This window comes from Chrysemys picta, chromosome 3 (genome assembly GCF_011386835.1).
Source record: "Chrysemys picta bellii isolate R12L10 chromosome 3, ASM1138683v2, whole genome shotgun sequence".
Classification (NCBI taxonomy): domain Eukaryota; kingdom Metazoa; phylum Chordata; order Testudines; family Emydidae; genus Chrysemys; species Chrysemys picta.
This window is the reverse complement of record NC_088793.1, coordinates 4,144,917-4,211,063: the sequence shown is the minus strand read 5'-3', so window position 1 is coordinate 4,211,063 and position 66,147 is coordinate 4,144,917. Positions and strand designations below refer to the sequence as shown.

The window sequence follows — 66,147 nt, the reverse complement described above, 5'->3', positions numbered from 1 at the left end:
ATGCTCAGGTTTCTGTGATGCACATACTTGGTAAAAGCTTTCTCGATTTCATCACTTTCACAAGCCGAGTTCATCAGATCGTCTCTGATAATCATATTTACTTTATTAGTAGGAAACAAACTGTCATTGTCAAAAGCCTCAGGCAGCCCCTCCACAAAATTGATAAAGGGATATTTACAAAGCAGTTCTTTATACAGAGGTTGCCAACAACTGTAACACCACACAATATTCTCAGGCATAACAGACAGTGTGTGTTTGGCATTATCCAACACGTTTTTTATAAAGTAACTTTTCCCGCAGTTGCTAGGCCCCGCGAGAATTGCAGAAAAGGGGTGTTTCCACCTCGTATCCATTTTTTTTTCAAAAGCCGTAGGGCAGGGTTTTAAAACCTTCTCCTAGGACCCTCTTGTTGTAAACCACTTTGTGTGTCTTTTTAAGGGTTTTTGTCTCTATTTGCCACTGGTTTTTGTTTCTTACGATAGAGGGCTGCTGCACCTCTATCTTTTTTGAGGTGTTTTCTTGCAGACCCGTGCAATAGTCCAAGACTAGGTCTTTCAAACTGTCGAAGTTGATTTTTTCGCAGTTTGCTACGTTTAGGGTAATACCTTTGACTTTCATACAGGCCTTTCCACCCGACAGCTTATACCCATAGGTTTTTGGGCCTGCCGACACAAACTCGGTGATGTGTTGATCTGGCGGAATTTCGCTCGTGAGGTCCCCTAAATAATCCCCCAGAGGGGGATTCCAGTCACCCTCCCTTTTCACAAAGATCACCGAGTCAGTGTCGTGGTACAGGCACCGCTCTTGCAAACCGTCTAGGAGACTGTATAATTCTAAGCGGGCATAAGCAGTGGTGAAACAGGCTATGAAAACATTGGTGTTGCCAGAAACAGAGTACCGTTCTTTTGCGTGCTTCCACGACACGCACGCTGTTTCATCATCGATAAACTCGCAGGATGAAACCTCATAATTGGGGGAGAACAGGTACTGCAAAAGTTCGTTAGGGTCTCTCACGATGCTGGTGTTGGGTAGGTTGGATCTTTGGCCGAATTTACCCCACAGAGAATTTAAAAACAGTTTAGCGATTTGGCGTTTAGCAGGGTTTGATCTGATTTCGTGTTGGTGTAAATGCACGCCTTCTTTCTGGTAGAAATCGCTAATGTACTTATTTTGTTTTTCCTCGTCTGTGCACCAACTGGGATACCCTGAAGCCTCTTGTTTCTGACGGAGGTGTAATTTTATGTACTCTGAAAAGAGTTTATCAGATTTTTCATTAAAATGCCAGATTTCATAGATCTTAGCCACCGCGTACCCCTTCGCTATGGCCGCGTTCAATTCCACCGTGCACCAAGTCCCCAGGATGGCCCGCTCCTCGTCAGTATGGGTGCATGTCTCCCGCTGCTCGGTTTCCGCACAGGTTCGGCATAGCGGGAACATAAGCTTGCCACCCACTCTGACGGGTAACAATGGGAAAAAGAGGCCTCGTGGGGGGTACACTTTAACTTTTGCAATTCCAAAATAATTTGCAAGGGGCCCAAATTTGTCATAGACTATATCGGGGTGTCCGAGAGGGTATTCTTTGGTTTTGTTTACAAAAGGGTACAGGCTGGTAAAATCATAATAGTGAATTTCTTCCCCGGGGTTAGGCTTGTAATATAGGCGGATAGCGTTTGTCCTCCCCCCAAAGAGAGCATCCCTAGGCACGAGAGGCTGGGGTAACCGGGCTCGGTTTAAAAAGTCTGCAAGCTCCCTGTCGGTTTCTTTCATCACCTCCCACTCGTGCTCCCAAAGAGTCCTCACTACAAAACCAAGGCGTTTCAAATAGTCGGTCTTGAGCTGCGTCTTGTAATAAAGAAACCCAAAAGATGTCCCCGTCATAGGATTTTGTGCTTTTCCACAATAACAGGTGACACAGCCATGGAAAAAACAACCGTTAAACTCAAAGGCTGTGCGTACCCCATCAACATTGGCATAGCCGTCTAAAAAGTAGGGGCCTACCTGTAGTTCCCCACCCTGTAAAGCGTGCCGTATTTGTATATTTTCTTTGTGAGAGATATAGAACAGCCACTGAATAGATGGGGTCGAATATCTCTTTTTCTGCCTGTGATAGTTGTCTGGAGGGAGAAGAGCTACCGTGTTAGGCTCCAAAAACATAAACCTGTACATAGCCATGCAGACAGATGCCAGTGTTATGTACCGGAATGGATCTAGACACAGTTTTATCTCAGTGAATTTACCAGGTTCTTTCTCTACTACATCTCCCTTCTCCGTCATTTTCATAATCTCTTTCCTGTATAGGATACAGGCCTGTCTCAAAATTTTTACATCCTGCTGACAGTAATATGCGAGCTCTTTTTGCAAGTCAAACACCTCAGAGCTGTGGTCCCGATACCAGTCGAGAAACTCTGCTTTTTCTTTGGGCATCATGCTTTCTAAACCATAGTGCTCCATACCGGGCATAGGCCCCACGTAATTTTGATTTTCTAACGTGTTAAAAAAGTGTGGAAAATACCCTTTGCACCCTTCAAACCCCATCGCCTGCGGTAGCTTGCTAAGCTTCATGGGCAAGAAGTTTAAAGAGTCTATAAAACGAATGCCCAGGGCCTTAACTTCCACGCACATTAGTTTACTACCCTGAGTGATCAGTTCTAGGCCCATCTTTTCCTTGAGTAACTGTTTAACAATAAAGTATGCATCATAACCTTTAGAATTGTGTGCTAGGAATGTGTAGTCCCGAAACGCTTTGCCAATAAAGGTCTTCACAAACACATAAAGACACTTATCGCCCTTAAATTCCCAGGATTTTTCTGGCTTTAGGGACATAGCAAAAATGTAATTGGGAGTGTGCACCCCGGTCTCCTGCGTGCATTCAAAATCATAAAAAATATACTTTTCTGAAGATTCAGGCTTTCTAAGGCTGTCCATAAAACAGAGGTGGCCGTCTACATCACCAACAATCAACTCCTGACACTGCTTACAACGTCTCCCTTTACACCTATGCCGCTTGTCCACGTAAGACTGACACTTATCACACAAAGTTTTGGACAGGCATTCAACTTGGTTTTTTGATGCACAGTCGATATGTCTGTCTAAACACTCTTTGGACCGGCAATACAGTCTACAGCTAGGACACCGCTGCTGCACTCCCACGCTGTCTGAGCACGTTACGCTCAAGCAGAGGTGGCAACGATACCTGCAAGAGTGGTCGTGGCTGTACACCATGTGGCAAAACTCACAATAATTTTTCGCTCCGAACAACTTTTTTACATCCAAAACCCCATAGTAATGCTCATCGTGCAACAGGATAAAATAAGTCTTGGGGCACACTGTGCCCCCCGTTTTAAAAAACCCCCAGCCGCCTTTCGCCGTATACAACACCACCTGTATGTTAACTCCTAAATGCTGTTCAAACTTTGCTACGTCGCTGAGCATAACCTTTTTTTGATCTGACCACCCCAGTTTCTCATGTAACTTTCTCGCCCCCGCTAACAATTCCGCGTCCGTAGGTTTACGATCGGACATGACGGCCAAGAGCCCACCCGCAAAACACAAATTGGTACCGGTGTAAGTCAGGTCTACTAAACACTGTCTCTTTTTATGAATAATTTGACTATTAAGGATAGTATTTAAAACTCTACGAGCGCCCCCACCCCTGTTTTTTACAACTGTCACAAGGAGGCAAAACGTCCCATCGAGATGCAACTCTCTATTGCTCTGTAGCAGCTTTGAGGTCTGATTTAAAAAATCCTCAGCAGTCAGCTCATTTCTAGTTCTTTTGACCGAAAACAAAGAATTAGTTAAATTACGGCTCTCTAAACGTAACTGAACATAATCATCAGGGCCTACCCTACCGTTAATGTCATCGAGCACTAACTGTATTCCCCTGTGTATGGCTTCAACAACCTGCTGAGCTGAATTTATTCCCTCAGGATTGACAAAATGAAATTCCTCACAATACACCGACCCCCCAAATCTGGATACTTCACGTTGCCAACTTCTCACTCTCTCCATATACACCTCAGCATTTTCGGGGTTACTTGGGGGTTCCTCTACGGGATCATTAGCGGCATCTTCTACATCAGATGCTATTTGAGCGTCAAACTCTGAGGCGCCTCCATGAAAGTCATTGGGAGTAGAACAGGCCCCATCTAAAGAGCCCTCTGGGGAATTTGCTAAACCAGAGTCTAATTCCACCTCCCCATTTTCAGACAAGCCAGTTTGAGAGCCTCCAGTAGGGGGCATCTCTTTTTGTTTTTGTTTTTTTTTTCCTCATTACCTCTTTAGCCCTTTTTAAAAATTTTACAACAACCCGGGCCTGGAACTTTTTGGCAGCCATCTGTTTATCCCCCAAACGCTGTCCCCCCTTTTGTTTACACATAAACTGATGTGTACCCTGGAAGGTGTCCCTTTTACCCAGGCCCCTTTTTGCGACTAGTCCTGCCTGCTCAGAGCCACCCTTTCCATCCCTTATGTTTTTCAGCATGGCTCTGAACCAAGCATCATATTTTTTCCATTTCTTTCTAGAATCCCGTTCTTTTAGCCTACCCGAGGATATATCCTCCACCACTTTTTTGAGGAAAGCCTCAAGCCCTTCCCAACTACTAAAATATGGGGGAGCTGGGACAAGCTTATGGTTTTGGGAGAATGGTTTGTCAGTTCTTGGTTTTTTATTCACAACCCCTAGAGCGCATGCTCCGGGTTTGTGAATGTGGGCATTTTTGCTCATAGTTTCCTCAGGGCTTGGTGTGGTGGTGACCGCTGAGGAACTGGAGTGCTGGTTGTGTGATTGCAATACCTCAGCATCGCAGAAGCTTTTAGTCCATGGTTTTTTAAACGCAGCCCCTAGAGCGCATGCTCCGGGTTTGCGCACGTTCAGAACCCCTAGAGTGCGTGCTCTGGGTTTGTGAATGTGTGTGTTTTCGCTCACAGTTTCCTCAGGGCTTGGTGTGGTGGTGGCCACTGAGGAACTGGAGTTGTGGTGGCGTGGTTGTTTTTTACCAGAGTCTTTTGTTTTGTCCTTGGGTTTGACGTATATGAGGTTTGGACCGCCCGGATGTTTCAGCTGCGCTCTTGCGCTGTTTTGCGTTGTTAAAGGTCTCAAAGCAGATTTCTGGTTTGTTGGCAGTTCTGGAGGAGATGTCCTTGTATCTCTGACTACAGCATTGTCAGAAAAGTTGCCCAGGCCTATAACAGGGGAAAAACAACATTTTACAGAAACTGAACTTTAGCACCTCTCTCACCCACACCTATGTATTTTACTTAAAATAAAAAAAAACCCTCATAGAACAGCCAAACCAATAAGCAAAATATATTTACAGGGCTTCATCCATCCATCAGTCACTGATGCTGGTGAATTTTCCTTTTCAGCTGTCTCTTTCCTTTTTCTTTTCAGCTTGTTTTCCCTCTGGTCTAAGGATCTCTCATGTTTTGACTGTACTGTGGAGCAAACAGCAACATTATTATAAAACACATGAAACCGTCTTGTAAACATACATTACACTTACTTCATTAAAGTGTTTTTCTATTTAAAAAGTCATAGCTTTACAACAAAATAATCCATTTCAGGCTGTACAACAAACAGGTTTTTTAAATACATCTCATTTTGCAAAATAAAAACCAAAACGGCTTTTAAAAATCCATTTTGCAGAAAAACTCTTGTTAGTTTAAAAGCCACATGGTTTGTTCTGACCCCAGCCATGTGCCTTTGGGTTAGTTAGTAGCATTCACCCCCCACAGGGCCTTAAACCCATCACATTATACACAGTAAAAAAAAAAAAAAAAAAAAAACACCTATCATAGAATCATAGAATATCAGAGTTGGAAGGGACCTCAAGAGGTCATCTAGTCCAACCCCCTGCTCAAAGCAGGACCAATTCCCAGCTAAATCATCCCAGCCAGGGCTTTGTCAAGCCGGGCCTTAAAAACCTCCAGGGAAGGAGACTCCACCACCTCCCTAGGGAACGCATTCCAGTGCTTCACCACCCTCCTAGTGAAATAGTTTTTCCTGATATCCAACCTGGACCTCCCCCACTGCAACTTGAGACCATTGCTCCTTGTTCTATGCCAAGTACTTTAAAAAACCTCTGCCTTGCACACACCAGCAGCTTTATAAAACACACCAAACCAAGTTTGCAGCCATACACTTTTTTCAAAAACCCCACAGGCATTTAGAAGCCACATGGTTTGTTCTGACCCCAGCCATGTGCCTTTGGTTTAGTTAGTAGCATTCACCCCCACAGGGCCTTAAACCCATCACATTATACACAGTAAAAAAAAGTTCCCTTTCACTATGGGATAAAGTGTTGCAGGCACATGGTTGTTCTGTTCCCCCTCATGTGTGCTTAAGCCTTCAGGTTCAAGAACAAGTAAAAAATGTTAGTTAGTGTTACCATCAAATGCCTATGCAGCCTGTGGAATACTTTTGTTAATTCAACAGTATTAAGCACAACTATAGTTAAAATGGTTTTTTTTGTTTGTTTTTTTTACCTTGGCCTGGTGGTAAAATGCAGTTTAAAGTTCCTGGTTCCATGCTACACAGATCACACTGCAATAAAGATAGGCACCATTATTTACTAAAACAGCCTGGGCAAAAAGTGGCCTTCTATAATATATAGTTTCAGAGTTAAAGCCAGCAAGTCTTACCTCTTTTTGCAGTCCAGCAGCTATCCAAGTTGAAAAAGGACAAAGTGCTGCATACCTGAGGTTTTTATCCCCTCTTAGCCGATTGTTAAACAAAACTTCAACATAGTTTGCTAAGAGGTTAATGTAATGACCCCACCCATAGCATTCCCTTCTGTAATTTGGGAGTGAAACCAGTTGTGTTTTGTGTGTGTGTGTGTGTGTGTGTGTGTGTGTGTGTGTGTGTGTGTGTGTGTGTGTGTGTGTGTGTGTGTGTGTGTGTGTGTGTGTGTGTGTGTGTGTGTGTGTGTGTGTGTGTGTGTGTGTGTGTGTGTGTGTGTGTGTGTGTGTGTGTGTGTGTGTGTTTAAAACCCATTCTGTTTAACAGACTAAGGATGGCTCAGTGGTTTAAGCATTGGCTTGCTAAGCCCAGGGCTGTGAGTTCAAGCCTTAAGAGAACCACTTAGGGCTCTGGTTCTCAATATTCTCAAATCAATATTTGGCCCTGCTAGTAAAGGCAGTTCTATGAGATAAGTATATTTTCATATTAACTTTATTATACTCAGACACATGTCTGAACTAGCCTTGGTTGTTTTATTGTAAGCACATTTTTAGGATTTTTTCCCCTTCCCCACCACAACATACATTTCAGCTTTTTGCTACACACAAAACACAAGAGCTAATTCTCACAAACAATTTATTTTTTTTATTTAAAAAACATACAGCTTCTTAAAAACAAAACCAAAATGCTTTATTAAAACTTTTTAGCGCACTTAAAGGCCAAAAGCCTTCTAACAAAACACAAATAGTCACAAGCCCCCCTTTTAAAAAAAAATTACAGCTACCAAGTTTTATATCGCATGTTTGTCCCCTCACCATTCTCTAACTTAATCCTTTTAGATTTCTTACAAATAGTTTTTTTCTTAAGCAGGGTTCTGTAACTCTTTGTGTGGACTAGACGGTCAATATAACGCTCTAAGCAGGCATCTTCCGGTTTGGTCATTTTCCTTAGAACACGGTCAGGGTCTGCACTAAATTGCACAGCATTTATCAAGGTCACCCCTTGCGCTAAATGTTCTTGGGTTAGGCACAAACATTGCATACCATAGCCTATGGCAACAACAGTGTTTAATAGGATTTCCAAACACAGCTCAGCACACAGGCCCCAGAGCTTGCTGTTTATATCCACTGAAGTCCAAGTCACACAATCATGGTGCCTTTGGCCTGGCGCATCTATGACACAGTCGTCACAATCTTCAAAAAGCTTTTCCCTAAGGCAGTGCTTAAGGACAGCATAAACAGCAACGCGTACAATAGTCCTCATGACTTTTTTACGCTCACGATGTGGCACTGGCTCAGTTAGTTCTATGCCAAGCCGCCTCCTAAACTCCTCATAGCCGTCATCCTCAGAGTCCTCTTCAACAACTCGTATTGGCGTTGAGCAAAAACATGGTGGGCCCAGTTCATCTTCGCTGCTTGATGCATCGCTGTCCGGGTCCTCTAGAAAGGCACCGTTGAGCTGTTAAAAAATTTCAAAAAAGAAAACGTGTAAGCACCCCCGCTGCTTGTTTTTTATTTACGCAACCCCGGTTCCTAACCCATCGACCGCCGCTTCTTAAGCATTCATTTACCTGAGCGCCGTCTTTTCCGTTCGCTTTGTCCACTGGTGACTCCCCCGAGCCACAATCGCCTTCCACCTCTGAGGGAATGGACAAAGAAAGGCCGTCACGCTCACCGGTCTGCCTCACGAGGGTTTCGGGGTCGGGTTCCGGCGTATCCATCAATGGCTGGGCCAAAGGGCTCCCCTCGGTCGCTCCCTCCTCCTCCTCGGAACTGTCGCTGATGTAGCGCTTTCTCCGAATAGTGTGTGGGTGCCTCAGCTTCCCCGATGCAGTTCTTAAGTATCTAGGTGGTGGGAGAAGGGGGTGTGATTGTTGCAGAGCCCTAGAGGGCAGATGTGATGCTGTCTGGACAGTAAATGGCCAACACTCGGTCTCCTGGCAACTAATGACCTGGGCCCCTGCTCTACAAAGGTGCCAACTGAAGGTGTTGGAGAACAAAGAAATCAGGTGACCTCCTGGCCCAGGAAAGGAACAAAGGGAGAGGAGGGGCTGGAAATTTTCAGTTTGGGGCTGGGTGGGGATGTGGAATGAGGTGCAGATGTGGTTGTCTGGCTCACTGCCCCCCAAAATGGACCCAGCTGAGGGGTCCTGTTCTCTGTACCTACAAGCTCTGTTTTAGGCCGTGTTCCTGTCATCTAATAAACCTCTGTTTTATTGGCTGGCTAAGAGTCACGTCTGACTGCGAAGTGGGGGTGCAGGACCCTCTGGCTTCGCCAGGACCCAGCCAGGGCGGACGCGCTGTGGGAAGCGCACGGAGGGGCAGAGGATGCTGAATGCTCCAAGGTCAGACCCAGGAAGGTGAAGCCGTGTGAGCTTCTTGCCCTGAAGACAGTCTGCTCACAGAGAGGAGACTTCACCAGAGTCCTGACTGGCTTCCTAGGGAGCAGTTCCAGAGCATCGCCCGGGGACGCCGTGACAGGTGCCACCTCCGGGCGGTTTGGGGGATTAACTCTGGGAGGCTGACGTCCCTTCCTGTGGTTGCACGCCATCTCTGTCTCTCAGTGTGCAGCCCTTCTCTTGCTCCAGGAGCTTCTGTTGGCTCTTTGTGACTCGGCCCTCTGGCCAGGTCACTAAGTGGTTTTCCCTTCTGGAATGGAGACTCTGCTCCTCAAGAGGCATCAGGCATTTCTCACGCCCGCTGCCCTGACCCTGTCACTCCTCCAGTGACCCAGGCAGTCTTCTAGCTTACTGCCCCAGACAGCACCACGCAGCAGGGGTTGGTAGGGGACCCAGGCTGGTTCTCTGCTCTGTGGTCCAGTCCAGGGCCCTTTACTGAGCAGTCTGCAGCTACCCTAACCTTACTGTCTCCTAGCGCCACCCGAGTAGCAGCTAATGGCAGAATTCCATGATCTGGTCCACAGACCGGGCGGCTATTTTTTTTCCACCCCCCCACTTTGGCGGTTCGGGCAGCGTCAGTCCGAGTGGGTTTTTTTGTTGTTTTTTGCTTGGGGCAGCAAACATGGTAGAGCCGGCCCTGATTGCGTTATGGCCTATCCGAGATCAATCACACGCTGCTGGCTCTCTGCTGCCACACTCCTTTGGTTGTACGTGGGCTCCCTCTGCTGGCTATCGGCCCTCAGTGCAGGCTAAGCTGTGTGCCGGCCGGCTTGATATCCATCAATCTGTCTGCCTGTTTCCAGGGCACTGCTCTGTCTGAACAGTTCTGGCAGTAATTGCACAACCCCTGTCTGCCATTCTCTCTTTATTTCCCTACTTCCCCTTCTCTAGCTGGCTGGTTCCTGCTGTTCCAGGACAGCCTGTACCTCTAGGTGCCGTGAATCCCCTTTTTGTAGCATTATTTGCTGCTTACTTGTTCATCTTCTTGGTCAGGCAGTGGGCGCACTGGACACTCGTGGGATAGGATGGCCAGGTGCCCTGTCCAGTGGAAAAGAGCACCCCCCAGTGTCCGGTCAGATCTACTGATCAGACCCCCAATGTCCGGTTACTGCCCCCCAACCCAGGCTGCTGCCATTTCAGCTAAGGGGGAATTTCCCCCTGCTGCAGCCGTGCACGGGCTGATCCCATGTCAACATAGTGAGAAAGGCTGGAGGGGGCTCTGACATTCTATGCGGCCCGGCCACCTTGATTGGAACCCCTCTGCTCCCATTGAAACGCACGTTCCTCAGCTGCTAATGAAGAAGTGCGCTGCAGGGGCCGCGGGCTAGCCCTTCTGAAGGCCTGATTGAAGTGAATGCTTGAAACGATTCCTCCCAGACCCCAGTGGATGTTTGTCCATCTCTCAGCATTGCCACACAAATCTCCACATTGTACCTCTTTACTCAAGAGAGGCTAAGAACTGGGATAGCCGGGGGGCTGCAGGTCAGGAGTGAGGGGCATGGACAGGGCTGTGTGGGGAGCCCATGGCTGGGACAACAGGGGGCTGCAGGTCAGGATTGAGGGGCACTAGCATCCTGGCTGGAAACAGCCAGAGGGCCAGGCAGGCTGCGGGGCAGGGAGCCCACCAGGACTGTGGAAGCAGGCGCTGGAGGTTAAAACAAGCCCACTGATGACTTCCATTTAGTTTTGCTGTGAGCTCTGCTGTTTGCTAGACAGAGGCAGCAGCCGCCCTGCATAATGCCAGATGAGCTCATCTGGGCTGAACAATGAGGCGCCCGTGCGTCTGGAAGGGCAGGTGCGATTTGCCTGCACAGCCCTCCCCAGGTGGGGAAACCTCCAGCCTCCCCAGGGCTGGTTCAGCTTTTAAAAGCTCGACGCATTTCTTGGCCCTCCAGCTGCTGCCCAGTTCTCCTCTCTCTCACCTGCCCCTCCCCCATCTGAAATAAATATTTAAAGACATCACAAGGAAAGAACGTTTCCTGCCTCCATCAATAAAGCAGACTCCCCCCCCCTCATTTCCAGCACTGACAGCACCCCCCCCCCGTCCCCTGGCTGCTTCCTCACGTCTCGCTGCTTTGGGGCCTGCTGTTCCCATCTAGTAATGCAGGGGAAGCCACCTGGGAACCCCCGGGCCAGGCCCCTGCAATCCCATCCCACCCCAGCTGGCTCTCAGGTGGGGCTGCCCCCAAAAGCGACATCCTCGGGGCATGTTCTGGAACTGGGAGTGACACTAACTGACCCCACTCGGGGCAAATGGAGTTTCCCCCCCAAAGGTGGGTGGGGTGCGTGGACAGGGAGGCAGTGATTTGCAGCCAGATGGCAAGTGGGATCAGAGACCCGCCTGTGCTCTGGGTACAGCCCGCGAGCCTTGAACGCAGCGGGCCTGATCCTGATCCCACGTACACAGACTTTACCCCCATGTAAACTCACTTCAGTGGGGCTACTCCTCGTTTACACCAGCTGGAGATCAGAATCAGGCCCAATGCACCTATTGTGGGATTGAGAAGGAAAGAAAGACAGACAGAGAGAGAGAGAAACCCCCATGCAATCCAGGTTATGGCTAGAGAGATTAGTAGGAAAGAAAGCGTCAAATATACAGAATCCAGCCCCAGAGTAAACACTGGCCCCCACTTTTGAAAGGAAAGAACCAACCAGTGCATTCAGATTTGGACTCACTGCACTTTCTCCCTGCCCGGGTGGATGCGCCCACCAGCGGGGCACAGGCAGCCCTGCTCCAAGCACAGATGAGCTCTGGGATGATGATAAGGAAGGAGCTGGCGCCCAGCTGTTGGGGTGGAGCTGGGCATCTCTCTTGGAGTGGTCCAGTGGCTACCGCTCCTGGATGCTGCTACAGGCACCGGAGCCTGCACCTCGCCAAGCAGCAAAGCAAAGTGGGCCCTCCCAAGGGGTGAGGGCGAGCCAGCACGTGGGAGTCAGACAGGACAGACAGACAAAGAGGGAGCCTGCAGCTGGACACACCCAGTGACGGGTAGCCACTCTGCATGGGGGGATCGCGGCGCTTTCAGCCCCAGCCCGGGCTTTTAGGAGACACGGAATAGAAAGACGGCAAACGGTGCCAATGGGTTTTGTAAAACCCCCTCGCGCCACTTCCTCCCCATGGGATTGTCCTGCTAACCCAATGCCAGGCACAACCCACCTGGGATCCCAGGGTTCAAACCCACCAAAGCAACAGACCCTCCGCTGGCCTCCCTCCCTGAGCTCCTCACTGCTTCGCTCCCAGGGGATAATTTGCCTTCCTTTGCTACTTACCCCCAACGCCCAGCGCCTGGGCTGTCGCTCCCAGTGCTACTCACTTAATGCTGTTAAAGGCTTCTACCAGGAAGCCCAACATGCCAGGATCTTGCCATGACATCACCCCCAAACCAGCTGATCTGCCGAGCCAATGGCCTTTCCTGATTGGGCAGCCTCTTGTCAGGGGAGCAGGGATTGGCTGAGTAACTCCTGGCAGGCCAGGTACCCAAAGGAGGATGTCACACAAAGAAGCTAGTTTTAACTCGGGCTCTAGGGTGAAAGGGGCTGGGGGAAAGCAAAGCTGGAGAGATCCGGGGCAGCTTTGGAGAATCTGGCCCTGCCCCCTATTAATGGACATTAGAGCGGTGCCCAAACGCACCAGCCAGGATCATGCTCTGTGACGGGGTGTCCACACCACACAGGACTGGAAGGGGTTAAGGTGCCCAGGCAGGCCTATTAACGCCATAGGCTACACCTGGAGGAAGAGCCAGGGAGCAGGGAATTGATGGCAAGCAGGTTCAGCTGGGCAGGAATAGGCGGGGCCCATAAAGCCAGGAAGCTGGCAACAGACAGGGGCTGCTGCTGGGAAAGGGCAGCCCCTCCCTGGGCAGAGGGGGACGTGTTTGGAGGCTGCAGAGATGCAGAGGCTGCAGTCCCTCCCTGGGAGGAGGAAGGAGTATTTGGAGCTTTCAGAGTAGCAGCCGTGTTAGTCTGTATCCGCAAAAAGAACAGGAGTACTTGTGGCGCCTTAGAGACTAACAAATTTATTAGAGCATAAGCTTTCGTGGACTACAGCCCACTTCTTCGGATGCATATAGAGTGGAATAAATATTGAGGCGATAGCTAGTGGTGTTCTGTTATTTTCTTTGTTGGGCCTGTCTTGTAGGAGGTGACTTCTGGGTACTCGTCTGGCTCTGTCAATCTGTTTTTTCACTTCAGCAGGTGGGTATTGTAGTTTTAAGAATGCTTGATAGAGATCTTGTAGGTGCTTGTCTCTATCTGAGGGATTGGAGCAAATGCGGTTATATCTTAGAGCTTGGCTGTAGACAATGGATCGTGTGGTGTGTCCTGGATGGAAGCTGGAGGTATGTAGGTAAGTGTAGCGGTCAGTAGGTTTTCCAGTATAGAGTGGTATTTATGTGACCATCGCTTATTAGCACAGTAGTATCCAAGAAATGGACCGCTTGTGTGGATTGATCTAGGCTGAGGTTGATGAAATCATGGTGAAAGCTCCTATTGTCTAGCCTAAAGAAAACCCTTGAGTCATCAGCTTACCTATAAACAAATCTAGTGTTCTCCCTTCAACCATTGTAATTTCTTTACAAAAATCCCTACTCACCCTCCAGTCAGGGTTCTGATGCTTAGATCCAAACTGTGCATCAGTTCCACTGGAACTCCATCTTCTCCTGACTGATCGTGCTGGGGGCTCTGCCTGTCTCCAGCATTCAGGACCCTCAGCTACCACCATCATCTGGGAACCCCGACCAGTTCAAGCCTCATGGAGTGGGTGAGATCCCCTAGGGTTACCATCTTTTAGTTTTTAAAAAAGAGGACACTCCATGAGGCCCCGGCCCCGCCCCTTCCCCGCCCTCAGCCCCGCCCCAACTCAGCCCCCTCCCCTGAACGCTCCGCCCCCTGCTCCTCCCCCTCCCCTGCTTCCCACGAATCGAATGTTCGTGGGAAGCCTGAAACAGGGAGGGAGCAGGTAGGCTGGGGCGGGCTGTGGCGCGGCTCAGTCCGGCCCTCCTGGCCGAGCAGCTCCCTTCGGCGGCCGACTGGCCGGCCCAGGCCAAGAGGCTCTGGCCCCGGCGTCTCCTGCCCAGCTTGGCTCAGCCCCGCGCCCCCGTGCCCCCGGCTCGGCCCCGCGCCCCCGTGCCCCCGGCTCGGCCCCGCGCCCCCGGCTCGGCCCCGCGCCCCCGGCCCCCGGCTCGGCCCCGCGCCTGGCTCCGCGCCTCCGGCCCCCGGCCCCACGCGCCCGGCTCCTGGAACCCGGCACCCAGCCCCACGACCCCGGAGCCGCCCGGCCCCACGACCCCGAACCTCGGACCCCAGCCCGGCACCGCATCCCCGGCTCGGCACCGCGCCCCCCGGCTCCTGGCCCGGCCCCGCGCTCCCGGCCTGGCCCTGTGCCCCAGGAGCCCGGCCCGGCACCGTGCCCCCCGGCCTGGCACCGCACCAGCCCCGGCCCCGGCACCACACCCCCGGCTCCTGCCGAGCACCGCCGGCCCTGGCCCGGCCCCGCACCGCTGACCCGAGCCTCAGAGGCCCCGGCCGAAAAACACTGAGCCCACCCTCGCTCCCTCCCGATTTTCCCGGACATATCAGGCTTTTGGGGATTTCCCCCCGGACGGGGATTTGAGCCCCCAAAAAACGGACATGTCCGGGAAAATCCTGACGTATGGTAACCCTAAGACCCCCCTCTTTCTCTCTCTCTGTTTTCCTTTCTACCTTAGGTATTAACCTTTAATCATGTATGTTATGTTGGTTTAGCCCTCCTTGTGTAGTTATCACTATTATTCAATAAATAACTTTTATGGCTAAAAGTTGGTTACTTCCCTCTCTCTTGCTGAACTTTACTCTCTTGTGTTTTTAGCTTCCCCCATTCACTCTACAGCAACGCTTCTTTTACCTCAGCTAAAGATCCCTGTGTGACGTTGTGCAGTCTATATGGTTTTATAAAAACATGATAATAAGTGAATATAATGTAACTGGGATAGTTTTATAATGATTTGATAATAAGTGAATATAATGTAACTGGGATAGTTTTATAATGATTTGATAATAAGTGAATATAATGCAACTGGGATATGCTTCGTGCAAAAGGTCTCTTGTAAGGTATCATTACAAAGCTCATAATCTACTGAGTGTGATCATCCTATTTGTAGAAATGTACCACTCTTGTATCTAAAATTAGAAATATAAAACATAACTCTGAGGGCCTATTGTAATCATGTAAAGTATGGGCCATTAATGATGGTTTGGAATCTTGACGACTCCCATTAACAAGGACCATTGTCTGCAAATGGCTGTGTTTACCTTTTAGTCTTCCTGTATATGTGTGTGCTGGCAAGTGGGCAATGAAGTCTTGCAGTGACATGTGATCATGTCACCTGAACTGGAATCCATCTTTAATCTGGTGCTTTTCCAGTGAGGGAGGGTGGAAACCCAGAGGGACAAAGGGTTCCTGCCTTATGCAAAAGATATATAAAGGGGTGGAAGAGAACAGAGGGGAGAGGAGCCATCATGAAGAATCCCCTAGCTATCACCTGAGCTGCAACAAGAGCTGTACCAGGAGAAAGAATTGTGCCCAGGCCTGGAAGAAGTCCAGTCTGAGAAAAAGCTTACTGAAGCATCTCTGAGGGTGAGATTATCTGTATTCAGTTTGATTAGACATTGATTTGCACATTTTATTTTATTTTGCTTGGTGACTTACTTTGTTCTGTCTGTTACTACTTGGAACCACTTAAATCCTATTTTCTGTATTTAATAAAATAACTTTTTATTTAGTAATTTACTCGGAGTATGTATTAATACCTGGGGGAGCAAACAACTGTGCATATCTCTCTATCAGTGTTATAGAGGGCGAACAATTTATGAGTTTGCCCTGCATCAGCCTTATGCAGGGTAAAAGGGATTTATCTGGGTTTAGACCCCATTGGGAGTTGGGCATCTGAGTGCTAAAGACAAGCACACTACTGTGAGCTGTTTTCAGGTAAACTTGCAGCTCTGGGACAAGTGATTCAGACCCTGGGTCTGTGTTGGAGCAGACGGGAGTGTCTGGCTCAGCAAGACAGGGTGCTGGAGTCCTGAGCTGGCAGGGAAAACAGGAGCAGGGGTAGTCTTGGTATATTAGGTGGCAGCTCCCAAGGGGGTTTCTGTGATCCAACCCGTCACACCCTGCAACGCCCAAAATACTGTGGGGTTTGCTCATCGAGTAGGTTACTGCCAGTGCAATTGTGTTGTGAGATTGGGGATAGGGACGTGCTGAATCTGGGACACATAAGGGTAACAGCTTGAAAGTGCTGCTTGACCCAGTCCATGGAGCCCAGGGGCATATAAGGGGGGACAGCTTGAAAGTGCTGCTTCCTCCAGCCCAGTGAGTCCAGAGACATATAAGGGGTCAGCTTGACAGTGCTGATTGACCCGTCCGCTCAGACTTGCTTTGTTAATGTAGGTGTGGGGTGTGGGTGTGTTCATCCGGTTCTGGGGCTGGAGAAACCCAGCCCTGGGGAACCTAGGTCCTGCAGGATAGCTCCATTGGGAGGGGACTTGCAGAAGGGAGAAGTAGAGCGCCATATAAAAACACAAATGACACAAACAATACACTGATAGAATTACAGAATCCCCTTCCCCAGAAGAGTAACCCGAATAAATGAGCATACCCCAAAGTAATGGGCACATCTGGTAACAAGACCCAATCCACCCAGTCCTAATTGCAATCCATTCATAGTCTGCCATGTCAAGCAATGATCCCCAGCCCTACATCTCCAGGGGACTGTGTATGGACATGCACTGCTGTCCTCTGTTGAGCAAAGCACATCAGACCAGATTAAGTATCTATTAGATTTTATTGTTTCCTCTGAATAGCGGAGGAGCTGCTCCTTTCCCTCCTCAAGGGCTGCATTTCTGGAGCTCAGGGTCATGGGCCCCATTTCCAACTGCCACAGGTAAGTGGGTGGCTAACGAGTGTGATGCCGCCTGTGTATCCATCCATGGAGCATTATGAATGGATCTGCAGAGCAGTGGGTTCGAGAGGAACTTGATTAATGGCAGGAAAATGCCAAACAGTCTAAAACCAATAAAACTGATAAACCCTGGGATGAAATGTAGCAAAAGCCATTCCTATCCGCTCCGTGTTTCTGTCGGGATATTCAGAGGACCAGAAAATGTAAGTGGGTGACTTAAATTATCTGCAGTTAATTTAACTCCATAGTTAATCCATGGACCACAAATCTTCAATTTCGGGAAGAAACTCTTCCACTCAAGAGAGAAAGGCGAATGACACGGGTGGAACTGAGACTGGATTGATTATAGCCTGATCAGGTGTATGTGTGACTTGGGTTTGAGGGCAACAGTCCTGCGGTTCGTTCTCATCATAAAAAATACCAGGCAGTTCGGCAAGATGATCTGTCCCCTGTGCAGGTCTAGAGTCGCCAAGGGTGCTGCAGAGCAGAGCAGAGCGGGATGCAGCAGCAGAGCTCAGCGGAGAGGGGCAGAGCAGAGGGCAGTTGCACGTCAGAACTGAGAGTTGTGTGTTCAAGACCATCACCCTGCAGGTGCATTGTTTGGACTGGACTAGCAGGGGCGTGGCAGGCCACGGAGGATGGGTGACGCCTTGACACAGAGCTGTGTTGATGGTGCCCGCTGGATGCTAGGGAGATGGTGGAATTTGTGGGCCCCTTCTGTTAGTGGGCATGCTGGCAGGGTTGGATTCGATAGTATGGAAAACGGAAGTAGTATAAGGACCCTACCATCAATCAAACCGTAAGACCTCCCCTTGGCCCCTTAAACCCCACCCCTTGACTCCTTAAGCCCCGACCACCTGTCACCTGAAGTCCCACCCATGGGGGGTATTACTTCTGGGTTCAAGGCAGACACATGACCGGAAGCAAAGTGTGTCATGTGACCCCTCTAAGAACTCATCCCACTTCCCTCTACCAATCAGGAGGGGTGTCAGCCACATAGGACTGCTCCAAGAGCAGATTTGACCAATCGGGGGTGTCCCGGGGTGGGATGACCCATCCGGAAGTGGATAATGTGACCTCTCTAAGAACTCCTCCCACCGCCCTCTACCAATCGCGATGGGTTTCGGTCGCACAGGACCTCCCTGAGAGCAGATTTGACCAATTGGGGGTGTTCCAGGGCGGGGTGACCCGCCCAGAAGAGGGTCGTGTGACCCCTTTAAAAACTCCTCCCAGCACACTCTGCCAATCAGAGTGCAGTACCATCACCCCATAAGTCCCAGCGCCGGGGCAGAAGAGGCCATCTTTTACCAAGAACGCGTGCTTTAGAAATCGTGGAAACATGGAGTCCTTCACCATCCCCGTGAGAACTTCGGACTTTGTTTTAGCCCCGAGGCCCTTTGACCATCCACAGAGAAAGCGCTACATCAGCGACAGTTCCGAGGAGGAGGAGGGAGCGACCGAGCGGGGCCCTTTGGCCCAGCCGTTGATGGATACGCCGGAAACCGAAACCCAACTGCTTGTGAGACACCCCGATGAGTGTGGTGGCCTCTTGTCGTCCACCCCCATGGAGGAGGAAGGCGAACACAGCTCGGGGGAGTCACCGGAGGACAAGGTGAATGGAAAAGACGTCGCTCAGGTAAATGAATTATTAAGAAGTGACAGTTGATGATGGGGTGTAATGGGGTTAGGAACCAGCGGGTTGTGTAAATCTAAAAACAAGCAGTGGGGTGCTTACTTTCTTTTCTGAAATCTCTCAACAGCTCGACGATGGCTTTCTAGAGGCCTTTGAGAACTTACACATCGGTAGCCCCGTGGGAGTAAATAGACATAAGCAAAAACAGCTGATGCACGATTTGAGACACAGATATCAAGACGCAAATCTGGAAAAGGACAAAATGGAAGAATGAACCAGCTCAGACTTCCTTATGGAGTCCATTTTTACAGGCGGCTGTAAAAGGTCGTGTTAAACCAGGCGATTAATAAAACGTATTTATTGAAATGTGTCAATATGAATGTGTCCCCTTCCATATTTGTGTTAGTAAAAGACGGTACCAGTAAAAGTCATGTCTAGGCAGCTCTGTTAAAGAAAATCTATTACACCCCCAGGGAAGTTGGGAGCTTGAGCGCTATTTCTGAGATGGCCGCTGCTAAATCGTCAGAGGCCAAACATAGTATAGCCCTCCTTTGCTGCGGGGACGATTTGCTAAGTAATTTTAAAAGGACCAGGTTTCTCTTTACACAGCTAGACATGTTTTCGGTCAGCAACCCCAGCTGTTACAAAGGGGCCTGCCAATAGTTCATCTCTTTTTATACCCGGCTGTTGTTCTTTTCAAAGTATAAACCACCAGCCAGTCTGGAGGGAAAACACCAGTTCTTACTCTATAAGCTTCTGGTGTGGAAGCATTTAAATCCACCACCAGGTAGCCATAAGGTCTTTTGGTAGCATCCTGTGCCGCTTGTCCACATAAGACTGACTCTTATCACACAAAGTTTTAGACAGGCATTTGACTTGTTTTTTCGATACACAGTCGACGTGTCCGTCTAAACACTCTTTGGATCGACAATACAGTCTACAGCTAGGACACCTCAGCTGCACGCCCATGCTGTCCAAGCATGTTACGCTCAAACAGAGGCGGCAACGATACCTGCAAGAGTGGTCGTAACTGTACGCCGTGTGGCAAAACTCACAATAATTTTTCACACCGAAGAACTTTTTCACATCCAGAACCCCATAGTAATGCTCATCGTGCAACGGGATGAAAAAAGTCTTGGGGTACACTGGGCCCCCCATTTTAAAAAAGCCCCATCCACCTTTCGCCGCATACAGCACCACCTGTATATTGACTCCTAAATGCTGTTCAAACGTTGCTACGTCACTGAGCAGAACCTTTTTTTGATCTGACCACCCCACTTTCTCCTGCACCTTTCTCGCCCCCGCTAACAATTCCGCGTCCGTAGGTTTACGGTCGGACATAACGGCCAAGAGCCCACCCGCAAAACACAGATTGGTACCGGTGTAAATCAGGTCTACTAAGCATTGTCTCCTTTTATGGAGGATTTCACTACCGCGGATAGAATTTAAACCTCTACGAGCGCCCCCACCCCTGTTTTTTACAACTGTCACAACGAGGCGCAACGTCCCATCGAGATGCAACTCTCTATTGCTCTGTAGCAGCTTTGAGGCCTGAGTTAAGAAATCCTCAGCAGACAGCTCATGCCTAGTTCTTCTGACTGAAAACAAAGGGTTAGTTAAATTTCGGCTCTAAACGTAACTGAACATCATCATCATAATCACCATTAACGTCGTCTAGAACTAACTGTATTCCCCTGTGTATGGCTTCAACAACCTGCTGAGCTGAATTTATTCACTCAGGATTGACAAAATGAAATTCCTCACAATACACCGACCCCCCAAATCTCGGAAATTCACGTTGCCAACTTCTCACTCTCTCCATATACACCTCTGCATTTTCAGGGTTACTTGGGGGTTCCTCTATGGGACCGTCAGCAGCATCTTCTACAGCAGATGCTATTTGAGAGTCAGACTCCGAGGGGCCTCTGTGAGGGTTATCAGGAGCAGACGGGGACCTTCTAGAGAGCCCTCTGGGGAATTTTCTAAACCAGACTCTGCGTGAGAGTCGGGTTCCACCTCCCCATTTTCAGACAAGCCAGTTTGAGAGCCTCCAGTAGGGGGCATCTCTTTTTGCTTTATTCCTCATTACCTCTTTAGCCTTTTTTAAAATTTTTACTGAGACCCTGGCCTGGAACTTTTTGGCCTCCATTTGTTTGTCCACCAAGAGCTGTCCCCCCTTTTGTTTACACCTGAGCTCATGTGTACCGATAAGGGTGCCTTTTTTACCCAGGCCCCTTTCCACGGGTAGTCACGCCTGCTCAGAGCCCCCTTTTGGAAAAATGGAAGTATTTTTCAAAAAGTCACCCGCCAGAGCTTTTGCATTTTTGACGTGGTTTCCAGCTCTCCTTTCTTTTAGACCCCTGAGGATATAGCAGCCACCAGTATTCTGAACAAAGCCTCATATTTTCCCCAAATCTTCATCAGTTTTCTGAATGAAGCATCAAACTTTTCCCAAATACTAGAATATGAGGGAGCTGTGACGAGCTTATGGTGTTGGGAGAATGGTCTGTCAGTCCTTGGTTTTTTATTCACAACCCCTAGAGCGCGTGCTCCGGGTTGGTGAATGTGTGTGTTTTTGCTCAGTTTTCTCAGGGCTTGGTGTGGTGGTGGCCGCTGAGGAACTGGAGTTGTGTTTGCGTGGTTGGTCTTTACCAGAATCTTTTGTTTTGTCCTTGGGTTTGACGTATATGAGGTTTGGACTGCCCTGATGCTTCATCTGCACCCTTGTGCTCAGGGCCGGCGCAACCCATTAGGCGACCTAGGTGGTCGCCTAGGGCGCTTCAATTTGGGGGGCGGCGACCGCGGCGGTATTTCAGTGGCGGGACCTTCCGCCGCCTCTGTGGGGGGGCGGCATTTCGGGGCGGGACCTTCCGCCGCCTAGGGCGGCAGAAAAGCTGGCGGCGCTCCTTCTTGTCCTGTTTTGTGTTAGCGTTGTTAAAGGTCTCAAAGCAGATTCCTGGTTCTTTGGTGGTTCTGGTGGAGGTGTCCCTGTAGCTTCGACTACAGCATTGTCAGGAAAGCTGCCCGTGCCTATGAGGGGGGAGAAAAGACATTTTACGAAACTGAACTTTACCATCTTTCTCACCCACACCTATGGATTTACTTAAAATACAAAACCTCATGAAACAAATAAGCAAAATATATTTACTGGGCTTCATCCATCCATCAGTCATTGATGCTGGTGAATTTTCCTTTTCAGCTGTCTCTTTCCTTTTTCTTTTGAGCTTGTTTGCCCTCTCGTGTTTTGACCGTACTGTGAAGCAAACAACATTATAATAAAACACATACCTGAAGGTTTTTTTTTTTTTTTAAATTTAACAGTATTAATCACATCTATAGTTAAAATGGTTTTTACCTTGGCCTGGTGGTGAAAGGCAGCTTAAAGTTCCTGGTTCCATGCTAAACAGATCACCCTGCAATAAAGCCAGGCACCATTATTTACTAAGACAGCATGGCCAAAGAATGGCATTATAGAATATCTATTTTCAGAGTTCAAAACAGGGCGCATACCTCCTCTTGCAGTCCAGCAGCAATTCAAGAGCGTTTCTGTTGGAAGAGACAGGCTCCAAGCTCCCTGAGGTTTTTATACCACCCTAACTCCTTGTTTCAAAATAGTCAGCAGGTTGATGGGCTCACCCCTCCCTAGCATTCCCTTTGGTGGGCTGGACTGGGGGAATAAATTGTCTGCACAACTGGGCTTCTTTTTTCTTTTAGTTCAAATACATTTTTCTGTAGGGCGTCTTACAGTGCCCATTCCAAGTGGGGGCCCTTTGCAGATCTCAATGAATGTCTTGGGGCTTGTTTTTTATCAAGGTCCCCCTGGCGCTAAATGTTCTTGGGTTAGGCACAGACATTGCATAGCATAACCTATGGCAGTAACAGTGTTTAATAGGATTTCCAAACACAGCTCAGCACACAGGCCCCGGAGCTTGTAGTTTATATCCACTGACGTCCAAGTCACACAGTCATGGTGCCGTTGGGCTGGCGCATCTATGACACAGCCCTCACAATCTTCAAAAACCTTTTCCCTAAGGCAGTGATTAAGGACAGCATAAACAGCAACGCGTACAATAGTCCGCAGGACTTTTTTTACGCTCACGACGTGGCACTGGCTCAGTTAGTTCCATGACAAGCCTCCTCCTAAACTCCTCATAGCCGTCATCCTCAGAGTCCTCTTCAACGATTTGTATCGGCGTTGAGCAGAACCAAGGTGGGCCCAGTTCATCTTCGCTGCTTGATGCAACGCTGTCCAGGGCCTCCTGCTCCTCTAGAAAGGCATTGTCGAGATGTTGAGAGATTTTCAGAAAAGAAACAGTGTAAGTTCCCACTGCTTGTTTTTAAATTTACACAACCCCCCCGCCCCCCCCGATTCCTAACCCCATTACACCCCATCATCAACCATCACTTCTTAATAATTCATTTACCTGAGCGACGTCTTGTGCATTCACCTTGTCCTCCGGTGACTCCCCTGAGCTGTGTCTGCCTTCCTCCTCCAGGGGGATGGACGACAAGAGGCCACCACACTCATCGGGGTGTCTCCCAAGCAGTTGGGTTTCAGGTTCCGGCGTATCCATCAACGGCTGGGCCAAAGGGCCCTCCTCGGTCGCTCCCTCCTCCTCCTTGGAACTGTCGCTGATGTAGCGCTTTCTCTGCGGATGGTCAAAGGCCCTCGGGGCTAAAACAAAGTCCGAAGTTCTCACGGGGGTGGTGAAGGAGTCCATGTTTCCACGATTTCTAAAGCACGCGTTCCTGGTAAAAGATGGCCTCTTCTGCCCCAGCAGTGGGACCTATGGGGTAATGGTGCTGCACTCTGATTGGCAGAGGGCGCTGGGAGGAGTTTTTAGAGGGGTCAGATGACCCTCTTCTGGGCGGGTCACCCCGTCCTAGAACACCCCCGATTGGTCAAATCTGCTCTCAGGGCGGTCCTGTGCGACCGAAACCCATCACGATTGGTAGAGGGCGGTGGGAGGAGTTCTTAGAGAGGTCACATTATCCACTTCCGGATGGGTCATCCCACCCCGGGACACCCCCGATTGGTCAAATCTGCTCTTGGGGCGGTCCTACGTGACCGAAACCCATCGTGATTGATAGAAGGCGGTGGGAGAAGTTCTTAGAGGGGTCACGTGAACCCTTTCCGGATGGGTCATCCCGCCCTAGAACACCCCCGATTGGTCAAATCTGCTCTGGGGGGGCGGTCCTAGATGACCGAAACCCATCACGATTGGTAGAGGGTGGTGGGAGGAGTTCTTAGAGAGGTCACATAATCCACTTCCGGACAGGTCACCCCGCCCTGGAACATCCCCGATTGGACAAATCTATTCTTGGGGCGGTCCTACGTGACCGAAACCCATCGTGATTGGTATAAGGCGGTGGGAGGAGTTCTTAGAGGGGTCACATGAACCCTTTCCGGATGGGTCATCCCGCCCTAGAACACCCCAGATTGGTCAAATCTGCTCTCGGGGCAGTCCTATATGACCGAAACCCATCACGATTGGTAGAGGGTGGTGGGAGGAGTTCTTAGAGAGGTCGCATTATCCACTTCCGGACGGATCACACCGCCCTGGAACATCCCCAATTGGTCAAATCTGCTCTCGGGGCGGTCCTATGCGACCGAAACCCATCGTGATTGGTACAAGGTGGTGGGAGTTCTTAGAGGGGTCACATGAACCCTTTCCGGATGGGTCACCCCACCCTGGAACTCCCCCATATTGGTCAAATCTCCTCTCGGGGCAGGCCTATGCGGGCGAAACCCATCCTGATTGGTAGAGGGCAGCGGGTAGTTTTTATAGGGGTCCCATGACACACTTTGCTTCCGGTCATGTGTCCGGCTTGTCCCCGGAAGTAATACCCCCATGGGTGGGACTTAAGGGGCCAAGGGGCAGGGTTGACGGTGGGCTTTATACTACTACAAGACACCCTTGGAGGCCCTTGCCTTCCAAAAGGGTGGCTTTGTAAATTTAGTACCAGGTCTTCTTGAACGAGAGTCCTTGGACATTTGGGACTTCGCTTTGTTTTGAAGTTTGGCGAAGGTTTTCTTGAGACACATTAAGATCCGTTTGAGAACTGGATCTTTGCTCCTTGAAGGGGATGGTGTCCTAGCTCTGGAGGCCTTTGCTGGCTTTGGAGGAGAACCGTCAGGACTCCCAGTTGCTTTCTCCCCGGCTTGCGAAAGCCCTGTTGTACTCGTAGCAATGGACACCATCTTTGGTTGCTTGGTGGGAGCCATTTTCCCCATTCCATCCTGCGTCTTGCTCCTGTCTGCTGGAAGGAGCCACACCACTGGCATCTTGTTGAGGTTGGATGACGGTGAGGAGTCACCTGGAGTCCATCGCTGTGGAATTCTGGGCAAGTCAGCACCTGCAGAGCCAGCTGGTCTCTTCCGTCGAACCTTATTGCACTTCTTGCAAACTCTGATTGGTGGCTGGTCCCTGGAGAGCTTTGAATTCACAGTTCCATCGAACCCGTGTGGAGCCGTGATGTCTCGAAGACCATGCAGCTCAGCAGATAGTTGGTCTGACGTTTCTTGCCCTTTCGATGCTGCTGCCCCAGGATGCTTCCAGGAGTAAGACCTGGCCATTTGCTGCCTTCTGTCGGTGGGTAGGGCATGTACATCCTCCAGCCACCTCTGACTGGGGGCCCTTAGAGGCAACTGAATAGACCGAGCCTTCTTGGAACGCAGCTGAAATGGTGACAGGTATGGAGTCACGATGCCCCCGCAGGTAGGGTGAGAGAGCCGGCCTCTCTCCTCTGGGGAAGGAGACATGAACCTCCTCAGGGAATCCTGGATCCTCATGGGCAGTTCCGATCTTTCCTGCACTTGCATCTTTGTAATGTGGACCTCCAGCTGCTTTTTAACGTCCCTCCCAAGGAAGAGCAGCTCCTCAAGGATGGGAACCACCTCAACCTCGGGCTTTGCCTTCAGGGAGGACAGCTTGGGAACCGGGGGTAGGAAAGCCCGCCGGGATTTCCAGACGGCATCCGGCAAACCCCACTCCTGCTGCAGCTTCTTCCGCTGCGTGTGCCAGTCCAACTTCTCCCTGACCTCATTGAGCAGGAAATCGGTCTCCATCTCACTGAATTCCACCCCAGCTCCCCTGGCTGGGACGGCGTGAGGCAGCTTTGCCGGAGGCTCTGGGTCCAGGGTGAGCAGCCCCCGCTGAATGACGAGATGTTCACGCCTTATGTGGAGTTCGATGGGGTGGGCAGGCTGTTGTCCCATCGTTGGCAATGCCGCTGTCCTGGGCTTGCCTGGCTCCCTAGGGGGGCGGAGTGGCCCAGGCAGGGCAGTCTCTCTCACGAGGGGAGCATTTCTGTGAGACTCTCTCACCATCTTAGGAAACGCCTGCATTTGGATCTCAGAGCATTTCTGAGCCACGTGATCCTGCAGCTTGACCACTGCCGTGGGCACAAGCCTGGCCAGGATGACATCAGGGGATGCCATGATCCTGTCGGCCTTTTGAGGCAGGGATCCCAAGGGGCAGGAACCACATGGTTCCTGGATCTCCTGGGCACGCTGAGGGCTGGTGTCGGATCTCAGGGGTTTTGTTTGTGGAGCTGGAGGCAGAAGAGCCATGTGGGGTTTCTGGGGGGTGATCTGCTCTCGCCGGTCTTGTCTGCTGTGGGCAGGAGGCCTGGGGAGAGGCTGGGCTTGGATGGGATGAGTGGATCCTTCCCAGCCCGCGGCAGGCAGGATCTCCCTTGTGCGGCAGAGGGGCTCTGACCGAGTCACGGAGGCTTCTCCCAGGGAAAAGGAGCTGTGACTCCAGAGGGAAGAGGGGATGGATTCCATAGAGGAGAACTGGCTGGCCGCAGATGTCGTCACACTCGGCCTGTGGGAGAGAGCAGACAGGGACAGATGGGACATGGCCCTGCTGAGCAAAGGCGGGGCTTGGACACAGCCTTCCAACTGTAGTGCAATGGGGCAGTGCCTAGACATGCATGGTACACCACGCTGACACAAGGACATCAACTGGCTAATGAAGGACTGAGAGGGGGAGCTGGCACTCATTTGATCTATAACGATAACCCCTTCGTCACACGCACATGTGCAGCACCTAGGACAATGGGGCCTTGAGCATGATTGGGGACCTAGTGCTATTTTAATAGAAAGATTAGCTAACAAAAATTGGTTTGGGTGAGGAAGATGTGAGCGTGTGTGTAACCCTTTCCAGAGCATGTTGTGAAGGCCAAGACCATAAACAGGGGTCAAAAAAGAACTTTACAGCAGATTCCAGGCCAGGGACCCTCAACCCAGCAGTTCTGGGCTTTCCTCTCCCAGCCTTCCCTGCTACTTCCCGGGACTGCTTCCTGCCACTCCTGGTTCCCCTCCTTGCTCTGGGTGCACCAGCTCCAAACACGTCCCCCTCTGCCCAGGGAGGGGCTGCCCTTTCCCAGCAGCAGCCCCTGTCTGTTGCCAGCTTCCTGGCTTTATGGGCCCCGCCTAGTCCTGCCCAGCTGAGCCTGCTTGCCATCAATTCCCTGCTCCCTGGCTCTTCCTCCAGGGGCACCTGTGGAGTTAATGGGTCTGCCTGGCCACCTTAGCCCCTTCCAGTCCTGTGTGGGGTGGACACCCCGTCCCAGGGGTCATCTGATTGCTGTTTCTTTCAAACACAGCAGGGAGCAGGGGCAGGTTCTAGACAGTCGCCTGCTGGGAGATATTGCCGGACAGAAGGATTTGATCCTACTCACAACCCAGCTTGTGGTCTCTGCATTTAATTTCTGAGAATCCCTCACCTCACTGTCACTGGTATCTCACCTTGGAAGCTGAAGCCTCTTAGTGACTTTCCCCCTGTTATTTTCGGATCCTGGAGTGTCTGGTTTTCCCTGCTCCATCCTCTCTCCATGCACTATCCCCTCCCACCCAGCCCCCAGTCTGGTGCCCCCTGTGCTGTTGCCTTACGGTATCAGAACTTCATCCAGGTGTCTGGCCACGTACTCTAGCCTCCTCTCAGCGATCCTGAGGGTGGGAGCCAAGGGGAGCTGCTCCAGGAGCTTGCCGAGGCTGTGGAACAGTGAGAGCAGGTAGCTGAGTGCAGGCTCTAAGGGGTGCTTTATGCTGCAGAGCTGAAGGTCCAGGGTTCAAATCCCGCTGGGAACCCATGCTGGGGGACTGGAGGTGGGGGTGGGACCATTACACAGGTGCTGCCGGATCCTACTCACCGTACCAGAAAAGCCAGCCTTCCTCCTGAACTCTCCACCTCACCTCCCTGGTGTGCACGGGGCTGCTCCCATCAAACATTTTCTCGCCCTCTTGGGAGGGGAGGATGGTCCAGTCCAGTCGACACAATCTACCGCCCCCCTCCCAGGCTAAATGAGCCGCATGATGCTCAAGGAGGGAATGACCCATTGTATGATGCATGGAGGTGGATTAGAGATGGCAACTTCTGCTGAGTGGGAATGAATTGCATGATTCTAAGGAGAATAGTTGCTTGCCTGGTCTATAGGTCGGGGCAGGGGAGGGATTACTAGGGCTACTGCCCCTGGGGGCAGGGGGGGGGGTTGAGATGCATGACACGAGAGGAGGGGACTGACCCACTGCAGATTTATGGAGGGGGGCATTGCTTACCATGCCTCTAGGGATGCACAAGCCTCCTCCAACTCGTCCTCACAGCGTCCAAAACCTGCCAGAAGTGAGACATAAAGGAGACGTTGAGCTGCTTGGGCACCCTCTGCTTCCTAGCGCCCCAGAGCCCCAGATTTCAGGGGCAGCCTGTGAACGGAGCCCCAGCCAGCGCCTCTGCACGACTGTGGGCATGACTGTGCCTTCACAGGAAGAGGGGAGGCAGGAGGGGGAATAGACCCTATTTCTCTGCTTTGCGTGGGGCCCGAGTCTGCCAGCGCAGCTGTGGGGTCAGGGGCTGCTTACCTTTCGGTTTCTTCCTTTTGTCCCTGTGCCTCGTCTTCCTCGGAGAAGCCTGCCACAGACAGTTTACATTTTCCAGCTTCTCTTTGCAACCATGAGGGCTTAAAATGTGCTAACAAATAAAATGAAATCAAATCAAATCAAATAAAAAGCCGAGATTCTCAGATAAATCACTTGACTCCAGCAGTGGGAGCTTTAAGAAAAGCACCCTATATCATGAGATGATAAAGAGCCCTACCTCTTATCTAACACTTTTAGTCAGTGGATCTCAAAGCACTTTACAAAGCATTAGCCCCCTTTTAGAGATGGGAAACTGAGGCACAGAGAAGAACAGTGACTTACCCAAGGTCACCCAGCAAGACAGTAGCAGAGACAGGACTAGCACTTAAGTCTCCTGAGTTCCGTCTAGTGCTCTATCCACTAGGCCACAGTGCATTTGAAGTAGGGGGTCATAGTCAGTACATTCCTGTGGTGTGTGGTGGTTATTTTGGCTCTCCCAATGCCATAGTTGTTGAAGTGACACATTTTGACCTGTGACCTGTGCTGGCCCAGGGGCATCATTGTTAAAACGAGTTTCTCACAGCAGGTTCTTGTTAGACCTGAACACAAGTTAACTGGACCATGTCTCCGATGTCCCATTGGGAAAGTTTAAAAGCCACTGAAGGCCTTGCAGTGCACTGACATACTGGGATTTTCAGAAAGCCTTTGACAAGGTCCCTCCCCAAAGGCTCTTAAGCAAAGTAAGCTGTCCTGGGATAAGAGGGAGGGTCCTCTCATGGATCAGTAACTGGTTAAAAGGGTAGGAATAAATAATCTGTTTCTCAGAATGGAGAGAGGTAAATAGTGGTGTCCCCCAGTGGTCTGTACTGGGACTTTTGAAGTGATAATCAAGATAGCCCAGTTTTTTCTCTTACTTAATTGGCCTCTCAGAGTTGGTAAGACAACTCCCACCTGTCTCTGTATGTGTATATATATCTCCTCAATATTATGTTCCAGTCTATGCATCCGAAGAAGTGGGCTGTAGCCCACGAAAGCTTATGCTCAAACAAATTTGTTAGTCTCTAAGGTGCCACAAGTACTCCTGGTTTTTCTATCCTACTTGTTGCTTGGAGGTAATGAATTATTCATTTGATCTTATAATCAATATTTTAACTTGTAATATACCTGTAAATGCCAATTAGAGACTGCTCTGCATTTTAATCGGAGCAAAACAAGTCTGTATTTCCATGCTCTTTTCAGACATTTTGTTCTTTGTGATTTTGCTGAATTTAAAGTGTTCATGAAAACTGGAGGATTCAAGAACAGAGCCTCTTCTTACTGGATCACTATATATGGAGTGATCCCAGCAGGGACAAAATGCCACAGGTGTGTCTTATATTAGGTAGCAGCAAATGTTCTATCATCACTAGCTGGGGTGGTCGGGGCAGTAAGGAACAACCAATGAATGGAGCCACGAGCTCGGTCTGTGGCCCTGTCTCTCTCTGTGGATGTGTCCTGCCACCCCAATGGGGCCTGGTCAGAACAGGGGGCCTCTGGCCACCCTCCCTCCCTCCCTTCCTTCCTTCCTTCCATGGGGCTGTGTCCAGGCAAGCTCTGCTGAGAGTGTAGGATGGCTGCAGGGGGGGTTGCGGGGGGATGTCCTCCTACCATCCTGCTTCTCCTGGAGAAACTCTGCTGGGTCGCCATGTCCATCCAGATGACCAGGACCAGAAGGACGCAGGTGTACAGCACCCAGGGGCTGTCCCAGCAGGCACGGAACCAGCTCTGCGTGATCCCCATCCTCGTGCTGGGGAGGACGGTCTGGACACTGGGCTCCCGGCTGGTGCTGCCACTGGATCTCTCCCGAGAGGCTGTTTGTTCCAGTGACGCATCATAAAGGGCCAGGACCAGGCGGGTCCTGACATCACAAAGGGACTGCACGCATCAGAGGTGAGCAAGACCCTCAGCTCCCTCCAGCCCCTCCCCCGTGTTAGGGGGCTTATGTTTTTACCCTTTTACTTTCCTGGTTCTTCTCGCATGAACAGAGCAACAATACCCGAAGTTCAAAGGCGCAAACAATTTGATGTTTATTGGGGTAAACTTTGAGCAAGCATCATTTTAGTTGCCGTTCTATTTTCAGGTACCATGGTAGCTGTTACACAGGTGCTGGCCTCCTCGTTGAGCATTTTGCCTTTTCGTACACATTTTCCACCCCTGTCAGCCTTTTGAAGCCATCCCCCACCCACGTCATGCTAGCAACAAGACACACACCACAGACAAACAACACAAAACACACATTCATAGTATTCTGGGTTATTCTTTCGCTGGCGCCGGCATGCTTGTAGAGTGTCTGAAAAACAAAAGAAACAATTTTTACCCCCTTTGGTGGGGACAGATTATTGCTTAATATAATACCAATTCCTTTTACAAATTTCCTTGCTAATTGCAGGAAAAACAGAAGAATTACCTTTAGGCTGTTCTTATTTTGTTTTATAGTCAGGCTAGTGAATTACCCCACTCACTGGTCATTTATGAAATTTATGAGGTGGCGTGCCTCAGTTTCCCCTCTTGTACAACAGACCAGATTTGCAATCGTTTTTTTGCTGTACCAAGCTTTACGTTTATTTTCAGGTAATAGCTGAGAGACAGCTTTAGATTTTGGCTTTGTACACCCCCCCCCCTACACACACACACCCCGTTAGGGTTAACCTGTCCCCCTTATTTTCAGGCTTGACTTGTTTTTTCACCTCCCTCTTCTGGAGGGCCATAATCTGAGTCTTGTAGTAGCTTGTTTGCTGGCCAGATGGATTTATTATTTCCAAATTTTTTGTGCTGCTACTTATGGGTAGTTTTCTTCTTCCCCCATCAGTTCGGTAATTTGCATTTACACAGAGACTGTCTTAAAAGGGACACATTTCACTTCCACCAGAGTTCTCATTACTTTTCACTTTCATCTCCTGCTTTAAAACACACAGAGATTTGAAAAAGAAAGCACAATTTATTGTGGCTTCTTTTGGAGCCCTAATAGGATTTTAATTAAGTACCATGTTTTGTTTGCATTTCTTTTACCTCTTTTCCAATATACACTGCACATGTCCTGGGAAATAGTTTAATTTCCATAACATTATATTAGCCATATTAATTTTACACAAGGTGTAACTGCCTTCCCGTGCCCAGAGAGTTTTCATGCACCCCCACCAAAGCGACAGTCCAATCCCCCAGAGCCCCCCCAAGGCTCAGTGTTCCCATCATTGCTCCCCTTTTCCTTTTCCTATGCATGCACAGAACTATTTTTGGCTAACATTTTTTGCACTGATTATTTTTTTTTTTTTACACAACTGTACCCCGATTACACTCCCATCTTGTACAACCAGAGACAGCCAGGGGCAGTCAAGTTAAGTTCCAATAGAAACCCCTGACATTCCTTTAGTGATTTTGATCACATTACCCAATAGTTACATAATTTGATTAGATTATTTCTCCGCCTGCTGCCTGCAGCAGTCCCCTATAGACCCTTTTTTTGGGGAAAGGGCCCATTTTTTCTCAGAATAGCTGTAAAGGCTTCTGGGGACAGAAGCCTCGTGGTGGTAGTAAGTATCAGGGGGTAGCCGTGTTAGTCTGTATCTACAAAAACAACAAGGAGTCTGGTGGCACCTTAAAGACTAACAGATTTATTTGGGCATAAGCTTTCGTGGGTAAAAACCTCACTTCTTCAGCTGCATGGAGTGAAAGTTACAGATGCAGGCATTATATACTGACACATGGAGAGCAGGGAGTTACTTCACAAGTGGAGAACCAGTGTTGACCGGGCCAATTCAATCAGGGTGGATGTAGTCCACTCCCAATAATAGATGAGGAGGTGTCAATTCCAGGAGAGGAAAAGCTGCTTCTGTAATGAGCCAGCCACTCCCAGTCCCTATTCAAGCCCAGATTAATTTTGTTAAATTTGCAAATGAATTTTATTTCTGCTGTTTCTCTTTGAAGTCTGTTTCTGAAGTTTTTTTGTTCAATGATAGTGACTTTTAAATCTGTAATTGAACGACCAGGGAGATTGAAGTGTTCACTTACTGGCTTATGTATGTTACCATTCCTGATGTCCGATTTGTGTCCATTTATTCTTTTGCGGAGGGACTGTCCGGTTTGGCCAATGTACATGGCAGAGGGGCATTGCTGGCACATGATGGCATATATGACATTAGTGGATGTGCAGGTAAATGAGCCCCTGATGGTGTGGCTGATGTGGTTGGGTCCTCTGATGCTGTTGCCAGAGTAGATCTGGGGACAGAGTAGGCAACGAGGTTTGCTACAGGGATTGGTTCCTGGGTTGGTGTTTCTGTGGTGTGGTGTGTAGTTGCTGGTGAGTATTTGCTTCAGGTTGGTGGGTTGTCTGTAAGCGAGGACTGGCCTGCCTCCCAAGGTCTGTGAGAGTGAGGGATCATTTTCCAGGATAGGTTGTAGATCGTGGATAATGCGCGGGAGAGGTTTTAGCTGGGGGCTGTATGTGATGGCCAGTGGTGATCTGTTATTGTCCTTGTTGGGCCTGTCCTGTAGTAGGTGATTTCTGGGTACCCGTCTTGCTCTGTCAATCTGTTTCCTCACTTCCCCAGATGGGTATTGTAGTTTTACGAATGCTTGATAAAGATCTTGTAGGTGTTTGTCTCTGTCTGAGGGGTTGGAGCAAATTCGGTTGTATCTTAGGGCTTGGCTGTAGACAATGGATCGTGTGATGTGTCTTGGATGGAAGCTGGAGACATGTAGGTACGTATAGCGGTCAGTAGGTTTCCAGTATAGGGTGGTGTTTATGTGACCATCACTGATTTGTACTGTAGTGTCCAGGAAGTGGATCTCTTGTGTGGACTGGTCCAGGCTGAGGTTGATGGTGGGGTGGAAATTGTTGAAGTCCAGGTGGAATTCTTCAAGGGCCTCCTTTCCGTGGGTCCATATGATGAAGATGTTATCAATGTAGCGCAAGTAGAGGAGGGGCACTAGGGGACGAGAGCTGAGGAAGCGTTGTTCTAAGTCAGCCATAAAAATGTTGGCATACTGTGGGGCCATGCGGGTACCCATAGCAGTGCCACTGACTTGAAGGTATAAGTTGTCCCCAAATCTGAAGTGGTTGTGGGTGAGGACAAAGTCACAAAACTCAGCCACCAGGCGTGCTGTGGCCTCATCAGGGATACTGTTCCTGACAGCTTGTAGTCCATCCTCATGTGGAATATTGGTATAAAGTGCTTCTACATCCATGGTGGCCAGGATGGTGTTTTCAGGAAGAACATCAATGCATTGTAGTTTCCTCAGGAAGTCGGTGGTGTCTTGGAGATAGCTGGGAGTGCTGGTAGCATAGGGTCTGAGGAGAGAGTCCAAATAGCCAGATAATCCTGCCGTCAGAGTGCCAATGCCTGAGATGATGGGGTGTCCAGGGTTTCCGGGTTTATGTATCTTGGGTAGCAGATAGAATACCCCTGGTCTGGGTTCTGGGGGTGTGTCCATGTAGATTTGTTCCCGTACTGTAGCTGGGAATTTCTTGAGCAGATGGTGTAGTTTCTTTTGGTATTCCTCAGTGGGATCAGAGGATAGTGGCCTGTAGAATGTGGTCTTGGAGAGTTGCCTGGCAGCCTCCTGTTCATAATCTGACCTGTTCATTATGACTACAGCACCTCCTTTGTCAGCCCCTTTGATGGTAATGTCAGAGTTGTTTCTGAGGCTGTGGATGGCATTGCGTTCTGTACGGCTGAGGTTATGGGACAAGTGATGTTGTTTGTCCACAATTTCAGCCTGTGCACGTCTGCGGAAGCACTCTATGTAGAGGTCCAGTCTGTCATTTCGACCGTCAGGAGGAGTCCACGCAGAGTTCTTCTTCTTGTAGTGTTGGTAGGAGGGTTCCTGTGGGTCAGTGCACTGTTCAGTGGTGCGTTGAAAATATTCCTTGAGTCGGAGACGACGAAAGTAGGCTTCCAGATCACCGCAGAACTGTATCATGTTTGTGGGGATGGTGGGACAGAAAGAGAGTCCCCGAGATAGGAAAGACTCTTCTGCTGGGCTAAGTGTGTGGTTGGAAAGATTGACAATGTTGTTAGATGATAGGAGCTGATCACTCTTGGCTATGGATGGTGTTTTCTTCCAGGGAGCTCACAATGCAACTAGGCTGCTTCAGTATTTGGATATCAATTAAGGATTCATTACTAGAATTGGTCTGATAATTGCTGAGCTGGGTGTGTGCAGACATAGGTTCATTAGCATCTGGAGCAGAGATTCCCAGGATGCAGTGCTTCCCTGCTTTTTCTGGTCCCAGAATTCAGTGTGGTTCTCTGTTCTCCATTCTGTACGTAAACTGAGATGTCTTCCTGTCCCATCTTCCGTGCAGATGAGGCGAGGGGAGTTGTCTCTGCTCTCCATTCTGTATGCAATGGAGATGTCTTCATCTTGTCACCCTTGTCAGGAGGGGTCTTCGACTTCACAACATCCTCTGGCAAAGAGTTTCACAGGTTGACTGTGCATTGTGTGCAAAAATACTTCCTTTTGTTTGTTTTCAACCTGCTGCCTATTCATTTCATTTCATAACCACTAGTTCTTGTGTTATGAGAAGGAGCTACATCCACCCTGATTGAATTGGCCCTGCCAACACTGGTTCTCCATTGCGAAGTAACTCCCTGCTCTCCATGTGTCAGTATATAATGCCTGCATCTGTAACTTTCACTCTATGCATCCGAAGAAGTGAGGTTTTTACCCACGAAAGCTTATGCCCAAATAAATCTGTTAGTCTTTAAGGTGCCACCAGACTCCTTGTTGTTTTTGTAGATACAGACTAACACGGCTACCCCCTGATACTTGACATCCTTCTGGAATGGCGTTCACCAGCATAACCCCTTGGAGAATGGCATGAAATTGGGGTAACACCACAGTGAATCAGGCAGGTGCTGTGAGGCTCTGGATGGGATGGGTCCCCAGACCGGGTGTCTGTCTGTCAACATCCACTGGCCACTATCAGAAGACATGATACTGGGCTAGATGGACCTTTGGTCTGACCCATTATGGCCACCATCTTCCACCCTGGCACTGTTCCATTCAGAGACAAGGAGAGGAGAATGTTCAGAAGAAAATCTGATTAAGCAATTCTCTGCTCAGTATGACTAAGGATACCTCCATTGACTGTACACATTCACACAGCATTACTCAGTCCTGCATTTTATCAGGAGAGTCGCTACATTTGATGCAAAGCCTCAACTGCTGGAGGCACGTGATTAGATGAGGCTCTCCGCTTCCATGACAACAAGAAGTAAGTTTCTGGCATTCGTGGTTGTTCAGAAAAGAAAAAATGTGACCCAAGTGCATCCTAAAGCCTGAAAACCCAGAAGGTGAATAAACAGAACCCAAATGTATTATTATTATTATTATTTTAATCATGGTTTTGGAACCAATCTCTCGATTTCTGGGGGACCTGACTCAAGATTTTTTCTAGGTTAAAACAATAACTTGAACATCACATTTCATGGCTCATTTCCTGTGGCGTGTTCCTGGGGCGCTACAGCCTTCTCGCGGGAGGTGTAGCCTGTGTAGTGTGCAGCATTGTCAGGCTAATTGTCTGCTTCGGGAGGGGAGCCATGCATCTGTAACGCTGTCACGCCCTGCGAACCAGTCGCCTGCCGCCAGCATCCGAGAGGATGAGCCCAAGAGGATTAAGCAGGCCCTAGAGCTACAGTGAGTGTCTGATTTGGATGATCTTTTCCATCTGAGCCACATTCTGTGATACCTGCCTAGGAGAGATGTGTCTATGATGCATATGAACATTATCGTATATGACTTTCCTCCCCTTCTTAGCTGGATGCTTAGAGCGTCGTGCTGACCCAGCGTACTCCGCAGAACTCCACGGAGTAATTCCTGATTGATATTGTGTGTGTGAGAGCAGAAACAAGCTCCCGGGATACACAGCTGAGCTTTGCAATGCTGCTGTTTGCTCTTCTGTGCAGGTTTCTGTTGCATTTTGCAAACTGAGCCAACATCAGGGATTACGGAGCTCCTATTAATACCAAAGACACCACACGCTCCAAGATGTCACTACACGAGGGGCATTTGGCCTTGGGAGACCTGCAAATATTCCAGCATCAGGGAAGTGTCTCAAGAGTGTCATATGTAAGGTAATTGTAGTAAGTGAAGGCAATGTAGTAAGTGAAGGCCTAATGAAGGCCCAGTATGAGGCCTGAACCAAACTAAAGTAATGGTCAAGACTTTGCTAATATGAAGCAAAGTTAAGCTGTGAGCCAGAGGCAGGCCCTGCTCACAGAAGTTGGCAAGGAAAGGGCTGATGTTGTAGAAATACATATTAATTTAGCATAGTTACAGTATAAACATGGTACCAAGACATACTATACGGGAACATTCCACAGATAACATGGAACAGGCCAACCCATCCCAATGACAGGGGCAAAAGGGTAAAATGATGGATAGAGTTGTTTTGATCGAACCAACAGGTACAAGGTGCGAGGCGACACCTTACTACGTAGAAGGGTTGTACCTTGTTGCGTAGAGGGGTTGCACCTCAATACGTCAGGAGTGATGTGTAACTTGTTTGTACCTGTGTATAAGAATGTATCCCTGGGGTGGTGTCTTTGTCCGGCCACGGGGGCAGTGGAAAGTCCCGCCACTGAGCCGGGTCCTTGCCAAGAGGCACTTTTCTCGTAGTATGCCCTGAATTAGGCTCAGAAACCTACAGGGAACTGCAATTGTGTCCGAGATCGCAATAAACCTGGCCAAGGTGCCTTTGTACCTTACTAGACTCTGTGGTCATTGGGGGTTCTCGTCGGGTCTGCTGTGTCAGCGATCTGCAGAGCTGGGGCAGCACACAGAGGGAACACACGCACGCAGCCGAGTGATATCAACAGGAGAAAGCAGAAGCACCACACCGGTAGCCTCTCACAACAAGGGCCATACCAGAGTGATGGGAAACACCCGGCAAAGCCCCCGCCCTCTCTGTGCACGCATGTGGGTGTGAATGTGCCCGGCCTGCACGTGAGCCAGAGATTGCAGCTCGAGCCAGGCCAGCGTTTTAACAACCCCGCGAGCCCCCGTCCATCAGCGACGAGGCTGCAGCCCCGGGGGCGTCGCAGCCCAGGGCGTGATGCGTATTATCATCAGCTGGGGTGGGTCAGCATCCCTGGCAGGGAACCATGGCAAGGAGCCACCCCAGGTCACACCTGCTGGAACCCTAAACCATTTGTTATAAATCTGTTACTCAGCAGCGTGCTGGGGCCTCGGCTGGGCCCTGCCCGAATGCGCCTACAGGAGAGGGGGCTCCCTAGGTAGGAAACCCACAGCCCGACCTAGGGGACATGGGCGCTGGCTCCTCCCAGCTCCCCGGACCCCAGCTGGGCCCGGGGGCAGGGCTGTGCTGGAATATCTGGGCTGCCGGGACGCTGGTTTGAGCAGGGAGGGGAAATTCTGCTCCCATGGGCCCCGGGGCAGCCCCAGGGACTTCACCTGAATTCTGCGCCGGTGAATTTTGTGGGCCCAGGTGCCAGCAGCTATTGCAGCAACCGGCTGCCCTGCTCCAGCCCCCGAGCTGGGAGCAAGCTGACCAAGGCCAGGAGCGGGCTGCCTGCCCAGGTCCCCCGGCCGGCGGGACGTCAGATTAGCTGATCCTAACGGCTCCTTCTGGTCTGAAACAGCTGAGGGGCCCAGGACTGGGCTGCCACGAAGCTCACGGCTGAGCCCTCCTCTTGGGCCAGCACCGTGGCTCCCCCCTGGAGAGGGGTTCTGTCCCGGGGAGCCGATCCCAGCGCCCCACCGGCTCTGTGCCGTTCTGCCCCGGCTTTCCCCGCCGGCCTCGCCTCACCTCCTTGTCTCCCTTCTAGATATGAGCTTCGAGTGATAGTGTGGAACACGGATGAGGTAATCCTGGAGGACGATGATTTCTTCACTGGGGAGAAATCCAGTGACATTTTTGTCAGGGGGTAGGTACAGCGCGGCGCCGGCGCCTCGCTCCGGGATCCCGCTGGCGCTTGGTGTGGGGGCCGTGGGGCTGAATAACAGACATTCTGCTTCTTCGTTTTGCCTCTGTGTGTGTCTCCCCCCACCCCCTTTGCCGTGTCTGCTCCGCGCCCGGTGTGGCTGTCCCTATGTTCCCGCCCCGCCGGCCGCCGAGCTATGAGCTGCGGGTGGTGATCTGGGACACCAACGAGGTGCTGCTGGAGGATGATGCGTTCATGACAGGAGAGAAGATGTCTGACATCTATATCAGGGGGTAACGGATGAGGCCCCCCCCTCCCCTGCGGGCCGTGCAGCGGGACACATGCGCCCGCTCAACCTGTCCCGAGTGTCGCTGGCGTTCCTCGCTGCCCCTAGGAGCACCCCACCCAAACCCAGAGCGTGGGGATCTGGGGGGATCAGCCTGGCCCGTGGCGTGCACGTGGAGCTCAGGCTACGGGGCTGTTTAATTGGGGTGTAGCTGATCCACCAGGCTCTGGGACCCCCCGAGCGGGCAGCATGTGTCACCGCAGATCAGGGCAGTGCAAGCTTAGAATTGCCTTGGGATGGGGCTTCCCAGGGCGTTCTCCATCGCACTCACACAGGCCCAGGGGCGAGGGGTTGCTGCTGTTAGCTTCAAGCCAGGCAAATAGTTAGTGTGTAGATTTCTTTTCCCATCTCTGAATGGGGAATGCCCCCCATCCCGGCCACCGCTCTGCATGGACCCCTCCCCGCTGAGCCCTCTGCACGGGGCTGGGCTTTCATGCCACTAGTCTGCAGGGAGGGATCCCGGGATAATGGGGACACGTGGCATTGGGCAGGGGCGTGGGGGCGGGGTACAGATTTTGCAAGGGCTGCTGATGGGTGCAGGGCAGAAGGGGCCGCTTGGGTCGCTGAGAAAGTTTTGGGGGGTCGTGGTGGCTAATCAGCTGAGATGCTGAGGCCAAAGCCCTAACGCACTCCCGGGCTGCATAACTGGGGACTCTGGAGTAGGAGCCGAGAGGTTATTTTGTGTCTGTGTTTGGCACCGGTGGAACCACTGCTGGAATCCTGGGTCCAGTGCTGGTGGATTCGCTGGTCAAGGAGGATGTTGATACATTGGAGAGGGGCAGAGAAGAGCCACGGGAATGATTAAAGGATTCGAGAACCTGCCTGATCGTAACAGACTCAAGGAGCTCCATCTCTTTAGCTTAACCAAGCGAAGGTTACGGGGTGACGTGCGCCCAGCCGCTACCCGGGAGCCCAGATTTAATCATGGGCGCTTCAGTCCAGCCGAGAAAGGGCTAACAGGAGCCAATGGCTGCAAGCTACAGCTAGGCAAAGTCAGACAGGAACTCAGGCGTCGGTTTTAGTAAGGAGGGTAATTAACCATGGGAACAATTGCCCGAGGCGCGTGGTGGATTCTCCAGCGCTGGCGAGTTTTAAGTCACGGTTGGATGTTTCTAAAGGAGCTGCTGGAGAGAGGCTTCTCGGGCAGTGCCCTGGCCTGTGTTTGCCAGGAGGTCAAATGAGATAATCACCCTGGGCCCCTGGGCCCTATGACTCTGCAAACCTGCCCTGCCCACAGCCCCCTGGTGCCCCTCTGGACCAAGCAGGCAGTCCACACACACACATACACACATTCCCTTCCTCAATCCCATCCCCCTCCTCCTCGTCATGGCCCATTGGATCACCCAGCTTCTCCCATCCCTCCTGGGTGTGTGGACCCTGCTGGCCCTTCCAGAGAGGCATTGGGGCCCTGCCCTTATTGGTCGCCTGGTGAGCTCCGCGCAATCTGCCCATTAGTAGAGTCCCCCAGCCCACTGCTGCGGTCGTTGCTCCCCTGTTTTGTGTGTGTCTCTCTGGGCCACATGCTGCAGCTGAGGGTCTCTCTCGGCAGCTCCTTGGCACAGGGGAGGGGGGGCGTGTCTGGTTGTCCCGTTGCTCCCTGTGACCAGCCCCGTCCCCCTGCTCGACTGTCTGGTCCCTGCAGGTGGCTGAAGGGCCAGCAAGAGGACAAGCAGGACACGGACGTACACTACCACTCGCTCACAGGCGAGGGCAACTTCAACTGGCGCTACGTCTTCCCCTTCGACTACCTGATGGCGGAGGAGAAGATCGTCATCTCCAAGAAGGAGTCCATGTTCTCCTGGGACGAGACCGAGTACAAGATCCCGGCTCGCCTCACCCTGCAAGTCTGGGACGCCGACCACTTCTCTGCTGACGACTTCCTTGGTGCGTAGGTGAAGGGGGCAAGGGGGTGACGCACTGCCAGGCCTGGGCACGAGGCTGCGGTGGGGCAGGGAGAGCCACCCAGCCGTGCAGCACCAGATCCACTCTGGGCGCTGTCCACGGCCGGGGAGGCAAGGCTGGCGGGAGAGGGCGAGAGAATAGAGAGAAGGGGGGCGGCCCCAGGTGAGAACCTGGTGGTCAGGGAGGGAGAAGAAGCCACCAGAGGAGATGCTGATCTATCAAGGCAGGGGAGACCCCCAGGAGCTCAGAGGGGAGGGAGAGCAGGGGAGGAGAGGTCCAAGGGACCGGCTGGCTCAAGGTCCTCTGGCACTTTCCATGAGGCTCAGGGTGTTGGCCCTGGAGCGGCAGCTCCGTGCACCCGGCGGCCGTGCCAGCGCGCTGGGACGGCTGCTGTTGTTTCTCCCTGGCAGGGACGATCGAGCTGGACCTGAACCGCTTCCCGCGCGGCGCCAAGACGGCGAAGCAGTGCAGCATGGACATGGTGACCAACGAGGGCGACCTGCCCCTGGTCTCCATCTTCAAGCAGAAGAGGGTGAAGGGCTGGTGGCCCTTCGTGGCCCGGAATGAGAATGACGAGCTGGAGCTCACGGTGAGGATGCCGGGGAGAGGGGCACTGCTGAATGCAGCACCGCAGTGTGGGCCCGGCCTCAGTCACCACCAGGAAGGGCACTGGCAGAGCTGGGCATGGAGGGCCCAGGACCAGGCCAGCAGGGGGGCTGCAGGACAGAAGTGATGGGTGACTCATTCCCATCAGAGGTTGGGCTCCACAGGGCTGGAGACTTTGGGCTCCTTCTCTGACCATGCGGCTCTCGGGGCTGGGTGCTCTGCCCAGCCGGGTGGCAGGTGCAGGCGGAGCAGCCGCTCAGACGCGGCCGGTCCCAGCTGTAGCCAGGAAGCGCAGAGCCAGGTGGAGCTGAGTGAGATCGGAGAGAACCAGAGGGAGCCCGACCCGCACTGCCTGGCCCTGGGCACACCCCTGGCTCCGTTCTCTGGCGCTGGTAGCTCCTGGGAGCGGTGAGACCGTTCCTCAGGGTGTGGGGGTTACGGTCACCCCCGCCAGCTCAGGTGATGTGCGCTGGGAGGATTCGGCAGCTTTCCAGCCGTAGGCCCCAGGACGCCATCCCAGGCTGGGGGATGATCCCCCGCCCTGGGGGAGTTCTCAGCCAGGGCAATCCCGGGCCCCAGAGCGACTCTCTCTGCTCCCCACAGGGCAAGGTGGAAGCAGAGCTGCACCTGCTGACAGCGGAGGAGGCGGAGAAATCCCCCGCGGGGCTGGCCCGCAACGAGCCCGACCCGCTGGAGAAACCCAAGTGAGTGACGGGGCGGCGAGGGGACCGACAAACGTCACGTCTGAGCCTGTGGGGTCCTGGGGGGAGGCTGAGGATGTGGGGTAGGCAGTGGGGATGAAGGCTGGGTAGAGTGGGGGGTTAGGTGCGTGGACCTGTTGCTACAGGGCAAGGAGGGGGCTGGGCAGCTGGTGGGGCACCCCATGATACGGGCTGTTTTCCCCCCATACACGTCCAGTTCTCGGTGTCTGTGTCAACCTTTCTTTCCTGCCTTTCTTCACCTCCTCCCCGTCACTCCGGCCGCCCCCCTGCACCCCCCCAGCCGCCCCGACACTAGCTTCATCTGGTTCCTGAACCCCCTGAAGTCCATCCGTTACTTCATCTGGCACACGTACCGCTGGTTCCTCCTGAAACTCCTCCTCCTCCTCCTTGTGCTCCTCCTGGTCGGCCTCTTCCTCTACTCCATGCCGGGCTACCTGGTCAAGAAGCTGCTGGGGGCCTGAGGGCACCACCCCCTTTGTTCATGGTACTTCCCGCCCCGAACACCCGGGGCACATTTGCTGGCTGAGATTACTGGAGGGGCCCGTGAAGGCGTTGGGTGCGTGGAAGGGGACTAAGGTGGGGTATAGTCAGGCTGCCAGGGGCCCTGGACAGTCCCATGGGTGGCAGGGAGCAGCCGTGACTCATTGGAGACTGGCCAGCGGGAGGCCGGCTGGGTCTCCCGGGGCTGATGAGCGGCTGGGCTAAGGCACGGAGGGAGCAGTCGGGAATTTGGGGCGTAGCTGAGGGAGAAGGGAACTGGCAGGGGAACTGGCTCGGCCCAAGGCCGGGGGGCGGCGGGTGGAGGCACGAAGACCTGGTGGTGGGGTGGGGAGAAGGCTCTGCCCCTACACAGGGGCCTGGCTGTGTCTAACGCTGCTCACCCGGGCCGTGCGTCTCTTCCCCCCCCCCCCCCGCCTCCTGCTGCCGCTGCCCGTTGGATAGTCGCCCCGACACCTCCTTCATCTGGTTCCTCAACCCGCTCAAGTCCATCAAGTACCTGATCTGCACCCGCTACAAGTGGCTCATCATTAAGATCGTGCTGGCGCTGCTGCTCCTCATCATGGTGGGACTTTTCCTCTACAGCATGCCCGGCTACATGGTCAAGAAGCTGCTGGGAGCGTGAGGCCGCCCGGGCCCGGGGCCACGCACCCGCTCGCCAGGCTGGAGCGGCGCCGGGACTGGGTTTGGGGGAACGGCCTGCGGCTTCTCCTTGTTTGCGTTTTCTTCTTCGCGGCTCCCTGTGGTGTGTTTCTCTCCTGAGGCCGGAGGGAAGGAAGAGTTGGGCCTGGGGCGCCGGGCTCCCGTAGCGCTTTCCGTGGGTGAATGCAGCTGAGCAGGTCGGCGAATACAGGGCGTCCGAGCTGGCTCTAAGATTACACCCCCCACAGCTAAGAGCCTCTTAGCCGTGCCCCGGTTCTGGCTTCCAGAGCCCCAGGAGGCCAGTCGCCCACACTCACGGCCGGCCTGGCAGGGAGTGGGAACGTGCGGCTCTGGTTTGTTCCATGTCCTCCTTCCTCCACGGCCAGCGCCGCCCTGGGGAGCAGGTGCCAGGGAGAACGGGGGCGTTGCACACCGAGAGGTCACCTCAGAGGAGTCTGAGGAGAGGAGCCATGGGGCTCTCCAGAAAAGCAGCCCCCTCTGCTTGAGTCCCCCGCCCCACGGGCCCACGCTGGCTCGGAGGCTGCCCATGACCAAGGCACTGGCTCTCCTGCCCCCAGGCGGGGGGCGACAGTCTGTGGAGAAAGCAGCAGCCCAGCAGCAGAGCCGGGGAAACATGCCCAGGCTGTGAGGAGAGGCAGTTCTCCAGGCTGCCTGCCATCATTGTGTGGGGTGGGCCGAGACCCAGCCTGGGCCCGTTTTCCAGCCCCCCCGGCACCTCAGCTGCTCTATTTAGGCCGGTGCATGGCTTGCGCGGGAATCCCTTCTGTGCTGGCTGGAGGGCCACCCAGCAGGTCCCTTTTCTAGCCCCGCTGCCCAGTAAACGCAGCGGGGCCTGTCGCCGCAGGGGATGCTGGGAGGGTCCCTGCTGGCCCCAAGCCCTGCTAACGCTTGGCCTGATGCGTTCCAGCCATTCCCTTCCCCCTGGGCCGAGAGCGCATGTCTGGTGTTCACTCATTTCTGGCCCTGGGTCTGAGCCACTCGCTGCCGGGGACGAGAGCCGCCGGCCCAGGGGCCACTTCGGTGGGGGGCGGGGGGAGGGGAGCCTCTTTCGTTTGTTTTTATGATGTTTGTGTTTTATCTGTCAATAAAAAAAGAGGAAAGAAAATGGAAGCGCCCCGGTTATGGGCCTGCTGTGGAGCTGGGAACATCCCAGGGCCCCTGGCTAAGGGGCCGGCTGCCCTTTGGAGCGTGGCTTAGCCACTCACTGCATAGGCAGGGCCGGCTCCAGCATTTCTGCTGCCCCAAGCGGAAAAAAAAAAAAAGCCGCGATCGTGATCAGCGGCAGCAATTAGGGGGGAAAAAAAAAAACGTGATCGGCGGCGGCAGCAATTAGGGGAAAAAAAAAAAAGCCGCGATCGGCGGCGGCAGGTCCTTCACTCCTAGAGGGAGTGAGGGACCTGCCGCCCCCGAATTGCCGCAGGTGCCGCCCCTCTCCCTTGGCCGCCCCAAGCACCTGCTTGTTAAGCTGGTGCCTGGAGCCGGCCCTGTGCATAGGCTGGGGACAGAAGGGGGCCCCCAAATTTCAGCAGCACAACTGCACCGTGCACGAGAGAGTGAGGTGACGCGGGGGGGAGAGGAGCAGTATGGCCGGGTCAGGCAAGGCCTGGGAGGCCGGAGCCTACGTCACTCTCCCTCCCGGGCCTAGGTTGGTTACGCGGGGGGGTGGGGGAGGGGGAAGAGGAGCCCTGCACAATGGTGCTGGTGTAGGGTTACCATATCTCATAAATAAAAAAAGAGGACCCTCCACGGGCCATGGCCCCGCCCATTTCCCCACCCCTAGCCCTGCCCCAACTCCGCCCCTTCCCCACCCTAACTCCGCCCCCTCCTCCCTCCCACTCCCAGCCAGGGGGAAAGGGCTGCCCCAGTGCTACCAGCTTCACGGTTTCCTGGGCAGCCCCCAGACCCTGCGCCCCCGGCCGGCGCTTCCCCAGCGCAGCTGGAGCCCGGGAGGGGAAGCGCGCAGCCGGGGGCGCAGGGTCTGGAGGCTGCCCGGTAAACCGTGAAGCCGGTAGCGCTTGGGCTTCGGGCAGCCCCTATGCCTCCAGACCCTGCGCCCCCGGCCGGGCACTTCCCCTCCTGGGCTCCGGCGGTGCAGGGTCCGGAGGCATGGGGGCTGCCCGAAGCCGGTAGCGCTGGGGCAGCTCGGCTCTTAAACAGAGCCGAAGAGTCAGGGGAGGAGCAGAGCCTCCAGCCGCGGCGGCTCTGCTCCTCCCCGACTCTTCGGCTCTGTTTAAGAGCCGAGCGCTATGGGCTTTGGGCAGCCCCCATACCTCTGGACCCTACGCCGCCGGAGCCCGGGAGGGGAAGTGCCCGGCTGGGGGCGCAGGGTCCGGAGGCAAGGGGGCTGCCCGAAGCCCAAGCGCTACCGGCTTCACAGTTTGCCGGGCAGCCTCCAGACCCTGCGCCCCCAGCCGGGCACTTCCCGTCCCGGTCTCCGGCGGCGCAGGGTCTGGAGGCAGGGGGCTGCCCGAAGCCGGTAGCGTTCAGGCAGCCCGGCTCTTAAACAGAGCCGCCATTTTCCCGGACATGTTCGGCTTTTTGGCAATTCCCCCCGGACGGGGGTTTGAGTGCCAAAAAGCCGGACATGTCCGGGAAAAAGAGGACGTATGGTAACCCTATGCTGGTGGTCTGACCCCCCCCCCCCGCGATCATTGCAGCAGCTCCATGTTTACATGGCCGGGGATCAGTGAGCAGCGCATGACCCTGCCCTGAACCATGGTCCCTGCAGCAGGCATCGGGCCCTGGCCTGTTGGCGAATGGGAACGGTTTCGGAGCAGGGCCCTGGGCAGGCCCTGCCCCAGCTGGACTGTGGGCGGAGAGCTGGCTCCGCACTGGGCGCTGCTGGCGCAGCCTACGGCCTGGGCACCAGTAACCCGTCCGGGCGCCGTAGCCACCTCGCTCAGGGGCTTGGGGAAAACGCCAGCCCAGACGGACGTTTGTGCCAAGCTAACCTCCCTGGAGCCAGCCCTAGGGTGAGAGACGGAGGCTGCCACCCAGGGCAGTGGGTTACCTGTGGGGACCGGAGACCTCCTGTCAGCGTAGGGAGAGTCTGTGCTGAAGCACCACAGCCGTCAGGGTGAATCCAAAGTGCCCCCCCAGCCCCCAGCAGCCTCAGATCGCAGAGAGCCAGACGGCTGTTTAGCCAGGAATTCACAAGTCACGGGGCTCACGCAGTTAATGGCCAAACTAGGCCCATGTGCCTGGACCCCAGGCTGAGGCCTGCACGTCCCCCCACCCCACTTTGTACCAGTGTAACTGTAGCATATGGGGGGGATGCCCCCGGCGGGGACACAGCTTTATACATGAAGGTGCCTCGCAGCGGTAGAGGTTAGGCCCAGCGATACCAGTCGGCTCGAACGACCTGCACCCCCCGGGTAGGCAGCGGGGGTGGAGGGGTGTACCAGTCTCACTGGCGCAGCCCCCGTTAACCAGCGCAGCGCCGGGTGGCTGAGCAAAGCAGGCAGGCCCGGGCTTTGGGAAGAGGAGCAGCCAGCAGGTCTTTGGTTAAAGGGCGGGGCGAGTTCAGCACTTACACCCAGCCAGGGCTCTGCTGCTGCCCTGGCGCGTGAGCTTGGACCGGTCACAAACACTCAGTGCCTCAGTTTCCCCAGCATAGGCCCACCCACACACACTGCCCTGCCCCCCGGCCATTGCTGTAGGTGGCCCTTTCAGCTCATGTGGGGGAAGGGGCCCCCGCGGGACTGAGCCGTGTCAGTTAGTGAAGCAGGGACGTGCTCCCCCCACCGTGCAATGCACGTGCGTCGTGTCCTGCCTGCAGAGCTGGGCCTCGCTTTGCACAGCACATGCCTAGGCCATGCCGGGCACCATGTGTGTCTCCAGGTTGCGGCTGTTACTTCATGCGGGGGGGTGAGGGGTGCTGTCTGCACACTGTTCCTACGTGCCCTTTGGACTCCACTGCACTGCCATTACTCAGGCTAACGGTCTCTAATTAACCCGCCCCCCAGAACATGGCCACCTCCCAGCCCCACTGAGGGAGACCAGGGCTGACCCCAGGGCTGGGCGGGAGGGGGGAGGCTCAGGGTGCGTGGGGGGCAGGGCTGATCAAGAGGCGGAGCAGTGTGTCTCCTCAGCAGTCACACCCCCGCAGCCCGGCTGTTTTAAAGGGGGGTTTATTCCAGTCGCTGCCCTCCAGGAAATGCCCTGGATCCAGCACCGAGGGCTCGTGGGTAGGGACGTACGGCAACGGGCTCCCGCTGCCTGCTGGGGCTCCCGGCCCCCTGCCGGTCACGGCGGCGTCAACTCGATCACGTGGGTGGGTGGAATCAGCAGCTCCTCGTTCACCTGCGCAGGACAAGCCGAGGCCACGGTGAGGGTGACGGTGTTCTCGGGGGGCACACCACACCCACTGGCTTGGAAGAGTCCCCGGGGCCCTCACTCTGGGCGGGGACGAGGTGCCACTACTCTCTGCCTGCTGGCGTTATACTCCGGTTCCCAGCCGCCGGGGGGAGAAGAGCTGCTCTAGTCCCCTGCCGGGTCCAGGCGGACTCTAGTACTGGGGCTCCCCGTTCCCATGGGAGGTGACTGCCGCTCAGCAGGGCTCAGGGACAGTGAGCGCCCCCTGCTCATCCCCACCTGTCCTCTCCGTGTACAGCGAGTGCTGCGTCTGGGAAGGCGCCGGATTCCCAGCCCTGAATACTCACGTCGTAGAACAATAAGGCACGTACTGCATGTGCCCCCCGTCCCCCAACCTGGCACCTTCGCTAACCCTGCACGCCGGGGACCTAGGACCCTTTGCCCATCTCAATCCAAACACTGCGGGGTTGGTTTCTCTCTCCTGCTCTGCTCATCTGTCCCAACGGCATCCTCTCTCTGCACACACACGATCACTTCACCCCCTGGAGAGGTGTCTGCTGGGCCCACCCCACTACGCAACCCTCTGCTGGCCTTCAGAGCCCCTCCTGGCCCTCTGCCCATCCCCCTGGCATCTCTCCACCACTCCACTTGCCCACCTTGGCTGGCAGAGGATGCACGGGTAGGCCCTGGCTGCAGCCCCAAGGACCAGCCTGTTCCACCTCCCACCGCTCAGAAACCACCTCTTCTGCTTGCCTGCAGCCCGCGAGGTGTCAGCCGGGCCGGCTATACGCTGCATCACCTCCCCTCACCCTTGCTCACTGCCACAGGGCCATGGGGGCAGCTGCCATGCAGGGCCTCTGGCACCCTTAGCAATGAGCCCTCCCGTAGCGCTCCAACGGCCAGTGAGGGGAGCTCCCAGAGCCCGGGCCCTTGTCCCAGCGAGGTACCAGCTCTCCCACTCACCTTGGAGGTGACGTACTGATGCAGCAGCATGTGCAGCTCCGTGTTCTGCTGCTGGAGCCCGTCAAGATCGGTGAGCAGCTTCGCCCGCTGGCTCAGCACGGAGCTTCACAAAGAAGGGACATGGGTGAAACCTCCCGACGGCAAAGCCTCTTCCTCAGGGGCCTGGGGGCTTTTAATGTCCCCTTTGCATTTCACACGTACAGCTGTGGCCCCGCTTTTCTCAAGAGCAGGGGGTGAGCGGTGCCCCCGCCTGGCTAAACTGATTGTGTCGCCCAAAAATTGCCCCTGGCGTTTCAGATGGATCCTGTGTTCTTCCCAGCTCGCCCTCCATGGCTGAGTGTACCCCGGAGAACGCCACTGACATAGCCCGGTCCCCGCTGACTGCAGGGGGCCCAGGGACTGGGAAGCTCAGCTGGGGGGAGGGTTCTGTCTGCTCGAGTGACTGATGCTGTGAATGTCACTGGTGGAAAACCTCCATCAGAGGAGACGGCGCTGCAGAGTCACGCTCCGGTCATTTACAGAGCACTCCAAGATGGGAAAGAGCCAAACATGAATCATCCACATGCAAGAAACTGATCTTCTACTATCCCACCACCAGGGGTCACCCTACCTCCAGCCACCGCCCAGCCAGGGGTCTTGGGCCAGGCACCAGCGCTTCCCCACTGGGAGCTGGACTCCACCGGAGTTAATGAATGGCCAGTTAACCCTTTGTACAGACAGTGTCTGCAGGTTTCCCCAAGCTGAGCCCACGTGAAGACAAGCCCCCCAGGTGTGCACTGGCAGCTTGGGGGGCAAGCAGCCCAGAGGGCTGGTGTCTGCAGCACGTCTCTAAGGACAAGCCCCGTCAGCACTGCCAGGCCTGGTGCCCTCACACCCGAGGGTGGGGTGGTTGGGGGCCCCCGGCTGGGGCACTTACTAGTATTTCTCCAACGCTGCCTCCAGCGCATCCCAAACCTTCAGCTTTGGCTCTGGGATGACGTGAGCCAGGGCCTCCCAATACTCAGAGTCCTTGGAGTTGTCCCGTTCCTCCATCACCTTCTTCACCTGCGGCCGCTTGTCCCTACGGGGGCAGAGAGAGGAGCCCTGGGCTCAGGGCACCGCTCTGCCCATCCTTTCAGTCACCCCGCCAGGTCTGAAAGGAGGGGCCATTGCTTGGGGCAGCGCCGGCATTAGCCTCACAGCTCCCTGCGGGCAGTGACTGGCTCCTCTCCTCCACAACTGTTCATTCACGTCTGCCTGCCCCACCACGTTCACCCCACCCGATCCAACCTGCTCCCCACCGCACAGCTCTCCCGTGCCGAGTGAACCCCACTCGTTGTGGGGAACCCACCCTGCCCCACCTCTTGTCAACGTCGCCTACAGAAACCAGTTGTGCCTGGGGGAGACGGCGGGGACCTTTCCACTGCTGAGCAGACCAGCCCAACCTCTATACCCCAGCACACCCGCCCACTGCATTGGCAGCCAATCCCCAGCCTAGATGCCCCTCTTCCACTCTCCCCAGCCTCACTCCCGCGGTTCCCGGGCCTTGCCCCTCCTCCAGCTCACACGCTCGGATCAAGGGGCTACTCCTGCAGCCCGTTCTCTCCTACTCTTCATATTCCCAACCAGCTCCCCGCCCCATTCCCAGCTAACGAGATCCGTGCACAGCCCAACCTCACCTCGGCTTCTGGAAGTCCCGGACAAATGCTTTGAGGGCCTTGAGGACGTCATCGGGATGGAAGAGCAAAGAGGACGGTGATGCCGCCGAGCTCTGATGGGCCGTGCCTTCCTCCTTCAGGGCGGCCGATCCCTCGTCGTTGTCTGCTGAATCCACAGCGAGTTTTTCAGGGCCCTGCTCCTCTGCCCACTCCTTACTCTGCCCGACAGCCACACGCACCGGGAGTGAATTCCAGCCACACAAGGCTCCAACTACAGCTAACCTGTTAATGCTCCCCCCAGCCCACAGCACCTCTACCCTAAACTGCAAACCCGGGAGGCTTCCAGCCATCCGGAGCCCTGCTTTAGTGACATCTGTATTTACTGGGCACAAAACACAGGGGCCTGGGAGCCAAATTCAGCACTGGTGGAAACAGCTTAGACTTTGCCCATTTCAATGGTGTCATGGCTGCAGCCGCTGGACCACGCCGGTTCTCTTGATAAGAGCGACACCAACTCCCTCCCCCAGTGCGGGACTTTACAAGCCCCATCTCCTCCCGGGGGTCTCATCCCACGATGCCCACGTTCATTGTACCTGGCTGGAGACGACCTGCTGGGCTTTGAACGTCAAGAAGAAATCCACCAGCATATACACGTCGTCTTCATTGTCAATTTCGAGGGCCTGGAGAAAGGCAGAGAAACGGCAGGTCAGGTGGCAGCTGGGACTCCGAGATGTTGCTCTGGTCCCTTCCCAGGGGCCTAAGCTAAATTCACAGCCCTTCCCTTCCCAATGCAAAGGGGGCTGGCGCGGGACCAGCAGGAGTGCTCAGCAGGGGCAAGTCAAAGACCAGGTTCAGGTCAAGCTCTTGGTCTCTCTCAGTGAGATGTCAGACACTGGGAGCCCTGCAGCAGCACATGCTTCCCCAGGGAAAGAGAGTACGTCACACAGCTCCAAACCCATCCCTCTTCCCAAATTAGGGAAGAGGAGCCCAGCTCTCTTCGGGCAAAAGGGTGGTGGCCACAAAGGACCTCAAGAGGGTAGGCCCCGGCGGGAAGGGGATGTGAGAAGTGGAGTCTTAGGGGGAGTGGCAGGGATATCTGCATGGGGGAAGGGAGGGCAGGGTGGGAACCGGAAGGCCCAGGATTGTATTGGGGATGGGAGATCAGTGGGAGCGAGGCGGGAGTGCCAGGGGAGTGGGAGCTGATGGCACTAGGGGTGGCAAAGGGAGGAACTGGCTTCAGGTACATCCCCTCTCTCTTATTCCTTCTGCCTTTCAATCCCCCTTGGGAAGGGAGCCTCCCGCCCGCCCCTTTCCCAGCTAAACTCCCGGACCAGAGCACACGAGATCGCCCCGCTGAGTCCTACGTACTCCACCCTTCCCTCCCTTGCAGGTGACAAGCTTCTAACGGCAGCATCTCAGCAGGGCCGCCCCTGTGGAGCTGCATCATCCACCAGCAGCTCTCAGCCCGCAGGCGCCGTACTCCTTCCCCAGCACACCCTGCTGGTTCTGGGGTGTGTTCCTGCAGCACCCCTACACATGTGCTTTGTGCGAGACGCCCAACCAACCGCAAAGATTGCATCCAGCCTCATCAGGGAGCGCTCGTGCCTCTCCAGGGGCTGCAGGAGTCCCAGCAGTTTGGTCTCTATCAGGAAGCCCTTGGAAGGAAATCACAGGAAGACGTCGAGTTCACAGGAGCGAGTGTTTCAATTCACACTAGGATCCCAAAGCCGCTAACTCACCCAGAGCCAGCCACAGCCCGGTTACTCTGTGCTAACCTCCATGCTCAAATAACGGGGACTCAAGTGATCCAGAGGGATGGGAACATTTCTCCTCCAGGTCTATAATGTAGCACAGCTCACAGCTCTGAACCTCCTGCCCTGGGCGTACTAAGAGAGGTTTTTAAATAACATTTGCAATGGGGATTTGAATCCCACTGCACATGCCCTAACCTGCCGCAGACTGGGGTGTGGAAAAGCCCAATCTCATGGGGGGTTAGCATTCACACAACAGCAGGATAAGGGTGGGGCAGTGGGCCTGGTTACCTCGGAAATCACATCCCCCTGTGCACTTGGAGATCACTTTCTAGTGCGTCTGATGGGCATCAGCTGGGACAGGATGTATGGGAATGCCAAACTGAATTATACTGTTCAGCCAGTAGGTGGCACCAGGTATAACCCTCTTCACCTGAGCTGGTGACAGCCACAGCGGGCAGTGTATTAAAAACCCGTGTATCCCTCTGGGGTGGACCCTCTACGCAGGCCACATCTGGTACGTGACAGCTGTGACACCCCGTCCAGCAGCTGTTTGATGTGGAAGGTGTCACTGACTCAGAGGCCCGAGCCGTCTCCAGCAGGGCTCGCGCTCACTGAGTCTCTGTTGGACAACTGGCAGAGCTGAGGGCGCTGGGCTGCGAGTTCCTGCAGGGCTGTGTTTACCCTGGCAGGGGGATCTCCCGGGGCTCGTGCCATGGCGCGACAGCTGTCTGACCCTGCCGATCCATAGGACACTCCCCGGAAGGACGGTTTTAGATCCCTACAAGCTGTTGCGAACGCAGCTTAGCTAATTGCCATTTTGATGTATCCTCTATTGCACCAGCCCCGTTCTACCCCCTCCCCCAAGGTGTGGCAGGCAGGTGGCACCAAACACGTCAGCATCTCCCCTCACACACACACATTCTGCAGCAAGAGATGCTGCCCGGGCAGTGGAAGCTCACGGCCGCACTGTGCCGGGTGCTGCTGTAGAAAGCATGGGGACCTGACCGTTGAACCCATTGGAAGCCAGAGTGGGGGATCAGGAAAAGACAACAATCCTCAGATCCAAGAAGCTGTTCTGAGAAGGACCGGCCCGGCGAAGGGCCGACACAGAGCCTTCTGCGGTCGGAGCTGGCAAGGACGGACTCACCGACTCGTCGCACAGGAGCTCCAGGATGTGTTTGACAGACTTCACCGAGATGTGCCGGGGAGGTTTAACTTCCTCTCCAGCCTCCGCCTCTGCCTCTTTTCTTCCTCCCTCCACACCCTCCTCCTCCTCCTCTTCCTGCTGGCTGCTTTCTGAAGCACAAGGGAAGAGGGAAGCTCAGAAGACCCGTCACCTGCTGCGCTCCTCACCTGGCACAGGTAACCACCCCCAGGGAATCAGCACAGGAGTCTATTCAGAGGGCTGTTGGACGGAGAGCCATGAAAGGGGAGATGCTGGGAGGCCTGTCTGGAAGCAGTGCCAGCCATCTCGTGTGGTTAACTCTTCAGCAGCTGATGCAAACCTCAGCAAGCAGCTCACAGCTGCAGGGGCGGCTGTCATTGCACTGGCCTCTAGGAGCTGGAGACAATGAGGAGCAGGGGGGTGCGGGGTGGTTGGGAGCGGAGGAGTTTCCATTTTAAAACGGGATTTGCAGAAAAGGTGCAGGGCTGGCTGTGATGCCACCCCAGCCTCGGCCAGCGGGCAGAGGTGCATGTCATTAGAAAGAGATCTGGTCTGGCTGTCCCAGGGGATTTACAATGACGACAGGTCCCTTCGCTTTCCTTCCACACCCCGGAGAGGCAAAGCAGAGCAGGGCACTGAGATTTGGGGTCAGGGGGTTTATCCCCGCCTCGTAAGGACTCACTGAGCCCTCCTGGAAAGTCGCTGAACCCCTCTGGGCCTCAGCCTCCTCCTCCGGGATGGGGTGCAGGGAGGTGTCAGCAATCAGCACATGGGAAGGGCTTTCAGATCCTGGGGGAATTACAGACGCCACGTGTCCCACCTGTTAATGCCATCACTTCCTGGGCCAGCTTGCTGGCAGATCTGATTGCCTTGCGGTGCACGATGGGGCCCACGTTGTCCAGGAACCAGGAGTCAGGCTCCACCCAGGGGAGCCCCAGCTGCTGGGTGTGAATGACGCGATCGGCCTCGAGAGCTTTCCACGCCAGCCCTTTGGCTTCCTCCTCATTCATCAGCCAGAGCTCCAGGAACTTCTGGGCATCGATGACGGCAAAGTGTCTGCAGGGAGGGAAAGGCCCTGCCGGTGACTGGCTTGTCCCATGCAGCGTTCCATGCCCTGGACACTGGGGTCCCCCTGTGGGTCAGACGCCCCTGACATGCTCAGTCCCTTCGGAGATTAACCTCTCCCCACAGCTGCCCGTCGAGTGCCACAACAGGGCTGCAGCTATCTTTAACTTGAAGACAGTGGAGCAGATCACAGAGACTACAGGCCACCCAGCAATGCTCTACTTTGAGCCAAGCAGCCAGGGGAGGGTGGCTGCTCTCTGCTCTCTGCTGAGGCCCTGGGGGTCCTGCAAGCTGCTCTCAAATGCTCACGCGAATTCTCCCCACGCAAAGAGAGGACGCGTCTCTGGGGCACACCGTACCTCATCGTTCTCTGCAGATCCTTGTACTGCTCCACAATGCGCTTGTAGTCGGCCGTCAGGGTCTGGTTCTCCTCCTGGAATTGCTTTATCTGTTTGGCCAGTTTCATTCTCAAGGCATTGAGCACATCATGCAACCTGAAGAGGAGGGCAGGCTGTTAACAACAACAAATTACTCCCCAGGGCATTCGGTGCCAAAACATTACAAATTCTGCGCCAAAAAGATTAAAATTCTGCACCCAATATTTTCAAATTCTGCAAATTCTATTTGTCAAATAAATGTGGGGGCTCCAGCCTGGCACTGGGGAGCACAGGCCACTGGCTGCACAGAGGTGGGAGATCACCCTGCAGCTCCACCCCGCATCCCGGGGCACAGACTCAGCGGTGAGGCTGCACCCAACCCTGACACAGCACAAGGACTGGGCCTGCCCCAGAAACAGCCCAGAGCCCTGCCCCTCTGTGCCAGGTGCACCAGGTGTGCGCAGGCAGGCTCAGCAAGGCAAGATCCAAGTCTGGAGGGGCTTAGTGTGGGGGGACCCAGGTGTGGGTTGAGAGGGTTCTGTGTGGGGCAATCCAAGTGTGAGCAGCTCAGTGGAGGATCCGGGGGGGGGGGAGATCTGGATGCATTGGGGCTTGTTGGGGGGTTCTGGGTGCAATGGTAATGGGACTCTGCAGGGTGGTCCAGGTAAAGGTGGGTGGGGTTCAGCGGGGGGGGGTCTGGATGTGGGGTCTCTGTGGGGGGGTCCAGATACTGGGGGAGTGGGACTCAGTGGAGTGGGGATCCAGGAGCAGCTGGTTGGGGCTTGGTGGGGTGGGGACCCGGGTGCAGATGACTTGGGGTGGTCCAGGTGCAGGGGTGTGGGGCTCATCGGAGGGGTTCTGAGTGCAGGAGGGAGGTGAGGCTTGGCAGGAGGGTCTGGGGATGAGGGAGTCTGGATGCACGAGAGTTGGGCAGATGGGGGAGCAGCTCCCTGTACAGGGGTCCCTCCCCCCGCAGCTGAGGAGTGATGGGTGCAGGAAGTGGGATGGGAGGGGAGTTTGCAGAGCTACCTGCAGCCGGGGGAGAAATCTGGGGGTGGGTCTGACCCAGCCCTGGATGCCGTGCAGGGGAAGAGGAAACCCCGTCCTCCCCAGCCCAGCCGGGACTAGCAGCTAAGCCCAGCGCAGGGTAGGAGCCACCAGCCGGGTGTTCCCCATTCCTGCCCCCGCCCCACAGTGATTTACCTCTCTGCCGGCTGCCCTGGGCACCTGAAACATACTGCTGGGGAGGGGCGCATGACCGCTCTTGTGGCTTCCTTTTGCTTCCCCATCAGAAAGTCATTTTTCTGTGGGGAAGCAAAGATATCCGTGGGGGACGTACATTCTGTACCCGTGCAGAATTCCCCCAGGAGTAAATAAATCCATACACACAGCCAGAGCCGGACATACAAGGGCAAGCATGTCCTAGCGCCTGAACATGGGCCACTCCTCACCCCTGTCCCAGCCCAGTGGCTGCAGCACCCCCAGAGGGGGAAGGACTCTGCTCACAGAGCCCCTGTGCAAAGCCCGATTATATTCAATCTTTGTGGGGGGAGGGAGAGGGCTGTGGGCTGCAGTGAGAACATGGACCGTGACCCAGAGAGTGCTGAATATGGCTGCAGGTGTTGCCCCAGCCCCACACGAACTGGGCTGATCCTTTACCGGTTGAGTTTCCTTTTCTGCTGGGATTTTATGATGGTGTTTTCGTCATCCCGTTTCTTTAGCACCTGGAAGTTGTATTCCAGCTTCTCCTGGTTCAGCTGGTAAATGGCTTTCATTTGCTGCAGCTGCTGCTCCAGGATCTGAGATTCCAAACAAAATAAAAAGCCATCCTCTGTTGTTGACAGGGGAAGGTTTGCAACTCCAGAGCCCCTCCCTGCCATCGCATGGCTGGCCCTGGGGCTCTAGAAAGAGGGTGCCTAGAACGGACTCCCCAGGTTCTACCGGACAGTGCAGAAGTCTTACAATGAAGCTCCTTCTCTAAAGGACGAGCCCTGTATGAAGCCCTCCTTGATACCAAGGTGCTACAGACATTCCCTGTACTGCCATGCTATCGAACCCCTCATTTAGCCTGTCACCCACCAACTCAGTGCCATGCACAGAGAGTGCATCAGCTTCCTCGCCCCCCTGCCAACCCCTCAGGCAGCAGCATGGGCAGCCGTGCACCAGGTCCTGTTCCATCCGCTGGCAAGGGGAGTCACCGGCTCAGAACTCCCTGCCAGCAGCCCCCAGCCAAGCGACGTCAGCGCGAGTGTTAAGGGGCCCTCAGCTCTCATGGCAGCCCACGGGCGAGAGGCAGCATCTACTGTCCGAGCTAAAGCCGCACAATCCAGGTGCAGGTGTGAGAATCTCTCTGCCTCCCTCCTGTTGGACAGGTTGTCATTCAAGCACTTGAAGACGCATCGGTAGGAAGAGGGTTATTTTACTTCTCAGTCACAAGGTCTGCAATATGAATGGTGGTTACTTAGGAAGACAGAAATTGCCGTGCCGGGCAGACCAGGGATCCGGCTAGTTCAGTCTCTCGGCTTCACAGGAAGCCACAATCACGGATAATTCTGGAATAGTCTATCCAGAGGGAAGTGCCTTCTGAGCCTAGTCCGATAAAAGTAACATGCATGAAAGTTTCTATCCTTGTAACAGGGGGGCAGTGTTTGCCTGAAACACCTCCCCCCCGCCCCCCAAGAGCAGGTGCTGATCGCAAGTAAGCACAGCTAACTCACGAATACATGAGGCTCACTACTCCCTCTGGATAGAAGAGAGCTGGAAGTGACTGTCTGAGGGGATCTAGGGGGCAGGTTGAGCAATCACGAGGGAGGAAGCCTAGGGGTACCCCAGCTGGGGGGGGGGTTGCTACTGTTAACTTTTTGTACACGGAAGCCAAGCCCAGAAAGGCTGAGAGTTTGATTCTGCTGCCCTTCTCTCCTGTCTCAGTACAAGCGGTGCAGTTTGCGGAAATGTAGCCATTTAGCTTAGCCCTGCTAAAAAGAAAGAGTCCCTTCCCCATGACAGCCACCGAGCGGTTGCTGTGTTCTCCTTGTGGGCCCCATGCACTCAGTGGGGTCCTGTGTCTCTGCTCCCCGCACCTGTACGTCGTTCTCCAGCTGGATTTTGATGGTAGTGTACTCCTCGGCATCCTGCACCCGCAGCTGGTTCAGCTGCTTCTCGTACTCCTCCACTTTCTGCATGCGGGTGATCAGGTTCGCCAGCTGAGGGCAGGAGACCAGAGGAGAGTCAAACGACTGCAGAGAATCGCCACGGTTCTGATCGGCTGCTCAGCCTTCCCAATCCCAGCTGCCCCGGCAAGTCCAAAGCAAGGAGGGATATGGATCATTCCCAGGCAGCAGCCCAGTGGGGACAAGGGACCCTGGGCTATCACCGAACCAGGCAGGAGCGTCACTCCCTGTGCCCAACACCGGACAGTCTTTACTTCAGACACTAACACTACGTCTTTCTCTTACACACAGTGCATACGGGGTGTAGTGTGAGTGTGACTGGAACAGGCGGTACAGAGCCAGCCATCTGCTCTAGTCCCTGAACACCTGCCCACCCGGTATGTGTTGCTAGCCAGGCTAATCGGGTGCCCATTCCGTCCCTTTCCTTTCAGGCCCCTGAAGTGACGCCGGCTGTTCCTGCTCCAGCACATCACAGCCACCAAGGAGCCGCAGTGCAGCAAGGAGTCCGGGTACAAAACCGGGGCCAGAGCTCAGCTGGTGTGAATTTGCATTGCTCCGCTGAAGTCCGGGGGAGCTCGGCAGATCTACGCCAGCTGAGAATGTGGCCCAACAGTCAATCAAACAAAAAATGAGTAAAAAAAAAAAAAAAAAAAGACCAACCACCTACGGGATCCCCTGTCTATTCATTCAATTCCAGTCTGCCCGTCACTGAGGTATCTCGGGGCCCTCTGCACGGACTCCACGCTCCAAGGTGGCTGGCCTCCGTCATAAGAGCAAAGCAACCAGCCCTGGCTGAAGGGGCAGTAGTGACGGGGGCAGGGCAGAAGGAAGTGGGAATCCTGTGTGTCCTAGCACAACGGAGTCCAGTACTCCCCCCACACTGAGGTATATTTCATCCTACCTCAGCGTGGGGGGCTGGACTAGAAGCCCTCTTGATCTCCCTTCCAGACCTACCTTTCTGAGGTTATAGAATCACAAAGTCATAGCAACGTAGGCCTGGAAAGGACCTCGAGAGGTCGTCTAGTCCAGCCCCCTGCGCTGAGGCAGGACCAAGTGAACCTAGAGCACCCAGCGGCGTATTATTGCCTAGGCCGACAAGGCCTAGGCCTAGGGCGGCAAATTTATAATAGCAGCATTTTTGTAATCGGGACATCAGTGACGCCGCGATTCTACCAATCATAGCGTGTATTGAACCCACCAATGACGGCGCGACGCCATTTAGTAAACATACTCGCGAGACTCCTAAATGTTAATAATATGACTGGAAGGAAGAAATGAAGCGGTTCTCAGTTTTGGATCCATGCGTGGTCCTGCGCTATAAGCGAAATCGCGCTATACAGACGTGTGTTCAAGCGAGGGTCCGCTGTACTTGTAATTTTATTTATAATAAAACTTGTAAATGTTCAATTATTTTAATGATATTTAGATTCATTTTAGTTCAAACAAATTTGTAAAAAAACTAAAACAAGTTCATATGGGACTGGGGGCGGCAATTATTTCAGGGCCTGGGGGTGGCAAAATCATTAATCCGCCACTGAGACAACCCCTGACAGGGGTTTGTCCAGCCTGTTCCTACAAACCTCAGATAATGGGGACTGCACAACCTCCCTGGGAAGCGTGTTCCAGAGCTTCACTCCCCTGAGAGTTGGAGAGTTTTTCCCAATAACTAACATGAATCTCCTGCAGATAAAGCCCATCACTTCTGTCCTTCCTTCAGCAGACATGGAGAACAATCGATCCCCATCCGCTTTAGAACAGCCCTTCACAGATTTGAGGACTGTTATCAGGTCCCCCCCTCAGTCTTCTTTTCTTGAGACTAAACAGGCCCGGTTTTATTAACCTTTCCCTATAGGTCAGGGTTTCTAACCCTTTTATCAGTTCTGTCTCTCTCCCCTGGACTCTCTCCAGTTTGCCCACAGCTTTCCAACCGTGTGGCGCCCAGTGGACACAGTGCTCCAGCTGATGTCTCCCTAGCCTCCCGTGTCTTCTTCAAGGTACAGAGCGCTAAGGACTGGGAGCGCAGGGCAGCCTGATCCTGCATTGCTGGGCTGCCGAGTTACGCCTGCCCTGTAGCAGGCATCAGCCCTACAAGAGGAGGGCAGAGTGAAGCATTCATTACCCTGCCAAGGGCTGGGCTTTAGCCCACCTGCTCTCTGCCCACACCTGGCCCCTTCTGACCCCAGGCTCTTCAATGTCAAGAGCGGGCCCAGGGACTGAGACATGGTGCTGCTCAGTGCCTAGGAGCCTTCCTTCGCTGATCACAATTCCCCTTAGGGCCCTTACCTCCTGCGCGTTGTGGGCCTGCATGGCTTGCTCCCATTTCTTCTTGTTGCTGCTCAGCAGCTCTCGCCGTTCCAGCTCGAAAGCTTTCTGAGGAGGAGACAGTGCTGTGAGCGGGTCGCCGGGCACACCGCAAGGCCCGCTCCCGGCTTGCTGCCAGCGCTGGACAAGCCTTGTGTACCGGGCCAAGCTCCGGGAGCAGTGGCAAGAGGCTTCCGTGACAGAAGCCAGCTCCAGATCGCCGCCAGGTGCCACCCAGGCACAAGCTCAGCATCCTCTCCCTGTGCCCGAGGTCACAGCAGGGTTCAGTGGCAGGGCTGGAAAGAGAACCAGTCCTCGGGATTCCAAGTGCGCTGCTCTAACCGTGAGACAACACGCTCTCCCTATGGCCCCCACAGCACCCCAGACCCAGCAGCTGCCAGGTACAAAAGCTGGTGTTACTGGGTCTGGGGTTAAGTGGGCTGTTGGCTCTCTCGGTTTGTAGGAAGATGTCTGTGAACAGTGTAGCGTGGGTGCGAGGATGAAATCCAGTTCACACAACAAGCCACTATATTAAACTGAAAGATACGGTCTAGCTCAACCAAAACGTATGGGCCATTGGGTGAAATTCTCTGGCCTGCATTCTACAGGAGGTCGGACTAGATAATCAGAATGGTCCCTTCTGGCCTTACACATCTGGGAATGAACAGTCATCACATAGAAGCAACTTTCAGTCTCTACTGGCCTGGGCTCCACTGGATCCCCAGTAACTTAGAGAGGGAAAGACCCCAGAATCACATAACCAGAACCGCAGCGCTCCGTTCATCTCCCGTTTTACTTCTACCTGGCAAAGTGAGAGCTCTGGTCCACAGAAACATCTGAAGCCAGAACCCAGCGTTGCTGAAATGCCAGTGTAATGAGCAAGAGACCCCTTTGCCGGAGATAATTCCATTAAGGAGAACTCCCTGGTGGATTTATCGTGAGAATAATTCACTGCTTGCTCCCATCCTGCTATGGGGCCAGTTGCTACCTCAATCTGCGTGAGTTCCCGACGGTAAGTTTTCATTAGGTTTCTGATCTGCTCCTCCATTCTCTCCACCAGCAGGTTAATGTCGTCTGACTGCTTCTTGAGATCCTTCACATACCAGTCATCTTTGCTTTTCAGCTCCTGCAGGAGAAGAGCAGACACTGAACTGAGAAACGCTGCTCTGCAGAGCTTCAGCACAAGCCAGAGAACCTAACAATCAATATCCTGCATCTGCCCCTTCAGCCATTATGGAAAGTGACGAGGGAAGAGAACTGAGGAACAGAACAGTGGTTAGGAGAGAGAAGAGATGATGGGAAGATCTACTACACTTGCTAGCAAGGAGGAGGAAGCCCCAATTCCTGGGCTATTTAACCCTTGTCTGGACTAAGGGGGGCAGGACTAGAAAGCCCCAAGAGTAAATTACAGGAACAATCAAGCATTGGCAGGGAGATTACTCCTGGGGGAATTCTGTAAAAAAAAAATCACAATTCTGCAACAAAAAAATTTAAAATTCTGCACACATTTTAAAATTCTGCATATTTTATTTGTCAAAAATCACACGAGTTTCAATTATTTTGGGTCAGTTATTTCAAAATACCTGTCAGCAATTATTTCTGTAACAATACAGACAACAACAAAGATTCAGGAAATGTTTTTTGAGAAATGGATTCCTTACTAGGCATATCAATACAGAGCTCTGAGTAGTAATTCATTTGAACTACAATACAGAACCGTATTTCCCACACCCCTCAGCAGCAGGACAAAAGCTTGGAGAAATCAGGGGTAACGGAGGAGCTGAGGGAGAGGGAAGTAACTTGCTGGGAAGAACCCTGGGTGTGAACTTGGAGGGTTGTTGGGTATGGGTGGGAAAAGTATGGAACAGGTTTCTTGGGTCCTGGTCTGTTACTGCCAGGACATGAGTGTATGCTGAGTCTGTGTATATGGATTTGTTATTGTAGGGGAGCACAGTCCCCTGGCCTAAGAGAAGCGACAGGCAGTTCTGGGTCACTTACTCTTGGACAGTGTCCCTCTAACATTAACATGCTCCAGCAAGACCCTCCGTGCCCCACAGCCGTCTCCACACACACACCCCCGCACTCCTGGCTCCGGGAATCTACCTGCTGCAGTTCGCTGATGAGCTTGTTCTTCTCTTCGATGAGCAGAGCACACTGCTGCTGCTGCAGGTTGAGCACGTCCCACAGGTCCTGCGGGATGGTTTTCTCTTTGGCCGAGCCCCATTTCGAGGTGATCTCTTCAAACTTGTCCTGATTAGTCTTGGATTCGTTCTCCAGTTTCTCGAGCCTGCAGCGAACAGCCACACAAGGCAGATAACACAACTGGGGCTGGTGGAGGGTTCGGCCGCTGCCCTTGGCCCCGTCCACATTGAGATTTCCAGCCGTGTTAGTGTCTTCCTGGACACCAGCTTTAGGGACTAAATCAGTTTCACACCAAAGGGTAGACGAGATCTTAGTGGGGCAACAAGCTTTTCTGTAGCCCTAACGATAGGCTCCATCTCCCGATCTGAAAAGGCTCCATGCACTGAGAGAGACAACTCAGCAGCCAGTATGTAGAGGACACGACAAACATGGCTGCAGGACTGGTCTCTGGCCCAGAGCCCTGGGAATGCAGTGGATTCAAAGGGAGCACATTACACAAGCAGAAATTGGTCAGAACAAACCGGCTGTGGAAATGCTCGTCTGGCTAGCTGGGTCTGTCGGGAGGCCAGCGTCGCAGCCCCCCTGCACCATTCCCACTGCTGCCAGTGGGCTTGGCCAAGGAAGCCCAGCTCCAGCAGCAGGCACCGACCCAGTAAGGTTCGCATTAGCAGAAGGGGCTGGATCTGCAGCACAAGGGACCCAAGGCCTCCATTCATCCATGGAGCAGGTCCAGTGCCCGTAGCAGCAGCACACGCTTCCCTCACACACACGCCCTGCCAGTGGGCCATCGCCAGGGACTGAGGGGTTTTGTCTTTCCTAGGGAAACTTCCAGCAAGGCTGCCAGCCGAGAGATGGACACAGGTCACCTAAGAACTAGCCCAGAACAAAACCATTGCACACCGTCCCCTCCCAAAGGGACCCACAAGTGAAAGGCTCACGATTTCCTATCAGTCCCCTGGCTCTCCGGTCCCAGCAGGTTCCTGGGGAGTGCCATGAAAATGACTGGGGGCTCTTAGGAGGCACAGGTCCATTCAGCAACGCTGGACTTGTTTGCCCATGATAACGGGTAAATCCCACAGCAGGGAGATGGGGCTGAACAACCAGGCTTCTCTCCTGCAGTCCCAAAGAGGAGAGGCCAGTGCTGGCTCCTCTAAACCGGGGTGGTGGCTAAACGAGAACCTGCAGGCCACACAGTTCTCACAAGTAATCACCATCACCTTCCGTGCCCGAGTGCGGGCTGGGGAAGCCATACACACCAGCATGCAATGCTCCATCCAGATCCAATCAGGCAGGCCGCATTGCATGCTGGGACCTGCAGCTTCTCCCTGCCACCTCTGCATATGACAGATGAGGGTGGCTGCCATTTGCCCCTTGATGTAAATTAAACCCAGTTCTCGCCTGCCAGTGAGTTGCCAAAGCGGCCCCAGTTGATTGGCATGTGGGTGGCCCTGCTCCGAGCTGACGCTTTCAGGGGATGCGCAGGGCCTAGCAGGGGAGCAAAGATCTTCCTGCCAGTGACACAGCAGAGCTGCGGGATCTCTTACCTCTGTCGCTTGAGTTCGTCCTCCTCAGCCCTCCTCTGGGTCTCCCTTGCGTCTGCAGCCACCTGGATATTGGTCACTAGCTGCGTGCCGTCATTGAGCAGCTTAGCTAGCCTCTGTGAACACAGCAAAACGACAGAGCAACCCACGTAGGCAAAGGGGCCCAATCCCCTTGCAGTGGAGGACTACTTGGCTAGCATTTTTCAAGCCAAGGTGTCTAAAGTCTGGCTCCTACATCCATATTTAGTACCTAAATACAAGTAGTCTGTGCACCTGCTGCTTCCACTGAAGAAGAAAAAAAGTTTCATTTCCCCTGGTGACTGTGGGTCTTCGAGAGGACTCCCAGCATGGACCCACATGCCCCACCCTCCTCCCTCACTAGGTCAGAGCCTCACAACAGATTCTCGATCTACAGGAAGGAACCGAATGCGCCCGAGGCATGTGTGTCACCTGCAGGGCAGCTCTACGCAGGCAATCATCTCGAAGAATCATTGTTACCACCATGAGGCCCAGTTCTTCCCAGTGGGTTCTAGCTTCGCTACACCCTTAGTGCGATGAGCGAGTACCACACACCATGGTTGGTACTTGGAAGCTCAGTATAGCGGGTGCTTGCCTGGCTTTAGCTGCAGAGTTGGAAGTAGGAGGCTGTTTTCAGGAACTCCTAAAGGTGAATAGGTAGAAGAAGCTGGTGCTTCAGAAGCAACATTTTTCAGGAGCTTATGGTTGTAGATCTGCCTGGCACATGGACATGTTTTTCAAACATTAGTTCTCGCTATGTCAAAACACACAGGTCCATTGGTTTACTCTGGGCTGTGACATCACTGGCTGCCTGACTAGGAGTCCGGAGCCAGACGTGGGATTCAGGGGCCCTAAGCAACTTGCCCGTGTTGATCTCTATTGCCATAGCTGAGTTCTGACCTGTCTGCTTTCTTCTATCTGCTGGTGGCTCCGGCTCAGCTCTTCTGCCTCAGCCTTCTTCGCATCTGGATCTTCTCCGAGGGCCTCCCTGTGTGGGGACACGGGGAAGAGAAACACTTTAGTAACACGTCATCTTCCATAGCTTAAAGAGCTCCATGGAGCCATAGCACCTGGTTCTGTGATCCTGTAAGATCCCACAAGGGCGAATCAGCGCAGCGCTCGATGGAAGAGGGACCCAGATGCTCTCAGACGCTGACGGGAGATCACGGGGTCCCCCCATCGTGGCGTGAGAGCTTAGCACTGACTACAGGGTTACTGCCATGGTGGAGCACGTCAGTGTCCGGTGCGGAGGCTCCTGCCTAGTCAGTTCCAGCGGATTGCTGTGTGTTTGGTTCCACGTCTCGTTGGCAAGGCGGTTGGCAGGGATGGCAGAGGCGCACCGGCCCGTTGGGCCCAATGCAGAGAAGGCGGCTGGTCTTCTATTGGCCCGTCCCCTAATTCTAAGGCTGCTGCTCCCACAGCCCGTGTCCCACGGACCGAGCAGTGACTTGGCTACAGGAGACACCAGCCCAGGGAGGGGGAAGCATCAGTCCCTGGGACAGGCCGGTCGGGCATCCAAGACCCACAGTTGGGCCCCCAGGCTGCCCCCGTCCAACGCACTGACTTTCACATTGTCGGGGGGCGGTCGGGGGGGCCCGGATCGGCCCAGTTCAGGGTCCGGGGGGCGGTCGAGAGGGGCCGGTTTGGCCCGGTTCAGGGTTGGGGGGGGGGTCGGTCGGGGGGGCCCGGGTCGGGAGGGGGACGATCGGGGAGGGGGTCCCGGCCCCCCGCTCTCACCGGCGCTTGGCCTCCAGCCGGGCCGCGATGCGGAGGCGCCGAGCCGCGATCCGCTCCTCCTGCTCCTCCGAGTTCAGCGACGGGCGCCGCAGCTGCCCCGGCCCCTCGGGCTCCCCCTCGCCCAGCGCCGCCCGGCTCATGCCGCCCCCAGCCCGGCCAGGCCCGGCCCCAGCGTCGCTAAGCAACGCGGCGCGCGGCGTCGGGGGCGGAGCGCGAGCTCCGGCGGGGCTTGCGCTCGGGCCCCGCCCCCCGCAAACCCTTCGGCTTCGGCTCCGGCCCCGCCCCCTGCGAATCTGCTCTGCCTCGGCCCCGCACCCTGCGTTTGGGCTCCGCCCCCCGCAAACCCGCGCTTAACCCCGCCCCCCGCAAACCCTCGCGCCCCGGCCCCGCCTCCTGCAAACCCCCGCGCTCCGGCCCCGCCCCTTCAAACCCTCGCGTTCCGGCCCCGCCCTGCCGCAAACCCTCGCCCTCCGGCCCCGCCCCCTTCTAACTCTCGCGTTACGGCCCCGCCCCCTGCAAACCTGTGTTTGGGCCCCGCCCCCTGCAAACCCGCCCCCAGCCGCCTGGGTCTCGGCTCCGTGTCCCGGCCCCGTCCGCCCTGCAAACCGCTCCCGGCCTCGCTGCAGCTCCGGGGCCCTGCCCCCCCCGCGCTCCTTGCACCCCCGCCCCTCCCCCTCCCCCTCATCGGGCACCAGCCTCCTGCGTCTCCCTGCACCTGCCCTGGGGGTCCTGCCCTGCCCCCCACCCGCCCATAGGCTCCCTGCACAGCCCCAGGGTCCCTGTCCCACCCTCCC

The 66,147-nt window shown here is 54.1% G+C and overlaps 3 protein-coding genes across 4 annotated transcripts; 1 reads left to right on the top strand and 2 right to left on the bottom strand.

The window, feature by feature from the left end:
- Positions 1-2,338: 2,338 nt before the first annotated feature.
- Positions 2,339-6,563, bottom strand: LOC135982117 (uncharacterized). Its single transcript, XM_065587360.1, has 3 exons — positions 6,487-6,563; positions 5,317-5,436; positions 2,339-5,184 (listed from the first exon to the last, which is right to left on the bottom strand). Exons 1-3 carry the CDS (start codon positions 6,527-6,529, stop codon positions 4,205-4,207), a joined length of 1,143 nt encoding a protein of 380 aa, XP_065443432.1. The 5' UTR covers positions 6,530-6,563; the 3' UTR covers positions 2,339-4,204.
- Positions 6,564-25,354: 18,791 nt separating this feature from the next.
- Positions 25,355-44,202, top strand: LOC112061741 (otoferlin-like). Its single transcript, XM_065587278.1, has 6 exons — positions 25,355-25,366; positions 38,164-38,435; positions 40,421-40,662; positions 41,091-41,269; positions 41,890-41,990; positions 42,951-44,202. The coding sequence occupies exons 1-6, from the start codon at positions 25,355-25,357 to the stop codon at positions 43,129-43,131; spliced, it is 987 nt and encodes a 328-aa protein (XP_065443350.1). The 3' UTR covers positions 43,132-44,202.
- Positions 44,203-47,283: 3,081 nt separating this feature from the next.
- On the bottom strand, positions 47,284-65,664 carry LOC135982131 (dynein regulatory complex protein 1-like). 2 transcript variants are annotated; one of them, XR_010599320.1, is made up of 17 exons: positions 65,354-65,612; positions 64,517-64,604; positions 63,602-63,714; positions 62,019-62,202; positions 60,904-61,041; positions 59,898-59,984; positions 57,525-57,647; positions 56,104-56,243; positions 54,427-54,561; positions 53,823-54,058; positions 52,985-53,133; positions 51,649-51,738; positions 50,677-50,763; positions 50,105-50,301; positions 49,363-49,578; positions 48,447-48,549; positions 47,284-47,471 (listed from the first exon to the last, which is right to left on the bottom strand). XR_010599320.1 is itself a non-coding variant. In XM_065587407.1 (17 exons), the coding sequence occupies exons 1-17, from the start codon at positions 65,491-65,493 to the stop codon at positions 47,415-47,417; spliced, it is 2,211 nt and encodes a 736-aa protein (XP_065443479.1). In that variant the 5' UTR covers positions 65,494-65,664; the 3' UTR covers positions 47,284-47,414. The 2 variants fall into 2 exon arrangements, 1 of the variants encoding a protein (XP_065443479.1); XM_065587407.1 differs by having other exon boundaries at positions 49,363-49,506; positions 65,354-65,664.
- Positions 65,665-66,147: the final 483 nt, after the last annotated feature.

Bases quoted from the DNA above. Each gene is read 5' to 3' on its own strand.
- LOC135982117 (XM_065587360.1), bottom strand. From the start codon at position 6,529: ATGGAACCAGGAACTTTAAACTGCATTTTACCACCAGGCCAAG. The intron at 5,437-6,486 runs GTAAAAAAAACA...TTTGCTCCACAG, and splicing joins CATTTTACCACCAGGCCAAG to TACAGTCAAAACATGAGAGA. The intron at 5,185-5,316 runs GTAAATATATTT...CCCCTGTTATAG, and splicing joins TGATGGATGGATGAAGCCCT to GCCTGGGCAACTTTTCTGAC.
- LOC112061741 (XM_065587278.1), top strand. The intron at 38,436-40,420 runs GTAGGTACAGCG...TGGTCCCTGCAG, and splicing joins AGTGACATTTTTGTCAGGGG to GTGGCTGAAGGGCCAGCAAG. The intron at 41,270-41,889 runs GTGAGGATGCCG...TGCTCCCCACAG, and splicing joins ATGACGAGCTGGAGCTCACG to GGCAAGGTGGAAGCAGAGCT.
- LOC135982131 (XM_065587407.1), bottom strand. From the start codon at position 65,493: ATGAGCCGGGCGGCGCTGGGCGAGGGGGAGCCCGAGGGGCCGGGGCAG. The intron at 59,985-60,903 runs GTAGCAACTGGC...TCTCCTCCTCAG, and splicing joins GGGAACTCACGCAGATTGAG to AAAGCTTTCGAGCTGGAACG. The intron at 47,472-48,446 runs GTGAGTGGGAGA...TGTCCTGCGCAG, and splicing joins ATCAGTACGTCACCTCCAAG to GTGAACGAGGAGCTGCTGAT.